This window comes from Cupressus sempervirens, chromosome 3 (genome assembly GCF_028749045.1).
Source record: "Cupressus sempervirens isolate cs-2001-9-10 chromosome 3, ASM2874904v1, whole genome shotgun sequence".
Lineage (NCBI taxonomy): Eukaryota > Viridiplantae > Streptophyta > Pinopsida > Cupressales > Cupressaceae > Cupressus > Cupressus sempervirens.
Window position 1 is genome coordinate 412,309,087 of NC_143120.1, and position 57,355 is coordinate 412,366,441.

The 57,355-nt window shown below is 32.0% G+C and overlaps 1 pseudogene; it reads right to left on the bottom strand.

Annotated features, from left to right (window-relative positions):
* Positions 1 to 12,652: 12,652 nt before the first annotated feature.
* On the bottom strand, positions 12,653 to 55,597 carry LOC149566762 (protein EMSY-LIKE 3-like; annotated as a pseudogene).
* Positions 55,598 to 57,355: the final 1,758 nt, after the last annotated feature.

Here is a 57,355-nt window from a genome sequence, read left to right on the forward strand (position 1 = left end):
ACTTTTTGTGGTAGATGAATCAGCCAAACAATATTGAAGTAGCATCATTGATCTGTCCCAAGAATTAGTTCATGTTTATTACCTTAAACCAATCATTTCAGTTCTACTATTTCATATATATTGGTAGCTCTACTATATTGAAGACTTCCTACCATTTACTCATACCAATTATAATAATTGGGCATCAACTTGAATCAGACTGAAAACTAAAATATTACCCAGGTAGATGTGACCATAGCAGACATGTAAGTGTAATATCATGTGGCAAGGGTCACTTGAAACACTTGTTCCTAAGTAAACTTAATTATTAAATTGAAATGCATTCCAATCTAGCTAAAGCTTCCCAGTCAATCCTTTTTAATAATCATTTCCAAAGGAATTCCCACAAAATTATTGAAATTAGTCAAATTAAATATCAATATAGTTTGCACAAAACTATTCAAAGTAGTATAATTGATTATTAATAATATTTTTTCTAGAGTCACATCATATTGCATAAATTAATTTTTTTATAATATAAAACAATGGAGGGGAAGGGATCTTATAGTTGAGTTCATTATTATAATCTTAGTAGTACTTGTGGATACAATTTCTACTATTTGTGACAATATTAAAAAAATAGTTAGGAATAAATGATGTTGTTATAATTGATGATGACTACCCATGATTAAATGAAATAAATCTAAACAATAATGAACCATTTGGTAGAATTCAATACAAGTTCATAATGTGGGGATGTCAGGCCAAGAGAAACCACTATAGGGAATATTAGGATAAATTTGAGAAAGGAGAAACAAGACACACATCTTGAATCCTTGAGGGGAAGCCCTATGGAACAACATGAAAATTAGTATAAGGGTCAAAAGTGGGAGTTAGAGTAGCTTATGCTGAGTTTTTTAAAAGATGTTTGTAATGTGGACAAAAATATGTAGCAAACAAAATATTAGCTACTATTTTCTTTAATAAATTCTCTTCAAAGAACTAAATAAATAATTGGACCTTTCAATCAACAACTCATATGGGAATCAGACCTTATTACTATTTATTGAGCACATTCCCAAAACCTCTAATTCTCTAAAGGCTTAGTACATGACCTAGCCAGTTTCTCCATAAATGATGGCTTAGGGAAAGAGAGAGAGACCATTGTATTAAACCCTCTGAGTATATTTAAGGAGGGAGAGGAAGAAGAGGAAATCACACCAGGCATAGATATAGAAGCAATAGTAATAGGGGAGAGTAAAATAACATGTAGAGCAACCAAAATTAGGGAGATGCTTGGGTTAGGAGAAACCATCACAAAGGAAATTAGGAAAAAATTGAGATGGGAGACACAAGACACACATCTTGAGTCCTTGAGTAGAGGCTCCATGGAAGACCATGAAAATAGTATAGAGAGAATGAGCAACAATGAGATTAACTTATGTTGAATTCTTGTAACTAAAGAAAATATTGGCTTCTCTTTTCTTTTGATTAGTTTATTTGGAAAGGGTTCCTCGAATATTTAATTTTGATGATTATTTCTAGGACAAGAAAAACTATATGCAAGTATAATTAAGTTATAATGTCGATGATGAAGATTAGGTAGAAAATCCTTAAAAAATCATTTATATAATGGTCTTACTCAAGGAACTCCTAGCAAAGGAATTTTTTCATGTCATAGTGATTGTTTATAATCTCACATACATTCAGCTTGACATTGATAACGAGGTAATGTTTTTGCATACCAAGATGAGATACATGATGGGGTTTTAGATGAGGATGCATCAACTATTCTAGCTACTAGGATTAATGGGAACCTATTTATTATTTCTCAAACCTCTCAATCCTCAAGAGATGTTTGGTTGATTTATTCTAGAATTAGGAAACATATGACTAGAGATGTTTGGTGTTTATTTAGGAAAAAAAAATAAGTAACAAAAAATTGGACAAGGTGATGTCCTATATCTGGTCACAGTCCTCTTGGGTCTGTCAAGAAGACAATGGTGTTTCTTAAGAAATGACTATCACCTAGAATGTGAACAAAATATTATGTACAATTTTTTTATTCTAATGCAAACTTCATTATTTTAGTATTCCGTGACATTATTGCTCGTTGGTATTGGAATATGGTGAATATCTATGCTTTAAACTCAAAAGGGAAAGAAATTAACAATGAGAATAGGAAATATGATGCATCATAACCAAAATGTTAGATGGATAATAGATGGAGATTTCAACAATCCTTTACACCCATTAGAGAAATTGGGTGACTCTGAGGACTTCTTTGATAGTATGGAAGACCTCAAAGATTTCTTCCAAGTGATTGGCTTGTTAGATCTAGATGTTAAAGGGGTGAGGTTTACCTAGTCCAATTGGAGATAGGAAAAGGCCTTATCTAGGTCAAATTGGATATGTTTTCTTTATGTTCCAACTAGAGTAATATTGATAATTTCTTTCTTGAGGCTAAACCTAGAATGGGGTAAGACCATAGTGCTATTCTCTTCGAATAGAAAGATGGAAAAAAGAAAAGCTAGTACTTTTAGACTCAAGTTAATGTGGCAATCCAATGGCAAGTTGAGAAACCCAATAGATGGATGCTGGAAGACCCTGGCTAATTCCTCTCGTCTATTAAAGTTTAACTTTAAGATTTAAGTTATCAAAGATCTAAGGTAAATAAGTGGAATAAATTGTCCTTTTTGTAATATATTTGAAAAGAAAAAGGACTTGGAAAGTAAACTTCTGATCTCCCAAAAGAAAGTTAAAGATAATTTGAATGGCCTTAATTCCAAAAATTTATAAAGATCCTATAGAGACCAATTTCTCTTTATCTTGGCCTAGGAAGAAACCTTTTCAAAGCATAAATATAATATCTAATGGCTTACAAAAGGTAACTAGAACACTGGATTCTTCCATCATACCACTTTGTAACACAAGAGTAGAAATAGAACAAGGTCTCTTAAAGTGGATAATGATAGGGTGAATATGGAGGAAAATGATATCAATATTGAATCCATTAACTAATTTTGTCAAAGGGGAGCTATTGATGATGGAGCTAAAGACCCTCATTATCTATTGCAATGCATTCTTGAGCTTGTCTCTCCTAAGGACAATGCTGCTATGCCCAAAAAGCTTTATAGAGAGGAAGTCAAAATTGCTTCTTTCTCCTTCCAAGGCTACAAATCTCCATCCCCCACTAGGTTTCCCCAGATATTTTTCCAGGAATACTGGTATGTTGTGGGAGAGGATGTTTTCAAAGCTATTTGCCACTTTTTAAGAATTGGTAATATGGAAAATAAAACTAATCAAACCTACATTATGCTCATTCCTAAAAAAATTGACCCCATCTTTATGGAAGAATTTTTACCTATTATTCTTCGTAATACTATTTATAAAATTATAGCCAAGGTTTTATTGAGTATGATGAAGCTGATGTTGCAAAAAATCATTTCCAAAAATAAAAATGGCTTTGTTTGTGGGATAAATATTATGATGCAATTAATATGACTCATGAAACCTTATATTCTATGAATGGAAATCTTAAATTATCCATGGTTCTTAAGCTCAACATTTCTAAAACTTATAATAGGGTGAAATGGTCTTTCCCTGCTAAAGTGTTAACCAAATTTGGTTTCTCTAGTAAGTTCCACAAGATAATTATGAACCGTGTCACCTCGATGAGCTATGTCATTCTTATCAATGGTTCCCCCTCATGGTTTTTTACTACTAATGAAGGCCTTAGCCAAGGAGACCCCTTTCCCCTTACCTATTGATAATTGTGGTGGATGTCCTAAGCAAGAACCTAAATAGACTTTAATGCTCTCTAGAACTACCTGTGGTGTCAAAGTGGCCTCTAATATACCCACAACTACTCACAAGAAAAATGGTGGATGATACTATCCTTTTTTGACAAGATATTTTTTTTTGAAACTAAGGTTTGGAAGTCTCTTTTAACAAACTATGCTAAGTGGGTAAGCATGAAGTTGTGTCTCAGTTTTGGGCAAATAGTGGAAGTATTTTTTTCCTATTTTTAAAATTTCTTGTCAATAAATGTCAAAATTTGATGTATTTAGATATTAAATATAAAAAAATTCAAAAATAAAAATTGTAGTGTTCAGAATATACTTTTTGAATACACAATTTATTTGTGTACCCATAGAATAGATTTTCTTTGGGTATGGATCTTTTAAAACCACTTTTTCAAAATGTTTGTTTAAGGACCATACACACTCATGTATGGACACCATAATTTGACACAAATAAATGATTTTTTTTGAATCCTTTTAAAAAAAGTTAGCTAACACACTAAATATTGATGATAATATTTTTTGTTAATTTTTCATTGAATAAATTTATTATTATTTTTAAATTGGCTATAAAGGAAACTTTAAAAACCTCTCATGTACGAATGCCATAATTTGATCAAAATTTCACCTTTTTCAATTTGTTTTAACTTCTAAAAAATTGTGTGTAGATTGATGACATATAAATTAGTTTAAGAAAAAACATTAAATAAAAAAGTCATTAAATTTTTAGTGAACCTCACTATTTTACATTTAGGTACCACCTTTGATTAAAATATAATGCAAAGATAGTAAATAAAATCATAACACTAAAAATCTCTATTTCTAAAATTAGGATAGTGAGAGCTCTAATGGGTTTTTCTTTCATTAAAAAAATTGATCGAGAAGACCCTCTAAAAATTATGGCAAGGCATGAATTTGTCAGTTCAATACCTTAGCCAAACCTTGAAAGGTCACAACATAGACTTCATCTCACCAAGCCTATCTCGAACCAAAATCGTAGGCAAGAAAAATAAATTTTCCCCCATGTGGTGAGAAAAAGGCACCCATTATTTGAAATTCAAAAAATGGGTGCCCGTTTTCAAAAATTAAAAGACGCATTTAAAATGCACTAAAAATCCCCAAAAAAAGTAATTTTTTTTATAGAAATGGAGACCCATTTTTTTAAAGTAAAAAATAAGTACCTAATTTTTGAAAAATGGGTACTCGTTTCTAAAAAAAATCATTTTTTAAAATTTTTTTTAAGTGGGTACCCATTTTTTGAAAATAAAAAAAAGTAGCCAATTTTTAAAAATATAGTTGCCCACTTTTAAAATTTAGGATTGGACATTTGAGCCTAATACGGGTGCCCATTTTATTAAAATGAGTACACATTTTTAAAAGAGCATGATCTCAATCCGTGGACTTCTATGGAATTGAGACCCAACTTCTTACTTCTACCCAAATCGTGTGGCTAATATATTAACTTTCACAAGAGAAAACTATTTTTTTTAACACTTAGCAAGATACGCAAAGAAATATTTCCATCTAATTTGAATGCCAAATCCAAAGTCTCCTAGATATGTATCTTGGTCTTCCTTTCTCCCCAGGAAAAACCCAATCATAATTAATGGAATAGTTTCATTGATAAGTTTCAAAAGAATATGGTTGGATGGAAAGGAAACCTATTGAGTTTTTCTGGTAAGCTCGTACTTTTTGAAGCATGCCCCCAAAGTATCCTTGTGTACTTTATGTCTTTTTCTTTAATGCCTACAAAGGTGGTAGATATCTCGGAGAAGATCCAAAAGAAATTTCTATGGTTGGGAGTGGAAGAAAAGAAGAAAATGACTCCTATCAAGTTGAATCAAGTTTCCAAATTCAAGGAGAATGATGGTCAAGGTGTCATAAATTTTGAAAGTATGAACAATGCTCGTGTCCCTAAGTTCGGTTGGTTAACTTTAGAAGGAGTTAAAGATTGGACAAAAATCCTAAGGGCTAAATACTTATCTTAGGTTCCTTATTGTTCATATCTTAGCAAGAATAACCCCAACGGTAGCTCTGTTCTATGGAAGAACATTTTGAAAACCAAAGGCTTAATGAAAAGAAGTAGTCAAACACAAATAGGAAATGGTAGAAAAAACCTATTGTAGGAAGAAATTGGGAATCATGAGATGCCTATTAATGAGGTAGTGAATGACCAGGTTCTTATTGACTAGTTGAAGTTGAATGTGGGTGAGAAAGTGGAAAAATACATAGAATGGGAGAATGGTAATGCCAGATAGAAGGATCTTATTAGTCTGTGGCATGTCTAGTGTGAGGCCAAAAAAATTAGGCATGTTAGTAAGGAGATAGTTACCTCTAATATAAACTTTCTCCCTAACCTAAATCTTTTTTATCAAGCCGAAGAGGACGAATCAATCTAGAGATATATCAATAAAGGCCTCTTCTTTGTTAGTTTGGCCTATAGAGAACTTGAAGAGTATCTAGACCCATAATCTTCCACCAAAACTAAATTGTTTTTGGTGGGTTGTGCCTCACAAAAAAATCCTTACTTTTGAAAACCTATGTAAATGAAGGCTCAGGTTGGCTAATAGATGTGCCCTATGTGAAAAGAAAGCTGAGTCTATTAATCGCATTCTCTTACATTATTCATTCACGAGTAATATTTAGAAATGGGTGCTCAAAGAGTGTCATCTTGCCATGTTATTCCCTAAAAATTTTTAGAAATGTTTAGAATACTTAGAGGGAAGGGGGGGCTGAGGGGGTGAATTGATTACTCAAGGTCCATAAGTATCATTTGAGCAATTAAACATAAAACTCTCACTATTTTACTTATCCTATTATTGCTTGATCTCTACTGTAAGGAGTAAATTATTGTCTTAAACATAGCATGCTTTTCTTAATAAAAACATTATGAAATGTAAAAACATATAAAGCATTCAACACAAGTTCGACAATAGGATTTTATGTGGAAACCCAATTTGGGAAAAACACCAACAACATGTCACCACTTTATGACTCTTTCGAAGTGAGCCCTATTAGGAGCCAACCCTAATAAAGGTTTATAATAAACATTGCTAAATGTGACTTTTTTAGAGGACTTAATCACCCTGTTAGAAGTGGTGTTGTTAGAGGACTTTAATCATTCCATTTATAATGTCACCTTGTTAAAGGATTTATACAAATTGTTAAGTCTTCCAAGTGAATGTTATGTCAACCTCTATTAAAAGAATTTTCAATACAAATTATTTACAATGATTAGAAGTAAAACAATAGGTTTTGATCTATATGATTACAACTCACTTTGTAAGTTGAGATCATTGTTTGATCCATGTGTTCATTCACTAATAACCTTCCCATTGTCACCTATGTTCTTGATTCACTTGGAAACCCTTCAAGCAATCAACCTTCTCCTTTTAACAACACTTAAGCCATATTTTTAGATTCACTTATCAATATCAACAAAACATCTTTGCAAGAAATCTCCTTTAGCTTTTCATTCACTCACACACTCTTGTGTTCACCCTTGTGCATCTCTAATCCACCTTTCTCTATTATTTTTCTTTCTCATAACTCATAAGTTTGGTTGCATACTTGTTTAAATATATGACTCTTGCTTTGTTATTTTCCACAATTACTATAGATCTTAGGGTTTATGATCAGGTTCAAAATGATTCATTGTATATGTCCATCTTCTTGATTGTCCTCTAGAAACTTCTCTAGAATTCATCAATTAGATCATTACCTAATCCTCACCTTGAATTTAATGATCCAACTCATCAATGTTATCTTCAACATGATTTACATCTCCCAAGAAATCAATTGAGTTAGCTAGATCTCACAATTTCCTCAAATTCATTCTCAACACTATTACTTGACAATCTCTAAATTCTAATACTTAGTCATCACTAAATTACTTGATCACTATAAAACTTCTAGCTAGGAATCACCTATCTTTCTCAATTGATACCGATTCTTGGACAACACTAGATTTTTTCAACACTTACTATGGCTCAATTGACACTAGCATTACTCACCATTTCTTATCTGTTTACTCTATTGCTTGCCTTGGCTTAACTTTCTTGATATAAAAAATCACATTGCTTCATCAAATTCTATCTAATCAAATGTCCATTTTAATATCATTTTCATGGCTCAACCTTTTCTCTAGGTGCTATTGTTATGAGAAATATCTCAAATCCTCTTTGTTAATCAAATATATATGTCATTTAGAGTAGGTACCAATATGTCATACCAAATATATTTGACATCAATGAAAAAGCAAAAATTGTTACAAATTTTCTAACAAAAAATATCAAGGACATGATGATACAATGGAGTATCTCACCCTTCTCCAACCCTATTTTAGCTAATGCTTAGGAAATTATTCTTCCTATGGTTAGTTGGTGTGTCTAGAAAGAAATAAACAACAAAATCTTTAGAGATAAATAGATGGAAGTTTGCTTCATCTTCAACATCATAAAAATATCATCATAGAAATTGTGCTTTTTTCTCCAAAAGCCTTATGTTCTCCAACCTTCTTGATCTTAGGCTAAGGGAACCTAGAATATAAAAACAAGTTTGATAGATATAAACTATTAGAAGATTAGGAAAAGGAAAAAGTTCTCTTGGATTTTTCCTGAGAAGGGATGGATGAAATGTAATGTCGATGGCTATTCCAAAGGAAATCCTAGTGGTGTTGGAGAAGGAGGAATTATTAGAGGGTTGAAAGGTTATATTATTCTTGGCATTGCTAAGTTCTTGTGCATTAGGTCCAATAAATATGCTGAGGCAATAGCTACATGGTTCGGTATTAAAACTCAAGAAGACGTAGGAGTCAAAAGATTTGAGTTGGAGGGTGACTAGAAGCTCATTATTGACCATATTTTAAATAGACTCAAATGCCCATAAAGTATTTCCCCGATAATTGATGATTGCAAAAGAAGGTTTTCATCCTTTAGCAGTGTGCTAATCGAACAAAATCTTAGAGAGGGGAACAAAACTACAGACTGCCTAGCTATGTGGGGTTTGAACCATGAATAATGAAATATGGTGACTAAGATCAAGGAGAAATGAGAGTTAAATAAAAATGTTTTAAATGATTACAAAAAATATGATGTTACATGATAGGAGGTATGTGGTAGGAGTATAAGATGTGCTAGATGGATAGCCAAGTAGCCTAGTCAATAGGGTTCAAGCCCAATGATCATTAAAGGAAATAATACTATTGTGATGTGTTCAAGTGTTATTTGAAATAATCACATTAATGAGGCTTTAACCCTCGTGAAGGTAAAAAGCATGATCCATTTTGTTCTAATAATAAAATTTAATCATGTGAATACTAACCCATATCTCTCTCTTTTATTCCCTAAGATTATTGAGTATATCATTGTTAGAGATTTGTGGAGTTTAGTTGGAAAGTACCTCACTCATCAAGTTATTTTTTGCTGCATGTGAACATGATTAACTACATGGGTCACATGAACAATATGGAGAGATCCAAATTTGCAAGAAAGTATGAAGCCAAGATCAAGATAAATATTTCTAGCAAGATATTTTTAATTTTAACTCCTAAGACTTCTAATTTTTTTCAGCCTTATTTGGAAACAGAAAGTTTCACTCTGCATTTTGAGTTCCTTAATAACATCCATATTCCCTAATTTTTAGAGAAAGCTTTCATGATGCTCATTATTGTAGAAAAAGGTTTTTTCAAGTTGAACTTGGGCCCTGAGAAAGCTAACCAAATGTTTGAGAAGAAGAACATCATGGGTAGTTCACTAAAATGTGTGAAACCTAGAAACAATGAAGAATTGGAGTAAAACAAGAATATATGGGATTATTTTGTCAAGTAGGGATTATATTCTTATAACCTGGTGATGAAAGGACTCAATATCACCCTCTTGACTAATTTTGTTATCTCGTGGAACAAGGGTTAGGTGGAGCTAGGGAGTATCAATTTTGTGGTTAAGCTAGAGCTGATTGGTGAAGCAATGAGTCTCAATTATGTTGTTCAAATTGAAGGAAAAGGTAGACATTTTAATAAAATTTAGGCATATATTTTTTGAAGGAATAAAAGAACTAATTAGATTCACTTCAGGGAAAAGGAATGATAGGCTCTCCCTTCCTAGTCCCTTTGGAGTCATATATTACTATTTAATTAAGTATTTCACTCTTGAAGGTCAGTAGATGACCTATCATGGCTAGAATTTTTCCTTTTCTTAACATGTTGAGACATGGGGAAAAAGTGAACATCTCACTCTTCTTGTATTCCTCTCTAATCAATAGCATTGTCTTGGGAGAAAACCCTCCTATTCACCGAGGGCTCATATTTGTCCTTTACCATCATGTGTGTACTCACCATCTAGGGTTTGGTAGATGTCTCCTACCCATTGAAAACCCTTCTACTCCTAAAGGGCCTAAATCCTTGGTGGTTGTTGAAAAAATATTCTTGGGAAAATCCACTCTAGAGCCATCCCAGCTCATTAAAAACCCCCTTTCCTCTAAGCCAAATAAGCTTAATATTTCTATGAAACAATCTCTTTTTCTTAAGGGCCCCAAAAAATGAAAAAATGCTTATACCAAGTCTAGCCCAACTAGTAAATCTAGTCCAACTAGCACCCCTAAAAGGAGGTAAATGGTAAAAGATATTATTGACATCGAAAAAAATTATGGGGAAGATTTTTCTAATTTTGAGGTGGAGGAAAGAGCTATGGAGTTAAAAAATCAAAAAGGGAATACTAGTTTTGGGGAGAAAAAATAAACAAGATTAAAAAAACAAAAAAGGGAAGAAGTATAAGGAAGAAAGCAAGGAGGACTCTCGCAATTCCCAAATGGAGGATAAGGCAAAAGAGATGGAAGTGGAGAAAATGCCTCAGATATCTAGGGGTTTCTCTTCTCAAAATGCATACTTCAAATAAAAAGTGGAGGATACTGATGAGGAAATCCAATTTATCCAAGAAATGAAAGTGGTGATGGACCTAGGGATTTTTTGGTGATGAAGAGATCAAGTCCTTTGATAAAACTAAGGTCAAGGAAAAAGATTCATCTCCTCCTATTGTCTAGTGATAGTTGGAAGACTTCAAAAAAGATTGTGAATTTTTTTCCTAAATCTAATGAGAAGATATGTGAGCTAAATTTTTTTCAAAAATGCCATCATTGAACTTGAACTAGGAGTGGTTGTTTCAACTATTTTCAAGGTATGGAAGGAAATAATGAGAAAGGCTATGTTTTGGGTGATCAATGGGAAGAGTAAACTAAGAAAGGCAAGCCAAACCAAGGAAAAAAAACATGACAAGATAAAGAGCCCCATATGGATCAAGAACTAGGTTGAAGAGATCAAGTACTTGAATGAAGAATAGGAGAACATCAATCAAGCCTAGCTCCTCTTTTCTTTTTTTTCGTACTTTTTAATTTTTCTAGTGGCTACTTCACTAGTACAAAAACAACAATATATTACTAAATAAACTACTAAAAATTGTAGATAGGTGACTATTTTTTATCACATGACCAATGGTAGTTTATTGCTAGACATTTATCTCCCAACCAAATTTATGACTAAACTATTTTAATCATTGATTAGGTCATTGATCTAGTCATTTATTGTTGTTACATGGTAGTTTATATTGTAGTTTATTTGGTAATTTTGGTAGTTTATTTGGTAGTTTTTTGGGTAGTATATATGGTAATATATTTGGTAATATATTTGATAGTTGATTTGGTAGCTTTTTGGGTAGTATATATGGTAGTATATTTGGAATTATATATGGTAGCATATTTGGTAACATATTTGGTGGTTTATTTAATCATTAATTCATTCATATTAGGGCATGATGGACCACCATCCTCCTACTTATAAAGTAGGTGCTCTTCCATTGAGCTAGTACCCTTTAAAGAATAATGCAAAAAATTGACAAAGTTATCTTCCCAACATTAGATCTTCCATGATCATGGTTACTATAACAAGATACACTCTTATCAAATAACACAAAGTTTAGTTATTATGAAAAATAATAATATAAATCTTTATCAATAAAATTTCAACAATTTTAAATTCTTATGTTGAAGCATTTTAAAATTATATTTCATGTCAATTACACTTCTCTAAATTATTGCATTATTGCCCAAATAAGCTAGATTTAACTTCTAGTTACACCACATAATCCTATAATAAGATAGAAAAGATTCATATAACTTGAATAGTATTAATAATATTACATGCATAAACAAATAATACTTACAAGTAAAAACTATATAAATAAAAAGATAAATAAATAAATCTATAACTAAAGCTATGTTGGTGTAATTCTAACTATTTATAAAGCCCAAAAATTACAATGAAAAATTAACATTTTCTTTCTTGAAAAGTTTATAGATGACTCACATTGGTTCATCTATGTGTATCATACCCACACATTAGTGCTATGAAAAAAAATGTATATATTTTAATATTCTTATCTTGTATAAGAATACTTTCAAAGAAAACTTCTCAAATATATGTAATGATATTCTAATAATATTAGATTGGACAAAATTCTGAAATAAATAACCTTTCTCAAGGTGTTTGGACAACCATAACAGAATGATTGACCCCAACATTTTACAAGGGTGGTAAAAGCCAACCCAAAAATACATTCCCCAATATAGAGATCTTATGACCATGCCCAAATTTGAAAGAATATTAGTAAGCCATTCACATTCATCTTGAGATAAAAAGGTCAAGCAAAATGACAAGACAAGCATTTTTACTATGAGACATGGAAATACTAATAGTATATGCCAAAAATTGAAATATGTTGATTTTTCTCATAGTACAATATAGATGACTCAAAATATTAGGCATTTAACCAAAAATGAAATACATAAACAAGTGTGATAAGGGAATGCATATGACACAATTAAGAAATTGAACATTGCACACTAACTAGGGTGCAGTGTTCAATTTCAAGACTTGAGTAATCAAGACTCGAGTAATCAAAAGAGGGAAAATGGTATACCTCCTTCAAGTTAACCCATTCAAAAGTCTCCCTGTTCATATTAATATCATAAATGAGTGCATGCAGTCCCTAACCATACACAAACCATTTTTTAATCAACAAGGGAAAAATCATATACATACATACATACATACATACATACATACATACATATATATATATACATATATATATATATATATATATATATATATATATATATATATATATATATATATATATATATATATATATATATATATATATATATATATATATATATATATATATATATATATAGTTGTTAATAATTTCCACATCTCTTGTTTGGAGACTTCTAGCAATGGGATGATGCTCACATTTTTCCATATGGTAAATGTAATATCACTCTTTCTTTAATGTACCATGTATTCTGATAACAAAATCAACTTGTAACTAGAAAAAACATGGGACTTGAAAGAAAACAAGAATGGTTCTACATGTGCAAGCATGTGGACATATTACTACAATATAAAAGGCACATGTAAAGCTAGATAGATAGATAGAGAATAAACTAAGCATTAAAAATAACCACATGAACTAATAAAGTTTACTTTGCAAGAATCCATTTCTACAAGAAAGATCTATATTTGGTGAAAGGGTCAAAAAGTATGGGAAATGCCAATAGACTAGTAGTGAGACAAGGGGAGTTTGAGAGAAATCATGATGAAGAGTTGCAAATTTCTACCTATATGACTAGTTGGGAATATCAAGTCACTTTTGAAGTAAATAACCACTAAAACTAAAAAATGTTACTCTGCAAGAACCCATTTATACAAAAGATATCTCTATTTGGTGAAGGGTCAATAGGTTTGGAAAAGAGAAGCATATAGGAAATAGGACAAGGGGAGGGCAAGAGAAATAATGAGGAAGAATTGCAAATTTCTACCTATACAACTAGTTGGGCATATCAGTCACCTTAGAAGTAACTTGTTAAAAAATATTACAATAATCATACCCAAGTATCTACTTAATTGATACTATGATCTTATGACAATTCCTATTCATTTAAAAGTAAATTTCAACGAAAGCTTTAGTTGTATAGTTGGGGTTGTGCCTATTGTGATAAGTTTTTTCAAATTCAGATCCTTTGTAATCATGAATAATATTCAAAGTTGTCATCTATACTAAAAAGGTAAACATAAGCCATGGATCTAAGTTTTTTAGTCAACACATAATGAAAGAATGTATGCTAAAAGATACCAAATTCGTGGCACTCTAATCTTTAAAATTCCAATCTTTCAAGAAAAAACACTAAGTAGACAACAAAATATTGTGGCAATGACCCTACAATATATGAAGTGGGACGTCTTCAAGTATAAGGGTTTTTTAGTGGCCTTGAGTTATAACAAAAAAAATTGTTTGCTGAGCAGCAATATTTCACATAGATATCATAATTTCCATAATTGAACTTAAATAATTTCAATACCTTAATTGGATCATAACTGGTTATAATAGCCTCATAAAAGTTATTGTCTTCTAGCCACCTTGTCCTCACTTTCTTTCCCACCAAGGGGTCAAGAGCTATAGCTTCACTCAAACTTGGAGGCTCTTATGGTCCTTGGTTCCCAAACTATACTCTCCTTGCTACTGGAAGAGCAATAGGTAACTATTGAGCCTTGATTGGGGCAGAAAACATAGGCATTTGTTGAATCTATAGTAAACAATAGTTCTCTTTTATTATAGAACTTATAAATACTTGGAATGATATAGAATAAAAATATTTAAAGCAACAAAAAATTTTTTTTGAGCAAATTTAGAAATTAATCACTTACTGCTTTGGTTTTCTTGTTCTTACTTCCAAGGGAAGCTCCTCTTTTTGTTGATGATGAAGGTTGTGCTATTGCAACAATTGGCAAAGGATGCATCATTGAATGTGCTAACATTAGTAGAGATGGCAACACACGAGTTGTTTTCTATTTCTTCCATGATGCTAAAATAGTTGGACTAGGGGATGGATCATGGACTGGTGGACCAATGCTTATTAAGCCACCTTACTTAAGAGTTCCTTGTCTCCATTCTTTGATCAAACATTTAAATAACTAATAAGAAACCTTTCATCCTATACAACTTTTGGAGATTCTCTAGTGTTAAACAAGCAAAACTCTAAGCTATAGAGATCAAAAAAGGTGTCTCACAAATAACAATGTGCATAATAGTTAATAATGTCTCATCATAAGAATTTTTCCATATCCTTAATCAAATGAATGAAACTACCTTAAATGTCAAAATTAGCACAAATTTGATTTTCCCCATTAAAAAATTGTTTTCTATAATTGTATGTATTACAATGAGCATGAGTTGAACCTTATTCATCTCAATAAATCATCTGCATTGACTCTCCCCAAGTGTTCCCTATGCTCCTCATCAAAAATTCTCAGTTCTTTTCTCAACTCAGACATCAAACCCTCTTTTACCTAAAATAGATTATTTTTAAAGAACCTGTAAGTTTCAAGATAAAAACATAAAATTCAAAACATGTAAATTAACTCCCTCAAATCTACAAGCATAGCAAGCAAAAGAGTTCTTCAAAAATAAAATAAATTGCAAGAAAAGAAAAGAGAATTAATGTCAAATAATGAAATGTGTGATAGAATACACTAACAACTATGTAGTAAAAAATAGGTAAATACCCACATAATTAAATATAATTGTGCCTTGAAGGCTCTTAGAACAGAACTGTATGCCTCTTGTTCATGCCACTGAATCTAAGGCTCCATATCATTTTGAATTATAGCACATGATATTGGATGTACAGAAGGTCTTCCATTCCCAAAAATCCATCCACCACCTCTTGCTAGTCAATTTTGATGAGGAGGAAGATCATCATATGTTCCTGCTCTAGTTTTAGAACAGATGCATGAAAAACATTTTTATAGTAAATAAAATGTTTGAACATTGTAATAAGATAAAAACAAAAATATCATTATCAAAAAATGCAACAGAAACTAAGAATGAGACATGCAGAAGTATCATTATGGCCTCAAAACAAGAAATAAGAAGAAAACAATGAATTTGACAACTAAAAGAAAATGATAGTTGAATATCAGAGGCTCACATCGGTACATATAGTGAAATTAAGGACACCAAAGAAAAGAAAAGGGGAAAAAATAAAAAAGGATCTCAGATACTTTATGATGGTATATTACATGAACTCACTTTGTTATAATAAAAAAAATTCCATTATTTTCAAATTTTCCATCCTTTACTTAATAGATTAAAGAAAATGCTAGATAAATATAAGTGGCTCACCTTGTGGCCCATTCGGTAAAACTAAGCACACTAAAGAAAAAAATAGCAAAAAGGAAAATTTCCCTCAGAAACTATATCAAAAACTTTATGAAAATGTATTGTATGACCCCACTTGGTTTTGACACAGGCTAAGCTCCTTACAAAATGTACTCAAGACAAAAAAAATGTCAATTTTCCTTTTCCCCACATTCATAAAATATGCAGATCATGAAGAACAGATACCAAAAATTTCATAAAAATCTGTTGTATTTTTGAGTTTTTGAAATTTGGTCATTGGTGCATTTTGTAGGGAGATATCAAATAAGTGGCATATTTCAATAAATGTAAACAAATTTTGTGTCATCAAATCACCAACATGCAATGGTCTACAATTCAATTCTACACAAAAATTTACAGACTATTTTAAGTTAAATTCTTTTAAATGAAACTAGAAGCAGTACAAGATAATTGACAACACTTAGTAACATGTTTATGGTAGATAATCTTCTTACATCATTCATTTTTAGTTGTGAACACTTTGTGCCCAGGTAATAAGGTATGAGAAATGTTGGATTTTCTCATTTAAAGCTTGTTTTATGATATGCTCTAGCCTAGTATAATTCTAAACTTTTTATTATAGAACTAAAAATATTGATGCAAAATCTGAATAAAAACAAACAAGACTAATTTATGGGGTTAACAAATATTATATTGAATGAGCATTTGAATTCAATATCAAAAATTTAATTTCTATCGGTGATGAGCTCAATCAAGATGAAGTAATAATTGATCCAAAGATGCACTAAATTTATCACCTAGAATCTCAAATTTTTTTGCTTCTTGAAGTTATAAAGTATAAGACATTTTGTGAACAAAAAAATTTCAATAAGAAATTCCTAGAAGAGTTGGTCCTACAATCTGATAGTGATTCTAGAGATAGAATGAAAATGCCTTTGTAACTTGCAATGAAAGAAGCTTTTAGGTACAAGGAGATGGAACAAAGTTGGCTACAAGAGAAAATTAATGAAATTGAGTCAGTAAAAACTCAATAGGAATAAGAGATTAAAAATATTAAAGAGTTACTCCATAAAATAGAAGAGGATCTTAAGTCAGTGTGTTTGGATATGAATAAGCAACTGGATCTTGAACAGACAGACAAAAAATACACATCTGTGGGGGAGAAGCTTAGCATGGCTATATGTAAAGGTAAAGGCTTGGTTCAACAACATGATGCACTTAAACAATCTTTGGCTAGAAGTCAAATGAATTATTAAGGTATTGGCATGAATTGAAGTTTTAAAATGTCACATTTTAGGAGACTAAGACAATTCTTAATCATATGGAGAGGCTGGAGAACATGTTGAGAAATTAGAATATGAGTTAGCATATATCTAAAATTTAGCAACTTCTCTTTGGGAATCATTTCCATAGAAGGATTCTATTCTAAAAAAATAGAAGAAATTCTTAAGGAACTAAATTTGCTAGAGTAATTTTACTACAATGAAATCACTAAGAAAATATAGTGGTAGTAAGATAATGTTCTATTCAAAATGATCATTTTAGAAGTTTGGATCAAAAAATTTCTAAAAGGGATGATAGAGGTGATTGGAGTTTTTAGTCATCAAATTCATGATTAGACACTTTCAACTCAAATAAAAAAGAAGTGATTGAAAACTTGAGGAGGAGACATGAAGAACTTTAGCACAAGTAGTTAAATCTAGCTAAGTTGCTTAATATGCTGGAATAATCTCTCTTGGAAAGGAATGAACTTATTCAGTAATGGGAAGAGGTGTTGGATAATTCCTAGATACCCCTTCTAGCTAGTGTCCAACATTAGATTGAATAAGTTCAAAGAGCTTCTAATTCACTTTTCATTGAGCTTTATGCATTACAGGGGAATGCATTTATTTTTGAGCCACACCTTTCAACAGTAAAATGGGAGAAGGAACTTCTTTTGAAAACTATTGAGGACCTCACAAGAAAAATGAATGTCAGATGGTGAAAGTAGCTAATGATATATCTGAAAAAGAAGCATTATACACCAATGTTGATGATTTATAGGCTATGGTTGCAAAGCAAGAATTTACAATGAAAATAGTCAAAGTTGATATAGAAGGTATGCTGGACATATTAATAGATACGATTGAAGATGCAATGTAGCATGAAGATTTTAATGATTTTCCTTGCAGTTCCAACAATGAATGGTTGGATGGATGTCCATTGTATCTCATACAAAATCTCAAGACTCTCTCTAAATTAGAAGAGATGCATAAGGAAACTAATGAAGCAATGCCTTTATAGTGTACGCATGGATTTTTTGGCATCTAATATAGAAGAAGTCTTGAGTTTTTGGAAGGCGTTAGATGAAAAAGAACAAGCATTGGAACTAGGTAGTAAACTAGAAGAAGCTACATCAATAGTGACATTGTGTAAGAGTGAGAGAGATGATCTCCTTAAGAAGTTTACTGTATTTTCAAGAGAAGCAGGGATCTTGTAGAAATAAAGAGATTCACTACAAATATAGCTTGGGAAGTTAGAGAAAAATTTGTCATCAACCATGGATAAATTGAATATTTATATTATAGTAAAAAAGGAAAGAGTATAGCTCAATAACATGACAACTTAAAGCAGATCATGGATGAAAAACTAATAGAACTTGAATAGTTAAAAAATGAGCTTCAAGTGTGTGAATTCATAATCGATGAATGTGAAATATAAATGAGAGATCTCTAAAGTTAACTCAACAATTTCAAGTTATAGGGACTAGAAATTTTTTTTTTGAAGAACTATAGAACACAATTAAAATAATTTTCATGAAAAAAAGTACTACTATAGAGAATAATGACTCCTTTAAGTACTACTAATGAAACTGAATCTCGTGGTGACCTAATTGGGGAGATCAAATGGCTCATAGAGAAATCTCAAGAAATATAACTTAGATACTTTCTACTAAACAAAAAGCTCAAAGATTCTAGAAAAGTAGAAAAATTATTGGCTACAAAGTTATCATCTCATAGAAGAATTTTGTCAAACATATAACTTACCTTGTCCATCCTTCCACATTTTTCTACAATCCAAGAGAAAACCCCTTTCTATTATGCTTTGATGGATGTTCATACCATGTTCCAAAGCTCCCATTTTGAAATTGATGAGAAGGATTCTGACAGGGGTTACTAAATTTAGTTTTATGTAGTCTAATTAAATTTTCCTAAAAGTCTATTTTGTGAATAGCTTGTAATTATAGATCTTCAGGAAATAATCAGTCTTTGGGGAATTTCTTCAAACAATTCACTAGCTTTGTCCATGCTTTTATATTTGTGCAAGGACCTGGTAGTGTGAAACTATAATAGACACTAATGTTTTCTCATTAATTCTAATGCCTTTATTTTTCTATCTTTCTAAAAAGGTGCTGATAATATTATGGCTATGGTTGTATATAAATATTTTAGCCTCACCCTCATCCACGTAATATTCTATAGAGTGGAACCTTATAATAATATTTCCATTACACAAGAAGAGGTGTCTCTTTGTATTTGCACTAAAACTAACGATACAACAAGAGAATTGACATGGGGAAAAAATAATAGGATATTCATGGTATTCAAAGAATTTTTGTTAGAGATGGTAGTGTATTAATGAGAAGAGTTAAGTACCTAGAAGCTCAAAAAATTAAATCTATATTGTAGGCAATAGCACAACAAGGAGAAGATTTTATGCAGATAGGCATGAATACAACTATAGGCATGATGTGGAAGAGAAATTAGTTTAGATAGAAGAGTACCTTTATAAAACATGGGAATCAATTAGGTAGCTCAAGAAAATAGAAAGCATGTCTAGCTAGGCGGAGATCACCACCGACTGGACTTCCTCCATGTTGAACTCCTTTCTAGGTTAGGGTTACAAGGTATTATTTCTTCCCATAGTTGATGCTCGAGATATAGAAATAGAACATTAGATCGAGTTTGAATATGTCTAATCACACAATATCATGGTTTTTAACTAGCATGGCTAGAAAAGAGAAAAAGAATGCAGACATAGAAGTTAATTGGTGTTGATATAAGGTTAACAAAATATATTTATGTATTAGTAATAAAAAAATATGTTTCTCCTTAATCATTTCATTCTCAGCCAATAAAAATATAGAGAGAAATGATTTTTAACATTTGTAAAATATTCATAAATTTATAATATAAATATATGTCCAAAAAATTCCAAATGCTCTAGGTTGAACTATTTAGGAATTCATATTTAAGGAACTAATAATATATTATTTTTATTTAAAATATAACTTAAATGTAATATAATTAATTTCAATATTATTTAATCGTAAGTATTTTACTCCTAATATTTTATACAATATAAATCATTTGAAATGGGGTTGGAAGTAGAGTGGGGTTAACAATGGAGGGAACTCCATAGTTAAGCATTGCTTAAGCTGGAGTAGTATAGGGATTAGTGAACTTCGGGAAGTACTTTGCCTATGTGAACAACACCTAGATCCAATATTGTGTGTTAAGTGTTCTACTTATTCTCATGAGATATGGATTCATGTGAATCACTACTCATGAGTCATGGGTGAATGAGTTTGACTCAATCTACACAGTTAAACCTTGATAGCAATATCACAATTTGAAATAGACTTTGTTACTTGGGTGATCACAATGTAAGAATGTTTATGCTAATAAAAAATGAAATTAACCTGGAAAGGAACTGGTGAGTAGTGATGATCTCTCCTAGCTAAAGTTGTAAAATCGTAATGGGTAGCCTCAAAATGCTAATTTGGAATATTTGTAAGGAAATACATAATAAAAATATTTTTAAAAGAATTTAAAAAAATTAAGGATTGGCTATAGGTTAATATATCTTTAAAAAATTAGGGATACAATAATTATAAAACTAATACAAAAATAATAATACTAACTGTAATAATAATGAATAAAAAATAAAAAATAAAATGGCACGTATCTATATATATCAACATGTGTTTCTTGATTTATATAAGTTGAAACTAAACTTATGTCACAATTTTGAGATCATGGTTTATATATGTATGTGTATGTATATCTAAGTGTGTGTGCATAATTTAGGTTCTTACTTATTACTACTAGTACTATTATTTTCTTCTTCTTTATTATTATAATTAGTGTTTTAATTATATTTTATTATCTTTTACCTTAACCTATAAGCTTATTTATAGAGATTAGTATTTCTCCTATTATGTCTTTATTTTCATTCATTTTATTATGTTTATGGGTGTCATTTTTATATTTTGTGATATTATTATTAATTTAGTATTATTTCTATAATTATTGTATTCCTAATTTATCAGAGATATATTGTCCTTTTTCGGGGTTTTAATTATTGTGTGAGTTAGTTTTAGAGTCTTTATTTCAGTCATTTGGTCCTTTGTTCACTTTCTTATTTTGAATGCAATCTAATTTTCTCCTCTACATTGGGTCTTCTCTCCCCTTTGCCACTTGGCCTTCTATTCTTATATCTCTCTCCTTCCTTCCATCTCTCCCCCCTTTTTATATGAAAAGTATGCTATTGTTATCATTTACTTCTTTGTTCTCTATTACCCATCGCCATGATGGATGCAAAAGACAACACAATTGAATCTAGAAACATCTATAGATTTATGATTTTTATTATTAATTTATTCTATTTTAAATATAATATTTATAAAATATTGGTTCTCACTATTTAGTAGATACTTAGTTGTTGTTTTTATTATTAAGTATATTTATATCAAGGTATAATATTTATTAAACAATGTTTCTCACTATTTGGTAAATATTAAAATATATTAAATGTAGCAATAATGAAATAATATTATATTTTATAAAGATAGTTATTATATTATGTTAATGTGATTAATAGAGATTATATTTTGAAAAAAAAAATAATAATTAATTTTTAGATATACAAAGATAGACTTGGTTTTTTTTTTGAGTGCATAGACAATTTTTTTTGTTTTCTTTACAAGTTTATTGATAGATTTTGAGGAGTTCGAATGTAAATTGGAGTGTTTTTGAGTTCATTTCTAGTTCAATATTAGTTGAGAGGAGATTTAAGGAAGTCATCTAATAATTATGTATTGATAGGATAAAAAAATCATTGGTGAGTAATATGTGTTTTAGAATGGTTAAAGAATGTATTAATATGATAAAAAATCATTCATCATTCATTTACTCATTTTTTTGGGTGATTAATTTTTAGTGACCAATTATTTTGTCATTTATTTGATCATTTATTTAGTTAGCTATCTTCGCCTAACCTTGTGATTTTACTCAATAACCAACTTAGTCATGTATTTAGTCACTTGTACTTATAAATTGTAAAACTTACTAGAATTTGATCACTTTTAGTCACATGACTAGAAATTTCACTCTTGTAACTAGATTTTTTGGTCAAGTAATCATTTATTTGCCAAAATTCCACTAGTGCTTGTTTAATATGTGGTTTTTAAAATTATTTTACTATATTCTCTACATTGTTGAACTAGTTCATGATAACTGATAAATCTAATAATCCCCACTATTGTTGGGGTAGTAAGACTTTTATTTTGATTAGTAAGTTAAGTAGTTTAAATTTAAAACTTATATTAGTGTTAGGTATGGATGGTTTAAACTATTCAAAGAACATGGCATATTTTGATTATTTTGATGTCTTGTAAGTTTTGGGTGGGACTCTAACTATTGGGGTTAGAGTTTGCTTCTTTGCTACTTGGTTGTAATGCCCCAAGGTAGAGATGGTATGTGTATTTTTTCTTATCTACTTTCATGACCCTCTTCCTTCCATTTTAACAAAAACTAACATAATCCTTTCAAGGTATGTCACCTGATAAATTTGTTATATGCACTTAAATATGCCCCTAAGGAATAGTAAATTAAATTATATAGTCTCCTTTTGTAGCATGGCTTTGTTTATATGTCCTCTAATCCTACATCATTTATAAAAATATGGGATCAAAGTTTATGATACTTGTAGTATATATGGATGATCTTGTAGTCAGAAGGACAATCATATCTATATGTCCTAGATGAAGTATGCAAAGTAACTCCTTGAAAGATTTAGCATGACTAAAATGTAAGCCTATTTCTACTATAGTATAAAAGGTTCACAACTCTATAATTTCTAGGATTCACCTCAAGTTTGAGTATAAATTTATATCAATTTATTAGGATTCTCATTTTCTTGACATATACCAACCTAGATTTATGTATTTATATTAGGTACCTATATAGGTTTATGTAGGAACCTTCAAAAAATGTTATGTGATTGAATCCAAGCATGTTTTATATTATAGATTAGGTACAATCAAATATGGTATGTAACATAAGAATAATAATAAGTTATTCATGTAGAGATATGCTGACTTAGACAATGTTGGATTTATAGAGATATGTCAACTCAGACAATATTGGATTTATAAGAAGAAAACTAGTTCTTCTCTTTCATCCATGAGATGAACATCAAACCATACAAGGCTTTGTGTGCAATGAAATTTGGTTATGTCACATACTACTCACTATTAATATCCTAGAAGATCAACCACCAATTCTATTTTGTGATAGTAAAGGTGTGTTGAAACTTGTCAAGAATATAGTCTACCATAAGCATACAAGTACATTGAAGTTGAATGTCATTATATTCAAGAATAGGTTATATCTACCACATTTACTCACTAAACACCTTGGAAAGGTTTCTTTTTTTTCTTTTCTTTTTAGGGGGGGTGGGGGGGCAGTGGGAGGGTGTCTTATTTCTAGGCCTTACGTATTTGGGGTGGGGGGAGGAGGGAAGTTAGTGTAGTAATAAAACTATGTCCATTAGCACCCAAATTTGCCAATTTATTTTTTCCCATTTTCTTTCCTATGATTATGATTAATTGTAAAATTATCAAATTATTTTATTAATTTATTAGATATTTAATTCAATCTTCAATTTCAAGTACTGTAACCACTAGTACTATTAACAGTGATAGTTGAATCCCCTCCAACTTTTGTTTTTTTTTTTTTTTTTTTTTTTTATCAATAAATGGCAAAAGCCTTGATTTTATTTATTAATATAAGTTTTTACATATCCACCATTCAAACGGGCACTGGTAAGAAAGAACAGGGAAGAAAACCTCCAGTTTTTCCTGGGAAAATGTCCTTTATTTTACATAAATCTTAGGGGCATACCCCAGCAATTACATCATGTTTTAATATCACTTTTACATTTATCACTTTGAACCATTTATCATAGAATTTAAAAATATGGTAGTTTCCAATGGATTTCATGAGCCATTGTTGTAGAAGGGCGAGTACCAAGATGATTATCTTTGACAATTGCTTCTTAACTTGCTTTTAACCTGTTTGCTTCAACACAAAACCAAACAAGAGATACTTCCAAAGAGAGGGAATTAGTATTTTTAGAACTCAATATAAATTTTTAGGTTAATACCTCATGATAATATCACAATCATTCAGTTTTGGAACATTTTATATTTATTATTTATGTATTAATTATTTAATCCTCCATGCTTCAGATTGAGATCCATTAGATGTCATTGGATTAGAGAAAGAGGTAACAATTTATGGTGGAAATTTGTAATAACTTCACATCCTATATTTAATAGAACATCCATTCACCTATGTTGACACTCATATATACATGCTTACTCATACTGACATATATGTATCAATGCCCCACATATAATTACATATGTTCCTCTTTTCTAGACTGCATAGTTATTACCAAATCCTTACCATTTTGTAATCCATTGAAAACCATATCTAGTAACTATTAAGTGCTGAGAAAAGGCCTATATGGTAATAACAAATAAAGACATAGAAGGGCTATTATAAGTTGAGAGTGATTTTTCACAGATATAGTATTATTGTCCATATAGAAACCTTCTAGCAATTATTGACAGTATGAAAGTAAAATAGGAATTGTAAAAGAAAAAAAATCATACATGAAAAAAGATGATTAACAGCTTGGTCAATATATGCCTCAATGGTTCAGATTAAACATAAGATTAGTCTACTAGTCATGCTGTGTTATATCAAACCCATAAGATTGTTTTACTATAATATGGAGTAGAGAAGTTTGCCACAAAAGAGAGGAATTTCTATGAGATGATCAGCTCTTACATATACTGTTAACCTGTATAGATTTTTCCATATCCATATATTTAAACCCTATTTTCAAAAACCTAAGTTCTACAGAGTTTAAAAGAGTTGTTACTTAAGGAAAACCTACTACGTTTTAATCAAAATTTGCTCTTATCTAACCTGTTCTGAGAGATTCAAATTGAGAGCAAACAAAATTACTCTGTTTCTACAGTTTTCTCTTTAAACACCATGATAATTTCTGAAATGTCCATTGAATCTTCTGACTAGAAGTGGGGGGGAAACACATATGCTATTCTGGCTTTACTGGATTTGTCCAAATTGGGAGTGCAAAAGGAGAGTGAAGGAAGATTGTCAAAATTTGAACTCGGTTCTATGTAAGCCTTGGTAGAAGTGAGATAATTAAGAAGCCATTCCTAGTTATTATCTTCAAGGATTCCTCTTCATCGCAACAGAAAGTGTATGCTTGCCTCCATATTTTCCCACTCCTTGTTGAAGGTGGGAGGGTCATGAATAAGGATAACAGGGCGAGTGGGGTGTAAAGTGGTATCAAGAATTCCTAGGGGTAGGGCCATGTAAAGTTCAGGAAGATGAATGCGATTTTTGTTATCAATACTCATTATTGCCTCTTCCAACCCTATTAGCCATATAGGATTGAAAATATTGTAGCAGAGATGACTAGTATCCCATTTATCAATTTTTTCCCTTATCATGCAGCCTATGAACGATCCTATAATATCACTGTTTGCTCTCCAAGTGTATTCATACCTGAAAACACTTTCTCCAATTGCCCTACTAATTGCAACTCTTGTCATGTCATCAACTGGATTAAGGATCCAAGTCCATCGTTTCAATGTTATATTCCCCCTGAATTCCATAGTTCAGTTTTCATTTGCATGATATAGGCTGATGAATGCTTCCATTGTTCTGACTGAGGTGCAGTAGAAAGAAATAGGGGATGCAGGTTCAGCTTTGTATAGAGGGCCAAAGGTTCTAGAGAATTTGAGGAGCGTCTAGAGGTTCTAAAAATTTCCATTCAAGCTTCCTAAGAATTCAAAAGCCTAATTTAGTTCTATTTATTAAGAGGTTTGAACTATTCAATGTTATTCATAGGGTTAAAATCTAAACCTATTACCAATCTTTAATCTTGAATTTATTTTTTCTTAGAACAATATGTTATCCCTTCCATTTCAAGTTATTATTTGAGTGGTTAAGTACTAATCTACGGTTTTAGCCTTTTCACATAAGGGGCATGAGGATCTAATTACTCCAGACCTTATTTATAATTTCATATAGCCTACTATACATAGATATAATAATTTATCTATATATAATAATCTTATATGAATCTAAGGTTATATGTCCTGAAGAACATGGAACTTGAGTATTTTGTTAAGGTTCCTAAAAATATTATTTTGTTAGTTTATTATTTGATTAAGTAAAAGGAAGTCGTTACCATTCGCTCCTTCATTAGCCAACTTATCAACCTCATAATTTCCTTCACGGTAGATATGTTGAATAATAACTTCTTCTATTTTGTCTAATTTTTTATTAACTTATTCTAATTTTGAGTTGATTTTCCAATTCAGAGTGGATCTTTTCCTAAGGGCATTTAGGATGATTTGTGAATCTCCTTTGATTATTAATTTTTTAATTTTATGTTTATTACAGTATGAATGTCCTTTGTTTACTGCTTCTAACTCTGTCAAGTTATTGGTTGTAAAACCTAGGGGTTTTTCTTTTTTGACAATCCATTGTCCCTGATGATCTCTTAAGATAAACCCTAATCTAGATACCCCTGGGTTTCCATGGGAGGCTCCATCAAAATTAATTTTTTTCCACCCTTGAGGGGGCGGTTCCCATTTGCATTCTTTGCGTGCTGAGGTATTCTTAGAATTGTAATATAATGGAGTATTAATTAACTGAGGCCAATGTTTTTTGATTTTTGGATCCCAAGTTGTAAAAGTTCCTTCTTGTTTAGGAGTAACTCTAAGGTAATTATTTAAGACTTCAGTTATGGCTATTTCCATTTTATTGACTAATTGAGAGATTATCATTTCAGTGTTATTGAATATTCTTCTATTTCTCTCTTTCCATAATTCCAAAGTTACAATTGCAGGAGTGACATTCCAAATTTTATCATAAATGTTTATCTCTCTACTTTTGGGCCATCCATTGATATGATCCTTCCAAGTCTCAGGAAGTGGTGATGTCCAGCTGAGTTTTCTCTTGATCCTATGCTAGCATTCATTGGAGAAGTTGCATTGGTAAAGTATATGATTTACTATTTCATTGTTGTTGTTGAATAGAGAACATCTAGAGGGACCTTGGAATCTCATTTTAATTATTCTATCAGCAATGAGAATACGGTTTTGGAAAGCCACCCATAGGAAGATTCCTGCTTTGGGCAAAATGGTAGGATCCCAACAGAGGTTCATAGGGATGTTGATTTCCTCCCATCTTTGGGAGTTGAGGATCGCATTGTATCCTTCTTTAACTTTATATGTTTCGTCATTAGATAGAGCCCATCTTAAGTTGTCTTCTTTGTTAGTAAGATGGATTTTTTGGTCTTGGAGGATACCTTCTAACTTGGATTGATTGATTATAGATATGTTAGTATTTGATAGGGGTTTCCATTTCCACGGAGTATCCTCATTTGATGGATCATGATCCACATAATCTCTTACTTTTGTCCCCCATCTCTCTTTGAGGAGGTTCACTGTTTGATTGGAAATGTTATATGTTTCTAGAAAAGGAAGCCCATTCCAAGAATCTTCCCAAAAGAGGGCTTTATTTCCATTTCCAATGTCCCAAGTTGAATTTTTTGAAATGATATGAAGACATTTTGTCAGAAAATTCCAAAAGTCTGATCCTCGGGGAGGGTTTTTAATTCTAAATAAGGAGATTGGATCATCAAGATTTAGATATTTATTGTATAGGATTCTGGACCATTTACTATCCTTGTCCTGAAACATGCGCCATGCTAGTTTAGCCCCTAATGCTTCATTTTGCCATTCTAGGTTTTTTATGCCCAATCCTCCCATCTTCTTTGGTCGAAATATATTTTCCCATTTAATTAAGGCTACTATATTTTTATTTTCGATCTCGTTCCAAAAGAAGTTTCTAAGTTTGGCTACAATTTTTTTACTGGTATTTTTAGGGATTTGTAGATAGGATAATTGATATGTCATAAGTGTTGATAGGACTGCTTTAATTTTGGTGGTTCTACCAGCTTTTGTTAACCATTTCCCATTCCAGTTGTCTGTGTGTTTATTAATTTTGGAAAGGACATCTTGCCAACCTAGATTTTGATTTTTTTCATCTCCTATGTATATCCCTAGGTATTTGCATGGAAATTTTCCTTTTTTATACCCTAGTAAATTGCATATTTGATCTTCCTAATTGTTTCCTATGTTCAGAAAGAAATTTTTTTATTTTTCTGCATTAATTTTTGGTCCTGATGCTTTGGTGTAATTATCTATGATGGTTTTTTAATTTCTTTCTTCATTGATAGTGCCAAGTCTAGCCATAATAATATCATCTACAAATTGCTCATGATTTGTGTTTTCAACATTTTTTGTTACCGGAATGCCTTGAATTTTGGATTGGGTTTCAGCTTGTTTGATAGTTCTACCCAACGTTTTAGCCATTATTATAAAAATCACAAGTCTACTTTATCATATGCTTTTTGAATATCTAGTTTGAGGAACATGCATGTTTCTTTGTTTGTCTTTGCTGAGTGAATTGTTTCCTGTATAATAGATATTCCATCAATTATGGATTTTCCAAGCATAAAGCCAGTTTGTTCTTCCGATATAATTTTAGATAAAAGAGTCTTGAGCTGGGCGGCTAGGGCTTTTGATAGGATTTTGTATATAGTATTATAGAGAGCTATAGATATATAGTCCCCAGGGGTTTCAGTATTAATATTTTTCGGTAATAGTGTCAAAAAAGTATGATTAATTTCTTTGAGTATGTGTCCCCCAGTTCTAGTAGCTTCTATGGCAGCCCAAAGTTCTTCCCCAATAATATCCCAGAATTTTTGATAAAAGAAGGCTTGGAATCCATCCAGACTGGGGGATTTATCTGGATTCATGCTGAAGAGGGCTGTCGTAATTTCCTTCAAAGTGAATGGTTTATTTAAGAATTTTTTGTCATCATATGAGATAATTTTGGGGATATTACTGAGCATTTTTTGCTAGGCAGTAATGTGAGATGTTTCATAATTATTAAGAGAGTCTTGAAAATACTTTATTATTTCCTTAGAGATCTTAGGAGGTTCCGTGGTTAGGTTTCCTTCAGAGTTTTTTTATATGAGTTATGAGTCTAAGATTACGGTTATGGAGAGTACTATTATGAAAGTATTTTGTATTTTTGTCCCCTAATTCTAGCCACTTTTCTCTTGATTTCTGGTGCCAGAAGATTTCTTCTTTTGCTAGTATTTCTTCTTGTTTAATCATTAATTCTTTTTCTTTTATGTATTTTTTATTATCCATACCTTCCCTAATTACTTCATTATTGAGGTTTTTAAGTTCTTCTTCTACTTCAAGTTTTGTTAAGAAAATATTTTTGAAGTGCTCTTTATTCCATTCTTTTATTTTCTTTTTTAGGTTTTTCATTTTTGTTATCAAACAGAACATTTTTGATCCTGACGGTTTATCTGTTTTCCACCATTTCTTGATTTGAATCATAAAAGTTGGATCTAGGAACCACATTTTTTCACATTTAAAGGCATTTCTTATTGGTTTGTTGGGTTCTAAGATATTAAGAGTAATAGGAAAATGATCAAATCCTGATATTGGGAGAATTTCTGCCATAATATCCATGCCCAGGCTGTTTAAATCTCCTTTAACTAGGAATCCGTCTAATCTCTCTACAATGTAATTGAAATCTTTTCTTCTATTATTCCATGTGAATATTCCATTTTTTGTTGGTATATCTGTCAGCATATTTTTTTCTACCCACCTTTTAAAGTCCCTGTTTATGTGTGATAACATTTTCTTTCCATCGTACTTTTCTTCCTTATTCATTATTGCATTGAAGTCTCCTCCTATAAATACTATCATATCTAGATAATTAGAGAGAAAGCCACTGATCTCTTTCCATACTGTAACTTTGTCCCTAGAGGAAATGGGACCATAGATATTAATTAGTAGAAATTTTACATTGTTTTTGAGACTTTTCACTCTGCTGCTTAGCCAATTAGAATATTTGTTAACTATAGTGAGACTGACCTTCCGAGGATTCCAAATTATTCCTAGACCTCCTAATGCTCCCATAGATTCCTTGAAGTTTGACTGCCATTGTTTTAATCTTTTCCCCAGTTTAATACTTTTTGCATTATCTAATTTAGTTTCCTGAATGATTATAATTTCTGACTCAAAAGCTATTAAATTTTGTTTTAATAGCCTTTTTTTGCTAGGGGCATTTAGCCCTCTAGCATTCTAGGAAGTGATCTTCATTGTACATTGGGAAGGCTCTTCCCCTTCCCTGCATTTAATAAATCATTGATTTTTTGCTGTTCTTTGGCTTGTCCTGCTACTTCTCTTAATTCTTTAAGAGACCTCCTCCCCTTCCATTTTTATTTTTGCCACATTTAGGGTGTTTACATCCTTCTTCATTGGTAGCTATTCCCAGCATCTTTGAAGTGATCTATTTGTTTTCATCTTCATTGCTTTCTGGTTCATCCATTAGTAGGTCATTAATAAGAAAATCAGTTAAATCATCCTCCTCTATTTCATAGTTCCAATATCCTTCTTCTATTTCTTCTTTTCCTACTAGATTAGGAGTGTGATTGGTTCTCGTATTATCCATTCCTTCCTTCATAGGTGTATTGGATTTAAGTCCTTATTTTATTTCATTCACCTCTCTTTTTGATAGGTCTGCTTCTTTTAAAATCTCAGTTATTTTAGGCAATTGCATTGTCGCTTGCATTTCAATGCCCGTAGTCTGACTTTTCCCCAGTTCTTCAAATATATCTAAGCCATCCATTGGGGTTTGCCAAAATTTATAACTCTTTTTCTTCTTTTTTTTCTAAATTGTTATATTGTTCCATTGTTCATCATCCGTTGTTGGGATTTTAGCTGATTTCTGAATAGGGGTATTTGTGCTTTTTGGAGATTCTATGTATTGTTCTATTTTTGCTTGTATGTCCTCAATATCTAATGGTTCCTGACTATCCTCTTTTTGAGTTAGGGGGTTTATAATCTGAGTATCCTCCCCAATTTTGCAATTTTCTTTATGCATTTGTTCTGAGATGACTAATAAGTCTTCAATATCTCATTGAGTGATTGCAATTTCATAATTTAGTGCCTTGAGTTTATTCTTGTTAGTCTCCAATTCCTCAACATTATTTCTGCATTTAGTGCAGTGATTAATAGCTGGTAAAATATCTTGTTCTATTGCCTTGTGTTCTTTGAGATCGTCATTAGTTATCCCTTCCTGAGAGTCCTTTGGATCCTCTGTACAATATTCTTTTACTTCTAATTTTTTATATAATTTCCAATCTATTGCTTCATTATTAGTTCCTTTTCTCTGATTGATAAAGCAGAGCATGTCTTTAATGTTTGTTGCTTTGAATCCAACTTCAGTGCTAGGAATGATTATGCCAGAACATTCTCTCTCACAGGTTAAAAATTTTAGGTTATAAATTGATCTATTTGTAATTAATTTTTTGATTATAGGTTTTGTTGGCTTACAATCTAATTCTAACAAGAATTTGATGGTGCTTTCTTTGTAATAATTAGATTCTATACCTATTAACTTACATAAAAAATTTCCAATTCGTGTTAGGGTTTCAAAAGGTTTAATTTTTGGAGGGAAATTTTTACATTTTAACCAGTAGGTAGTTTTGTTAGGTTTACCTTCAAACCAATTAGGTTCCCATAGTAAAAATTTAACTAAGAATGCTTTATAAAAACAATTTTCCATTTTGGCTAATAAATTCCTAGTTCGTATTGATTTACAGAGAATAAATAATGAGCTTTTTGCAAAGAAACTTACACCTACCTAGTCCTGATAGTATTTTTCTATTCTCCTTTTTAGATTCGAGATATATTTGCTAGGGCCATTCCATACTATGTAAAGCCCCCTTTCTTCGCATTCTTTCTAGCTTTCTTCTGTGAACATTTCACTAATAATTAGTGTATTGGCAAAGCTATTATCTGGCAACTAGTTTTGTTTCAAAGATTCCATATTCCTCTTATGTGGAGGGATATACGATTTTTTGTTTGTTAAAGGTCCATGTTCCATTTTTTCCTTCAAAATTTGTCATCGCCCTATTGACGTACGGTTAGCTTCAGATATGTAAAGTGATGGTGATATTGTATTACCCTCCTTTTTCTTTTTACCTTCTATGCCGTCTCCATCTTCTCTATTTTGGATCTCAAATCTTAGGTCTTTTTCCTGATTTTACCAATTTTTCTTTTTCTGTATCAACTATGGTTCTGGCATTGTTTTGATATCTTCTTCTTTCTTTGAACAATTTTCCATCCTTCCTCTGCCTTTGATGTAGGAGCATCCAGAGGTATAAGGGCAATCCTGTGTCACCTAAAAAAATGTACTTAGACTTAGTTTCTGTTTCATGTGTTTTCATTTTTGGACACCCATTTGGGTCAAATAAAGGTTCCAACTCTCACAGTTCCACTATCAGTGTGCTAGTAAATCTCAAAAAAATAGGAGTATGTAATTGGGCCATCATTTTGGCAAACTAGAAGGTGTGAATTGGCTAGATGAATATAATTGCGATTTAGAACATTCCAGAAAAAGAATCAGGTCAAAAGGCCCCACGGTTTGAAAGTTATTGCAGTTTTTTGGGTTTTGGAGACCTCCTAAGAATGCTTCAAAGTCAGTTAGGGGCATTAAATGACCTCAAAAAGGGCCAAAAAATGGGGGACGAGCAAAGCTGCTCCATAGGGCTATAGAGCACTTCGAGAGCTTTCCGAAAATGTAAACGGTTCGTCAATCAGAGCTACGGTTCAAAAGTTATGCCTCCCGAAAGTTCGATTACCATTTTTTGATTCTTCTAGATTTGCTTTGACTTCTAACATAGCTTTTGGAGCCTTCTATTTAGTTGGTGGATGCCTACTAGCACTTTCTAGAATGTATTCCTAGTCCTTAACCCTCCGGGGTCTATTTAAGGAGATTCTTGGCATTGTAAAAGGCAGTTCAGAGTGGAGTTTGAGAGGAGCTACTGAAAGGAGAAATTATCTCCACATTTATGCTATTGTAAGCCCTTAGGGCATGTTTTGAAGTTTATTTTCTTTGTACTGAATGTACTAGCTTATTTTTTAGTTAATACAATTTCCCTCTTTTCTGTTGTGTCCATTCTATTATTGGGTTGTGTCCCCATCAGCCTTCGATGGATATTCTTTATTTTTTTCCTTGTTTAAGATCTCAAGCCTTCTATTTTCATATGCTTCCACAACCTCCTTGAAAGAGTTGATTCAACAAGCCTTATTATTTGATAGGATTTCAAATTGGTTGGATGTATTGATGCGATTTCCATTAGCTTTTGTGTCCTCATGCCTTTGCATATTTCTATGATTGACATGATTAATGTTTACTTGGTGTCTATGGTTTTCTGCTCTATTGTTAGGGTTTGGATTTTTTACGACTGCTATTTGTTGTCCTTTATTTCATGCTTTGTAATGTAGTTCGAATTTGCATTATTTAGTTTGATTTGATATCTTTTCTTTTTTCCCAAATTCGCATTTCACTCTTTTCCTACCATTTTGCTCTTTTTTATAAATTTTATAAATATTAAATATATCCAACTTTTGTTTTTGTTAAACCTAGTTATATGCATAAATAAAATGCTTCTATGAAAGCTTTAAATTCTATAGTTTTATTATTATCAATCTCCACTAGCCTAGCATATTTTATAATAAGATCACCAATCCATGAGTTAATTTTTTTTTAAATAATGAATCTATTGAGCTAGGAAGAATAAGAAGCTACAATAATTATGATGGTCAATGATTAGGTTATATTCATGGACAAATAAGGACCACAAGTATTGGATATTGGAGAACAAGATTTATATTGGGTAGTAAGAGAATTAATTCATAATTGGGTTTGGAAAATTGGAGAGCTAGTGATCATGAAAACCATGCTACTTAGTGTATTAGAGGATAAAATTCAACCCAATGGAGTTTACTAGCTTTCATTTTCTATTTAATAATTAAACACAGATTAGTTGTTATTTTTCTATTTTTTTAATAAACTAGTAATTTTTCCTCTCAAGGATTTATCTTTCAATTAAGGATAAAAAAGGTTTTTTACAAGGGACACAAAACCCTAAAAGTCTTACAAATTAACTTAAACATGAATGTCCCAAAATGAAAGTGTCCACAACATTAGACATGCCCATAACCAAAACAAATACTAATTGGAGAAAAACCAACACAAAAAAACTAGATCAAACTAAAACACAAAAAGATAGACAATAATAGAAAAAAGATAAAACATATAGGTGTAAGATGCTAAACTAACTCTTCCACCTTATCTTTTAGCTCTTATTGAATGGCTTTGATCTTATCAATGACCTTGTTAATGTCTATTTTCTTAGTCAAGGTTCCTTTCTTCTACTTTTTCTTTCTATCAAAGAAGGCTTGTTTACCAAGACTAGCTTCCTCCATTTCCCTCTAACCTTCCTCTAGATCGAGCATGAGTTTCAGCTCTTTTTCCTAATCCACATTTTCTAGCACTCTATTCATGAAATCTATAGTAGCTACAAGAAGACCATGGCCTCAGGAAATAGCATATGTGGTAACATTTTCCATTTTTTCAAATTTTCTCTTCGGTGGCTTGATCAACTCCACATTACCCCTCTTCTCTACCACCTTCTCCTTCAACCACTTCTCCTCCTCTTTCCTCTACATTTTAGGGATTTTCATTTAACATTCAACATTTTAAGGGAATGGAAGTCCCATTTGTTAATCTTGAGAGTATACAAGGCTCATACCACTTTTGTTTTTTGTAAAAAACCATGAGGAGGATCAATCTCCAAATTTTTAATATCTTTCTTCATTAATTTAACATTGAACTCCTCAACAACCACTTTTAGCATAGGAATCCTTGCCTTTCATTTTTCTTTTTACTCCTTGAATCCTTATTATTTTTTTTTAGGTTTCCAACTCTATTCCTATCCTTTAACTTCCTTATCTTTAACAGTTTTTGGAAACATAATTATATCATTCTTAAGAAATTCATCATACTCAACCAACCTACTAGTTTCTTTGAAACTTTCATCTCCCACATTCTCTTGAGTGGTCTAGGTGTCTTTTCTTTTCACCAAGCATACTAAGCACTTTATGAACCAGTAATGAAGAAGGAGAAAAAACAAGGTCATTACCACCTCTAATCTATCTTTCAATAGAATAATAATTTTTTAGTTTCCTCTAAGTTCTCCATATCCACAACCAATTTTCCATGGCCCTCGACTCCTTCTATTTCTTCTCAATACTCACTTTATTCTTCTTGGTCCAAGATAAGCTTCACATAGTTAACATAGACCTTCTTCATTTTAGAAGAACCAAGGGAACCCATATCTAGTTCTCCCAAGATTCTTTTACCTTTTTCCAAATTTTCTAAAAACTTCAGGCTTACTACCTTGTTTGTAAATCTTCCTCAAAAAACTACCAAGGGAAATTTTCAAAACATAGCTATTAATAATTCTCATAAGGCCCTTATGTAAATAGATCTACCTGGTTTAGACCTAGGGATTTGATGTTATGAGACAAAGAGAAAAGAAGGTAGAACATGAAATACCCCTTTTTTGAAACTAAAATGATTAAGTAACACAAAATGATATGTGTGCTCCCTATCATATCTCCCATCAAGTGAAACATACTCCATTGTAATTGTTATAAGTAACCTCCAAATCAATTGATTGGAATAAATAGTATAAATCCCACCCTTTTCTTTAACCAATTTACCATCAGTTTCTTTTTGGAATTTTTGAACAACCATCTTTGAATACTTAAGGTCTAGGAAGAAGAGCTTACCTTTCACACTAAGACCCATTATTTCTACCATTATGCTGACATTAAGCTTAGTATTCTCCCATATAGGTTAACCACTCTATTATTCCATCCTTTCTAGAATATTTTTGTAACTTCTAGCTTCACCATTTTCATGTTCTCCATATAGGGAACTAGTCCCCCTTGCTCCATTTTATATCAAACTTCCTTCTCCTTCCTCCATTTTTCATAATTACTAGGTTTTTGTCTTCTCAATTTCCCTCTATTTTTTTCTAGTTGTGGAGCTGATGTTGCAAATCTACTTTCAAATTGATTAACTTTGTCAAGAAGAAACAAGACAAAAATAACCCATAAAAGATGTGGAGATTTCATTACCTCACCATTAAAAATCATACACTTGGAAAAATAATTGAATTTTTTTTTCCAAGGAGCTTCCATTCTATAATGAAATAATTGTAAAAACCACAATTTTTCTTATTGTCTTATCATGATAAATAAGATCCTTAATTTTGTATTTCATCTCATCCACATGATTCCAAGATGAGATGACTCCTATTTTTTTTGCTACATTCTCTAGTGAGTCAACAACTATTTTCACTTCTCTATATAAATTAAATATATACAATTTATTAAAATTAACTATTATACTTAATGCCTCCTTAATAACATAGACCATGAAGATATTGAAGATTTACATAGAAAATTTAATATGTTATGTGAATCCCCTTCTATCCAAATGCACTTTTCCTAGAGACCACTTCCCAACTTTAAGCGTTGAAGAATGCCTAAAAATTTCTCTAGATGATGGGTTTGTATGTCAAGAGGAAGTGTTGTGGTTTTTATGATAATGCCCTGATCATTCCTAGCAATAGTTGCACATATAGCTGAACTTGGATTTCTCTTTGTAGCTCTTTCAAAATTTATTTTAATCCATTCCATAGGAGGGTGATCCAATATTGCATTTTCCTTTTAATTTTTCAACTACTTTAAGTCATTCATTCTTCTTGTATTACCATGAGCTTCAAACTCCACTACATTAAGTCCTTCATTCTGCTAGAGTTACCACCACTTTCAAAGTCCACTTTTTTGGTGAACATACTATTGTAATTTTCAATAATACCTTGCTTAATCAATTCTACAATAATATTATAGAGTTGAGAAAAATCCATAAACACCCCATTGCTCATTTCCTTTAATATGTTCTAGATAACATAGAAAAAACTAGCATCAATTTTTTTTTCTCATTATTAACTTTAAATTATTTCCACATTTGCTAGAGATCTGTTATGCTCTTTGGTATTAGCTAGCATAGGTTCCATTTTTCAAATATCTACATCCATGTATTCTAAGAAAATGGGCAAGAGATAAATATATGGTTCATATATTTGGTATGAGCTACACATAAAAAAAATCATTTGGTAAAAGAATACTTCTTTTGCTAAAATTATCTAAGGCCAAGGTCTTTTCTTGTAGTGTCAACCACTACAATATGTTGATATTGGGAATGAGATTTTTATTTTAAAAGAATTCCCAAATAGGGGGAGAACACTAGTACAAAAACAAGAATATATGAGTAAATAAACTACTAAAAATTGTAGATATATGACCAATTTTGATCACATGACTATTGGTAGTTTATTGCTAGTCATTAATATCACAGCTAAATTTATGACTAAACTATTTTAATCATTAATTTGGCTGTTGATTTGATCATTGATTTGGTTGTTTATTGTTATTAAATAGTACTTTATTTGTCGGTTTATTTGGTAGTCTATTTGGTGGTTAATTTATTAATTTATATAGTAGTTCATTAATATTAAATAGTAGTTTATTTGGTAGTATATTTGATAGTATATTTGGTAGTTGATTTGGTAGTTAATTTGGTAGTTGACTAGTCATTTGTTTGATAGTTAATTTGGTAATTTATTTGATCATTTCCATTAATTAGTACTAAATATAGTTATGAAATGGATAATATATTCAATACCATAAATTTTAAAATATGAAAAAAACATGTAATTAAAACATTTAAGAAAATAAAAATATTACATATGAACAACAATAAAATTAAAAGATTGATTCAATATCATGAATAAGAAAGGTAACTTGGGATTAAAAAAATTATGTAAACATATATAAGTAATAATATGTCAAAAATATCTAAAGAGTAGATATGTAAATATGATAAATAGTTGTGATTGCTATGAGGATTTAACTGTGCAATTTTTGAGTGAAACTCATTGACCCATGCAATAGCAATATCACAATTTGACTTGCTATAGAAATTATCTACTACTTATGATAAATAGTGTCAAAATTGTCTAAAAGTTTCCAACTGTTTTGATATTCAAATTACTAATGTATATTCTTTGGTATGCATTCAAAGATGAGTTTTATTTCAATATGGGTTACTAGTTATTGTTTCACTTATAATTTGTTAGATTCTTTGCATTAAAATGTGAATAAAAGCTTGTGGAAAGCCTCAATAGAAGTGAATATAATTTCGTTCTAAAATACCTAAGAGTCATATAATTACGCTATAGTTTGGTGTACAAATTATACTTATATTTTTTATTTGCTAATTGTTGGGTTGTGGGGGGTTGTTGGCTTTAAAGGTCATTGTTTGTATGGTCATTTGGCTTATTTCAGATAAGTGATACAAACCCCACCACTTGATACATGTTCTCTTATCAATATTTTTTCATTATGTTTTTCTTTAAGGATGTGTCTATGGGTTCTCCCAAATCTACTATAGGGGATCCAGTGATCTTAAATGCTCTAGTTGAAATGATAAGGAATGGGCAAGGTAAAAACATTATTATGATGTTTTAGGAGCTAAGTTTTAAAAAGGATCATTTATAGGCTCAATTATTATATGTTTTAGATTATATCATGTTAATTTATATCTCTAAATTTGTTCAAGACCCTACTAAACCCTTTATTTCCTCCAATACTATACCAAAAGAAAGATTTCATCTAGATATTTTTGCACTTGATTATCTTATTTGACCTTTCATATTTTGCTAATATTTGTTCTTCTACCATACGATACTTCTATAGTAGCTTTAGCAATGGAAAAATTTGGCATGAAAGATTTGATTATGTCATCTGACACATCCAATGTCATGCAAAAAGTAAGATTCAAAATACGTTTGTGTGGGTTTGGTTTTTTCATCTACCCTCTTATATCACTTTAAGATATATATTTTTGCCTTGTAGGATGTCATATTGTGTATGACAAGATACACCAACAACAAGAGGGACATCAAGTGCAATGCCTTAGAGCATGCCATCTATATCAAGCATGGATGCTCCTAGTAGCCCTATTGAAATGGTCATTAATGTCCCTATTATAAGTACACCCCAATTAATAATTAATAATAAAATGTGGGTTTAGTTAGAATTCTTGCACCAAAAACTAAACAAGTTTCATTAAGAAATGTTATGGAATCACAATCAAGAATGTTAAGGTTGCTATCAGAGACTCTTGAAAATTCTTAAATGAGAAAATAAATACTTAAAAAAGTTGATTTATGTGAAAGGACAATGTTTGGGAGCGAGAGGATTACTTCAGCTGAATAGGTCAAATAATTGAATTATTATATTAGTAGCCTTTTGTAGCTCATATTATTCTTCATAATTATATATTTTATTTTTCACAATTTTAGAATATTTAATTCTTTGTACAAAAATCTTTTTTAAATTTTTGAAACACCTTTGTAAGGTATAAACCTTACATGATACCTCTTTACAAGGTATAACTGCAAAACTTTATCCTAAGATTGAAAGTCTCTTTTATTTTGTTCTTTTACTAATATTTCTCTATTTTCAATGTCATTACACACCACTTGACTTTACCTTTATATTTTCTTGAAATACTTTATTCATAGTTGAAGAGAAATTTCAGAAGTATATGTTTATAATTGATTTGTATGATAAAGAATCTTAATCTTGTATTTGTATGATATCATATTTATGATTTTCTTAAGTAAAATTCAAGATTTTACTTTCTTTTCAAAAGTAAATGTGATATTTTGTAACTATACATATGATTTTATACTAGGGTAGTAATGTACTATTGCAATATTTTTATATAGAACAAACATTATTGAGTTAAACATACTCATTACCATTCAAGGAGGAAATCGCAAATAGTTTCAAAGAGATTCTACATACATACATACATACATACATATATATATATATATATATATATATACACACACATATATACATATATATATACATATATACATATATATACATATATACATATATATACATATATACATATATATACATATATACATATATATACATATATATATATATATACATATATACATACATATATATATACATATATATATACATATATACATACATATATATATACATATATATATACATATATACATACATATATATATATACATATATACATACATATATATATACATATATACATATATACATATATACATATATATATATATATACACAGATATATATATATATATATGTATGTATGTATATATATATATATCTGTGTGTGTGTGTGTGTGTGTGTGTGTGTATGTATATATATATATATATATACATATATATATATATATATACATATATATGTATATATATATATATATATGTATATATATATATATATATATATATGTATATGTATATATATATATACATATATATATATATATACATATGTATATATATATATATATATATATGTATATATATATATATCTTGAGTTTGAAATAGATAAGAATTTCTTTCTTTCAACTTTTCTATCTATTAGATGTCACAAATCCCTTGGTGGGTTACAACTTTCTAATCTATTTTTTATGGTTAATTTTCTTATTGTTTTCTAGTATCAAAATATTACTCTAACCAAAATTGTTTGTCATCATTGTCCCAAGTTCCTTTTTCTAGCTCAAAGTAGTTTTGGACTATTTTACAAAATTAAACAAAGTTTAAAAATTGTGCTTAACATATGATTTTACTTATATCAAGTAAATGTTCAACTATTTTCTCATAACTATTATGTTATTTGTATACAAGACTTCATTCATTCTTAAGATTCATTTCTTTTGCTAATTATATTAACAAGGATTATATATATTGGAGTTATTCAACTATTCAAAATATTGGAGCAATTACTTCTATATAATTGGAAAAGAGGGACTCAATCCTATTCTTTAGCCACTTCTTATTCTACAGTACTCCAATTTTTTCAATCCTTTATAGAATTTTCAAAAAGAAAGAAAATATGTATCCATTCTAATGGTTCATCCATTTTCTAGACTAAAACAAGGATATAATCTATCTACCACTTAGATTTTATTTTAAATTCCAAGTTGTTCCTACAATAATATTTTCATTAGAAGTCGGGGTATAACACATGCATACCTTAAAATGTCTTTTATAATCCTTTCTTCTTAACAACCATTGGCCTTGCAATATATGGTTCATTGAGAATTATTTTATTCTCATCTTTTAACCTTTATGTACCAATAAGTGATGGTTACCTAATAAGTGGTATTACCATGTTTTCTTAGTTAAGTACACTAGAAATCCATATTTAATAATAATTACCAAAGAAGGTATAGTATCCTATGAGGCCCAACCCAAGATATTATATGTTCCAAAATGAGTTTAGGAAAGTGTATAGAATTTTTTTTATTTTAGTAATATTTGAACAATTATAGTGATATTTTAACTAATTTTTCTTATCCTATGGTTCCAAATATTAATATTTTGAAATATAATCTCACCTTGAATAGTGAAAGGTGAGGAATTCATTAATCAAGTGGGATTTTCCACAATGCTTGTGATATGTACTAGTGAAGTATAAACTTTCTAGAGTTACTTGCAAACTCTCCTTTTGTTGTCACCACTAAGATGAAGCATTTATCTTAAAAATGTTAATGTGACACCTTGTTGGAAGCATAAATGTTGATTATATTCCAATGGAAGAGTACTGTAGAAATATTATTAGATCATTATCATGATGATATGTTATATTCATGACTATATTTGTCATTAATGTCAACATAGTAGTTTTATATGGTATCTGACAAAAGAACAAAGGTAAAGATTAAGCTGCAATGGATAGATCCTTGAGTATTTTCACTAAGAAATGTTATGGGAGAAACTAATAAGTATCTAGTAAATGAAGCTAACCTTGAAAGCAGAAATATTAAGTCTTGAAGAAGTTATTCAAGTTTTGGTGGATTGTTTTGAGATAGAGTTTATAGAAGCATGTTCTAGTAAACTTATTATATCTCTTAGCAAAGTTGTTATTTTAAGAATTGAAGCTAAAGGCATGTAGAAGACATTTTGGAGATGATGTGGCTAAGCTCAATTATCATAATTATAAGAATTTTCCTTAGGGAAAAATTCACCCAAGACCAAGGAACTCGAACTCAAGCACAACCACAATGGTAGACCAAAGAGAGTATGATCAGAATGATGATATAATATTCATTCAATATGGATGTAAGTACACTAGGAGTACTTGTATATAAAGGCCTCTAGAAAGCTTCTAGAATGTATAGGAATCAACAACATGATAAGTCATACAACCAGGCACATGTCCACCAGATATGGGTTATCCTCCATTAAGCACAAGAGTAAGTGTGATGATGAGAAGATAAGCCTACAAAGGTGTAGCATGAAAAATTATGCTGTAGACACTGTGTGCTAAAATAGGAGTGCGAATAACTATGTTGTTTACATGAAAACTCAGTTAATTAATCAAAATCTAGTGTTGTAAACACCATGTGTTGAATTAGAGTTTCTTACTCTTGTGTTGTCAACATGACAACTCATAAGAGTATGCAAACTCCTAAGTGTCTCACCTAAGAAATAATAAAATAATGCATAATAATAAAGTAATGCATTAACCTAAGTAAACTTAATTAAAGTGTAATAAGTAGATACTTATTTACACCAACACCTCCCTTAAGTGCAACTTAGGGGAATACACTTAAGCTTATGAAAGCTAGAATGAAATGCATGATGAGTCTCGGCTACTAGGCCATGTTAGGTACCCATGTACATAATGAAATGCAATCTCTCATAAAGTGAAGAATAAGGGAAAACCTCCCCCAAAAAGAGAGATGAAAAACAAGATGTATGGATGCATGGAGTAATAAGACCCCCCCCAACATTATGACATACATCAAGTATATACAATAGAGAAATATGAGAAGAACACAATCCCAAAAGAGAAAAAGGTCCCCCCACAAGAGAGAAGAAGAAGAGAGACAAGGTAGTCACCCCACCCAAATGAAGAGTGTCGATTAGTGATAGCTGCTCCAATGTAGAAGCTAATCTAGGACTACTAAATAGTGTTCCTCCCCTTTGGAGGAAACAATACCATTGGTACTAGTGAGATGCTTCCCCTATGTGTAGAAAGAATCCCGATGATGGATGACTATACTTATGTCAATAGTAATTGCCACCCCTTCCAATGCCATTGAAAAGAATATTGTCAAATCTAGCAACGATGTATGTAGAACATGTCCCAAAGAAGATATTATCTTCTCAACTAATAAAGAGATTTCCTACAACTATTGTACATAAGGATCCACAATCATATCAACCTGTGAAGATTAATCATGTAGAGAATAGACATGAGGGTCAGAGTGAGCCCTCACAACAACTGAAGAAGGATAGTCATCATCAAAGAGAAGATGTATATTATCAATAATTTCTTCCAAATCTACTATATATGAGTGCACAAACAAACTTGAAATATCTACTATGTAGTCATCCTCTAATGCTAGAGCTAGAAGACAAGGTGTACCCTACCATGTTGGACCTATCACTGCAGCAATATATGCATGCAGAATGTGCTGATGTCATGAACTCTCTCTATAACTATCGATAGAACCCCACGTATCTGAATCTATTGAAGCACTATCGCTGGTGTCACTATCAGTTTCCACAGTGTATGAAGTGTGGAGAAGATTAGAGGATAAGCTTGGTGAACTTTCCTCAAAGTTTACATTCCTCTGTACAAAAATCTCATGTGTCTCAAGATCCATAAGTCTATATGCCTTATCATCATCTTCATATCCAATGAAAGTACAAAGCCAAGGTGGTGGTGCCTTGCATCCCCTGGAAGATATGTTTACCCATGTTGGACAACTGAAGACTCTAAAGTGTGTCACAACTAGTTTTTTGTTGCACCATGCCTCAAAAGGAGTCTTTCCATCTAAGGCATTATGAGGATACCTATTAAGCATGTGATTAAAACTACTAATTGCTTCAACTTCAAGTGATAGATCTAGAGACTTGGCTTGTATCATGTAACTTGTCATGGACTTAAGAGTCCATATCCTTAATGTTGCAAGATCTATCTTGTATGGATTGAATGCTGGTGAATTCTAAAGATCAATACCCTCAAGTTTGCAAGCTTCTTTAAGTCTTTTGTTCACATGTCTACTTTCATTGTCCATTCGAAGAACGTTGATGGCTTTCCTTGATTTCTATTCAAAATGAGTCTTGAAGGCTAGAAACTTATCCAACACTTCATTCTTGTGATGAAGAAAGTAGACCTAAGTATACCTTGAAAAGTCATCAATGAAAGTAAGTACGTAGTGATCTTGGCTGATTGATGCCACTACAAAAGGACCTGCTAACACCATGTGAACCAACTAAAGAACAACTGGTGCTCTTGAAGACTTCCCTTTATGTAACTTCTCCTTTGGATGCATATCCACTAAACATGTTGAGCATTCACCTTGGAAAAAGTTGATTGTAGGTAGACCTTTGACCATATTATCTGAGGAAAGTTGCTAAAGGTAGTAGAAGGTAAGATGTCCATACCACTCATCCCATTATTTTGTTTGCGAATTGGTTTGAGTCAACAAGGCTTGTGAAGGAGACTTAGGCACAAAGTGAGAGAAAGAATACAACCTTTTGTGATGATTAACTTTCCCCACTACAACCACTAAATCATCTTTTAGACTATGTACCTTTACTAAGTTAGAAAAGAACTCAATTTTATAACCATTTCCAAGGTGAGTGATTTGGTAAATTGAGAGGAGATTAGAACTTAGGTTAGGAACATAGAGAACATCTTTGAACTCTCCATTTTCCATCTCCACATTTCCTTTCCCTTCAACTTCCAATTTTTTATCATCTCCTACAAAGATGTGTGGTACCTTAAACTACTTCAATGAAGAAAAATCTCCTTTTGAAGAACCCATATGATATGAGGCACCTGAGTCAAGAATCCATTCATTTCTAGAATTTGAATTTTCCATGAGTGCTTGTCATTTACCCTTTGAATCTGAAGATGAAGATCCTTTCTCCTTATAAGCATTAGGTAGTGGAACATTGTGTTTCTTTATGATGTTCGTCAACTCATCAATCTTTTTATGATAAAACTCATGTTCTTCATGACCCAATTTCTTGCAATAAGCACACTTTTTCTTCTCCTTATTAGTGTCCCCCTTTTTGTTTGAATTCAAGGAAGACTTTCCTTGTTGATTTGATGATCATGTTGTCTTTTATGCATCCTCTAATTTTTTATTCTTCCACTTCTTATTCTTTCCCTTTCCTTTATTTGAAGATTGACTAGCTAAATTTTCAGAACCCTCATTATTTTCTACCAATGTCATAGACTTTGGCAAATTGAGAATACCCATTTTTTTCAACTTCTTTTCTTCTTCATCCAACAATATAGCATAGTGATCAAAAGAGACTTTCTAATAGGCAAACCCTAATGTAGTCTTTGAAGTGTTATAAGAAGAAACAAATATGGAGTACTTATATGGTAGCTCATTATGAATGAGATAGATTAACATGTCATCTTTAATATGACTCCCACAATCATCAAGCTTTGTTCTTTATTCATTCACCTTTATGATAAAATCTTGTATGGAATCAAATATCTTTAGATCTAAGGAGACAAACTCATCTTCAATTTTGAAAACATCTTCCTCAAACACTTTACCATATAGGTTTTGGATGGTATCCCAAGCTTCCTTGGATGTGCGAGACTTTTGGATCTGATATATGATCTTGTCTTCAACTCCCAAACAAATATCACCTAGGGCTTTCCTATCCATTATTTCTCAAGTTGAAATTTCAGTTGTAGATACTTGATGACCTATTGGTTTAGGAAGGGTACCATCTACATATTGAGAAACTCCTTTATGCATTAAATGACACCACATTTTAATGGACCATGTAGCATAGTTATGTGGAGTTAATTTTGGAAATGTAAAATGTCCCATGATACAAAAAATGAAAGAAAACTATAGAAAAGGAGGAACACAACACCAAGAACACCCCTTCTTTTCACTCAATCAAGAAACCCCCCCGCCCCCCCCCCCCCAAAAAAAAAAAAGATTCTTTTAACACATTATATGTAGTGTGTTTACAATGGCCACTTGCCAATTTTGGCCTTAGTGGACTTTTGGTTTTTCCTTTTACAACCTCCTTTTGGAGTTCAAAATTAGAACATTACAATGTATCTTAGATATACAACAATTTTGAAGATATATCAAAGCATTACAATGTAGAAAAGGACCTAATTACAAGTGATACTTTTGTCCACACAAACCATAATCTAATTATAGATCTAGAAAGTAGACAAAAAATAACACACTTTCAAAAAAAATGAAACCTATTTTCATGTCCAAATGAGCCCATACAAAGCATTTGAAGTTGAAAAATGTAGGATTGGACACATACAATTGCCAAAAGATACAATTTCTAACAAATCCATGGACCAAAACTAGAAAAGAATTGCACCACTAAAATGTTTAGGAAATTTTAGCCTTAAAAAAAAAAAAAAATATTGCACTTGATTAGGAGTCTAGATGACTGAGATATGGCCTCCCAAAGTCGGACTACAAAATCAAAAATCAATCTAAAGAGGGGTTGGATCAGCAAAAGATGGGGTTAAATTTAACGATCATACAACCATCCGAGTAGTTCTATTTTTCCTCCTTATCATGGTTAGATTGCCATCAATTTTAGGATAGAAAAATTGATGATGTTAGCAATTTTGGCCCCTTTAGTGATGTCACACTGACATAATGATGATGTCAGAATTATATGACATCATAGATAGTATAGAATTTTTAGACATGCTAGTCTAGCATGGCCTTTTTAGCTAAGCTAGTGTAGGTGTCGATGTGGATGAAGAAGATTGAGCCATGTGACACTATAGCTGAGCGAGTCATGCACTAAGGTGGATACACCATGGCTTTTTAGGTAGCATTGCATGTCAGTCCTACATGGAGGGGGTTGTACACTGACTGTACTACTGATTTGGCAATGTCCACATAGCATGTGTGTTGTGGATGGGTTGGTAGGGACATTTGGTCCAGGTGTCATTATTGTTATTGCCATATAGATAGAGGGCACGTTGCCATGTGGCATAGAATTTATGTAGCAATGGGGCCAGAAGATGTTATGCCAGGCTAGGAAGTTTTGATGGGGGCTGGAGTATATTTTTTAGGCACTAAAAAATTGTGGGTTATTCCCACATCCATGTGAGTAAGGAACATTCCATGTTTTATAAAGAAATCCCACTACAAGCATAAGCAAATAGCAAGGCCACTGGTCATGGAAATATATGCCAGATTTGTGTTAATTTGCTAGCCAATTTTTGGTTTGCTAGCTAAGTTCAAAAAATCATGCCCACCGATATAGATTAAACTTGCTAGATTAAATTGAATGCCAGAATTTGAAGATTGTCAATGTTGAAATATGCACATTGGGTGCCAATGGAATATTATGCAATGTGCAATGTGTTGGGCTAGGGTGTCACTGCTCAGTGCCTATACAAACAAAAAATCTCTACAAGGGCTTGTAGTGCTAAAAAAATTCCAAAAAATACCCATAAATTTGGAAAATAATTGCAGAGACTAAAAATTCAAATCTAAAAATAAAATTTGGATATCAAATAAATTACCATACCCAAATTGTAAATCAAGCCTTCAGGTGCTGGTTTGTAAAAAAAAAAAATTGCTTCAAAATTGACTTTGGCCCAGCATAGGTGAATTTATAGTCAATTTTCACTAAATTGATGTTTTGGACACAATGGTGAGGTTTGATTTGGCTCTAGATGCTCCCAATTTCTATGGATTTTTTGGATTTGGGTCAAGGTGCTGAAGCAAGAATGGTCTCGAAAAAATATGTGAAGAGAATCTCCCCAAGCTCTAATACCATGTAAGAATTTTCCTTAGGGAAAAATTCACCCAAGACCAAGGAGCTCAAGCAAAGCACAACAGTAGACCGAAGAGAGTATGATCAAAATGATGATATAATATTCATTCAATATGGATGTAAGTACACTACGAGTACATGTATATAAAGGCCCCTAGAATGCTTCTAGAATGCATAGGAATTAGCAACATGATAAGTCATACAACTAGGCACATGTCTACCAAATATGGGTTATCCTCCATTAAGCATAGGAGTAAGTGCGATGATGAGAGGATAAGCCTACAAAGGTGTAGCACACAAAATTATGTTGTAGATGCCATATAGGAGTGTGAATAACAGTGTTGTCTACATGAAAACTCAGTTAATTATGAAAACTTTAGACTCCATGTGCTAAATTAGAGTTGCCTACTCTAGTGTTGTCAGCATGACAGCTCATAAGAGTACACAATCTCCTAAGTGTCTCACCTAAGAAGTAATAAAATAATGCATAATACTAAAATAATGCATTAACCTAAGTAAACTTAAGTAAAGTGTAACAAGTAAATACTTATTTACACCAACAATAATATCACACGTATAGAAAGTTAGTCAAGTTACAAGGTGATAGTTTTATGTTATCGCTAAGTAAAACATATTCTTAGTAAGGTCCTACAATAATTAATTGAGGAGGTGTAATGGCTAACTCAAGGAATTTTTTTATGGACTTTGTATAAAGCAAGGACCTATTTCTTTGATATGTATGGATGAAGAGAGAAAGGAAGAAGAGTGAAAAGAAGAGGAATTAGATTGACATGTGAAGATAAGTATAGTAGAGTGAAGTTGGTGAAAACTTCATTTTTGAGGTTTTATTTGGAGATCTGATGTTTTATATTTGGATCCAAGGTTTGTGACCTCATCTACAAGGTCTAACAGTGATTGGTCTGATTGATAAGACATAGGAAAAAGGATGAAGTATAGTATGAACTTATTTTGCAGAGAAGAGTTGAGAGATCAGTTGGACAAGGGAACTTTAGTGGTCTTGCCCCAAAAGCTATTTGGAGAGTGGGTCCTTCAACCTTCTACAACTCCTAATAGGGTTGGAATCTTCTAGCAAGGATTTAAATTCTCTGAACAAGGACTCTTATGTACTAAATGTGTTTATAGACTCCTAATAGGGTCGATCCTCTAACAAGGAAGCATCATTCCCACCAAGGTTTTCCCTTGGATCAAGGGTTTTCCTAGTTGAAAAATTTGGTGTAATTGTGTATGTGTATCTTGCTATGGTTGTTTCTTACTTTGGTTACATACTTAATATTGATTGAGTTTGATAAATGTTTTAATTGGATATTTGATTCACCCCTACCCACCTCTCAGTTATCTTGTTGGACTATTAATTCTAACAATTGGTATCACACCTATCCCCTAGTTTTAAATTATTTGGTTGAGTTAGGCCCTCATGATTGTAATTTTTCTACCCACTCACATTGAGAACTATCTTGTTGAAAATTTAGGAAGATCTTTACTCCCTCCTACCTCTCATTCCTTAGGAAGCACCCTAAAGTTTAATTGTAAATAGACTCTAGATTGTTTCATGTATTTCCTTTCCCTTTATTTTCCTAAGTAAAAAAACCCTAGAGCTCCAAAAAAATGTAATGCCTTGCCAAGGAAGCTGAAAGGATAAGTCTAAATTTGACCAAGTTTGGTGAAATTTTTTTTTCAGAATTGATTTAACTTATATATCTTATATGTACTAGTTGTAATAGGTTCCCCAATGTGACTCTTAAAGAATATTTATTAATTTTAAAATTTAAGAGTTAGCTTTAATTATCCAACCAACAATACTCTCACTTTTTATTGTTGTCATAACTTTAAATAGGTTGTCTTGACTTGAATCAATATAAATTAAAAATTTTGTCTTGCTTTTACTTGGTCCATGCATTCTAGAATGCACTTCTTTCTTCAAATGTGTTGTCCATTTCCTATAACTTGTCATATGTTGTCCTCTAATGATGTTTGTTGTTTCTTACTCATAAAATTGTGCTCTCTTTCCTTATGGACTTGTTACCTTCTTAATTCAATCTTCTATTAAAAAAAGTAAAGCTTGTGTTTTCTTCATTTGCATATATTCTCTCGTCCTTTCAATTTTTTTCTCCACTAAGAGAAATTTGCCTTATTTATCAACAATCCTTTTATTCTCAATGCACTTAAGTATTATATTAAAAATGAAAATACTTGCATATTATGGTTGAGTTTATAATATTTCACAATCTTATTGTAAATAAAATAAAGATATGGATAATTTACCAATGTACATATAGGGGCATCTACCTCAATACCTATGACATCAATAATATCTTCAATCACTACAAAAGGGACATAAGAAGTTATTATCTGACTCTCCTCTAAAGGAAATATTTTCAAAGATGAAATGGGTATGAAATTCTTTCACTTTTTTATCATTGTTCAAAGCATCTATTTGGCAATACCATTCAAATGGATTAGAGAAGGGAAGATAATGATAACAAAGATCAACTTTTAAAAGATGCTATAGCAGCATTTAAAAATTGTAGTTCTAATCTAGAATTTATTTTGGAGAAAATGAATTTAAGAATGATGAGCAGGAGAGTGGGCAACAAAGGGGCTAGGGTTTCTACCTTGGATTCTTGTGATGGAGAGGGGGAGGAGTTTGAAGTGGATGAGGATGATGAATGGGGGGTCTTCTTTATGCTAGTTCCCTCTAGCTTTGTTGAGTGCTATCACATTTTGATGGTGGATCTCACTAGTGCATAGTGGAGTAGTTTCTTTCTATTTAGTGGGTGTTTTTTGCTGAAGGATGGTTTTCTTCTAGTGGCTCTTCTCCACACTCTAGAGGGGTTTAGCTCTTATGGGTGGTGTTTGGACATGGGAGGTCCCATGTTGGTGCTTGGGGTGTTGTTGGGTTGTGCACTGGCTGGACCTCCATAACGAGTTGGGGTTTGTGGGTGGAGGTGTCTTTTGGTGGAACCTTTGTTCCCCACTTTGGGTTTTAGATGTATGGGGTTTTTTGTCCCAAATGTATTGTTGGCCTCTACCTCTGGTGGTATCTTTTTTATTCAAAGATTCTTGGAGATGAAGATATAGATGGGTTTGGTATGGAGGGCTATGTGCAGTGGCTTCATTAGCAATACTTTCCCTTGGGGCCTCCTATTATGGCTTGTGGGGCCCATGTGAACCCTAGGGTTTGTAGTGGCTCGGATGTTGATGTTCTAGTCTATAGGAGAAATGTGGTCCATGTCCTTGGTGCTAGTTCTATTGATGGGGAATTCTCCAGATGGGGTTTCATTTTTAGAGGTTTTACTGATGATAGCTCGCCTTGGCTAGGTATTTTTGTTCATCATTTGGGGATTCTCTTACCCCTTAATGTTTGTTTCTTTGGAAATTATTTTGGGTGCCAATACTCTAAGGTGAATTCTTCCTCTATTTCAGACTTGAATCTGATTAAGGTAGTCATTTCAAAGCCTTAGATGCATGTTTGGTGGAGGTTTCCTCTATCCTATTCTCTCACTTTCTAGCTTCCTATTGAGGTGGAGGACCCTATTGAGGTGAGGCAAAAGCTTATGGAGGTAGCTGGTTACTAGAAGAAAGTGGTTGTAAATGTGTTTAGAGGGTACTCTTCCATTGTTGTGAGTATCTATTTCCTCTTGTAAGAGATTTGGCTAGTGAGAGCATGTATGGATGATATACTTCAAGTGGTGAAGAAAGGATGACTCTGCAACTAAACACTTTGGTGTGGAGATGTTTGTTATGTCCTATGGAGATGGTTTGGGTCTTACTCTTAGCTTCTAAGTCTAGTACTCCTATGCAGGTGGAGCAATCTCCTATTGAGGTGGAGATCATATTTCGGCATTGGGAAGAAGAGGGGACTCCTATTGAGATACTAAATACTTGTGCTACTTTTAGTAGTGTTGTTAATGGAGGAATGGGGAGTTTCTCTAACCTCTAGGGCTTGGTCTTCCTCCTCTATGCTCCTCTCAGTATGGTGTTTTGGAAGTTTGTGGGAGGCTAGAAGACTTTTGACTATGTTTGCCAAGTTTGGAGCCTTTCTTGAACCTATGGTTGGATGATATGCATTATTTTTTCCAAGGCTAGAGGTATAGTCTAGTATGCTCTTATTTCTTTGTTTACTTTTCTAATAGCCGTTGATGGCTTCAGTTTTCTCACTTGTTTCTTATGATAATCTCTTGTCTTAGTTTTTCTTGTGATCAAGTGATTGTTGAAAGTTTTAAAGGGAACACTCTAGTCCTTTGTTGTTGTTTTTGGGTTAAGTCTACAACCATTATGGGGGTTGTCCCAAGTCTTTCACTGTCAGCATTGACCTTGATTTATAGGTTAGTCACTTGTGAACCCTTTTCTTTGATAGAGGAAGATCTAGCTTGTCATGATCTCTCTTTACTAGGCACTAGGAATGTTTTACTCTTGTTCAACACCCATTAATTGTTGCTTTTCTTAATAAAAAAAATTCATTCCAAAAGGGATAATTTAAGGTCTATGTTGAAAAAATATTTGAGATATCCATGACCAACTTGGATCACAGACCAAGCAACATGGGATGAACTTATCAAAGATGCCAAATTTAAGAGGAAGGCACCAAATAATCCAAGTTGTTATCCATCTTCACTAGTACAATCTAAATGACACATTTGAGATACAACAAAAGCAACCCAAGCTAGGGTGGCTCATATTAGATCCCATAAATTAGTCTCGAGGGTAAAATAATATTCGTGGTGGCTTGATATGTAAATATTTTTATCTTTAGTAATTTATATTTCATAAACGACTTCTATCTTATGAGTCATTATGGCTTATAAATATGGTTATAATTGTTTATGTAGGCTCACTAATTTAAAAAATATGCTTCAAAGGAGGACTTAAATTATACCTTACTACATAGTTTCCAAGACCTTTGGCAACACTTGCTAGACCAAGGAGATAAATTAGTCACTAGCCATGAATATGATGTAAGTTCTTTATGATATTCTATGACATCAATAAATTTATTAAAGGTTTTATGTTATTTTAATAAGTTAAACTATGTCATGTATAGGGAACTCAATAATCAAAGTCATCCAGTAGTGAGCATGAAGAGGAGTTAGAGGAACATGCTAAATCATTTATTGCACACAAGGGTTCAGCTATCATTCAAGTACTTGAACATGAAACCATCCTTGAATTTCAGAAAGTTGGAAATAATAATAATGACAGTGATTAATATGATGAATAATCCATGCCCACAATTACAATAGTGCCTCACATAAGAGGACACTAAGGAAGAAAATGGATAAAGCATAATGTTGAATTTTAAAACAACCTATGTTGCAAGATTTTACTAGAATATATATATTTTTTGACAGCTTTTTGGCTTCTTAAACTTGAATAAAAAAACTAATGTTTGTTTTTTTAACATTCATGTCACAATTTTTTCCCATAGAACTCTGTTGAATTCTACTTTTTATGAAGCCCACTTTTTTAATTTTTTTGTGTGTTGTTATCAACTGGTTTGTTGCTCCTTTCAAATAGGTTTCTTTGGCATATGCAAACTACTATATCTTCATTCTTCTTTCCATTCTCTTCACAAAATTCATTATTCTTATAATCTAAAAATTATTGTGTAATTTTTCTTTCAGGTTATTGGTGAAACACAAATAATATAAAATTATTCTTGTTTAGTTGAATAATATGCTTGCACAAGTGCATCTCTAAATGGTCATTCTAGAAATGAGATTTTGAAAATACTATAGCTCTGATATGTTGAAAACATAGTAGCTCTGACATGCTAAAAATAGTACAACTCTAGCATGATGAAAATGATTTTTTTTGTAGTTATCTTAATAAAACATGTACTAAAACAAGAATTTGCAATTAACAAGAGATGATGGGTTTTGTACTTATCAACAGTCATGTATTGGTCATGTATCGGCAATAAATAACATGAGAAATTAGACTAAAGCAACTGACATGTTTTCTCAAGCAAAAGCATTTCTAAGTGATTCATATATGTTATGTTTCAAGAAGAAGGATGAACTGGCTTACTATGAATATTTGTTTGGATAAGTTAAATCCCTTTAATTCAGTTCTAGTTTTTTGGGTTTTTGAGTGGATGGGTATCAAAGACATTGTGGTCACTTCCAATCTAGTTGTGTGTAGTTATTTTGTCATTTACAATGTTTACTCAATTGTGATCTTTATTTGTAGAACAAGACGCTAGAAATAATGTCGAAAAGTGGAATGCAATAGTTTACATGAGAAAGATATATTTTGAAACAAATATTTAATAAATTGTCTCCATGTGAAACAAAAAGAAAGTTAGATATGTCTTTAACTAGGTGTCTTGATATATTGTCTTTGAAAATTGTCTTAATAAGGCATATATACCTTTGTTCCCTATTATCTTATTATAAAGATAATTGATTAAGATAATATGTTAAGATGTTTGGTTAAAGACATGTCTCAGACAATACACAACTTTCTTTTTTTCTGAGATAAAAATAATCTATAAAAAAATTCTCTAAAATTCTGTCTTTAACACCCCTCTTTGTAGTAGTGATATATAATAGTGAATTAATAAGTGGGAAGATAGTGAGCACAATAAGGTGGTGGTCTGATAGAGTAACACCCCCTCTTTGTAATAGGGATATATAGTAGTGAATTATTAAGTCGGAAGATAGTGAGCACAATAGGGTGGTGGTCTGATAGAGTATATAGGAGGGCATAAAAGTGTACACTGATAGAATTGGCCCTAAAATAATGCTCTAACCGCTCCAATAACATAGAAACAAAAACAAGTTCACCACGGATTATAAATATCAAGTACTAGAAACAAAAATCACTTGAAAAAACACAGCTATATTACCCTGCCAACCACGCACTGATACAGTGGTAGATGACAGAAAGAGAGCTGCTACTCCTCACACCAACAAACTACAACAAAGGGTGTCCTGCCAACCCTCTATGACACAACACATCTTTATTTATCTATTTATATATACACTGGGAGAGCAAGGAAAGAATGATAGTGTGGGTCTTAGTTAGCTCCCACCCACACAAGGTGGTTCTCGATAGTAAGATGCCAGACAGAAGCACCGCCTAGCTTCAACTTGAACTTCTGCAGTGTTGCATGTTCCAGATTCCAAGCGCTAGTATCCATGTGACAGATGGCCGCTACCTCCATCTCCTTGCCATCTTTGCCCTTCACCCAAACCCTTGCAGCCTTCGTCCCGAGCAATTCATGGCAGTAATACACCGCGTACGCATATTTTACGAGGTGACAAACAGTCATTGGCTTGTTTGCTTCGCTCTCGAATTTCACCTCAACGATGGTGTACTCCTGCTTCCCAAATTTTGACATCTTTGGAACATTCGTCGCCAGAACAGTTAAACGGTTGCTCCAATGATGTGGTGAAGTCGATCATGGACTCCAATGACGTTGCACAGTACTTTGTTTCTCCCTTCATAGCAGGTCTTTCACAGGCCTGTAACACCCTCTTCATGGCCAATTTGGTGAGGGAATCGGGGGCAATGTCGACCTCCTTCAACGCCAGAGAAAGCTTGTGCGAGGAGAAAGGGATCTCGTCTGCCACGGCACGGGGAAGAAGATGCATCTTTTTCTTGTTTGAAAAATTCACAGAGATTTTGTTTCCGCACTACAAATTCTTCTCTAGCAAAAACAAGCTGATGTAACCACAGTAGTTTAAAAGCTGATCATCTACAGCGTAAGATCCGAGATTGGAAGGCAATTCATCTGGCACAACGCGCAAAAGAGAATACATCTTCTCAAGTTTAGAAATGCTTTCCATTTCCTGCACCAAATGTATCAAAGATGCCACTCCGACTCTTTCATTCACAATTTCTTTCTCATCATTGTGGAAAACATAAAATCACAAATTTAGTATTTTGCTTGGCACAAGAAGGTGCCAAGTGATAGATTTTACTTGGCACATTAAAGAGTTGAGTGGCAGGAGGGTACCGACTGAGCTCGCAACATGAAGGAGCCAAGTGAACTTGGCATGTGAAGGGAAACTTGGCACAAATGGATGCCGAGTGAGCTCAGTAACCATTGTAGGGTGGAGCTCGGTAGAAGATGATACTAAATGAGCTCGGCTTAAACTTAAAAAAAATATAACTTAGACAAAGACTAGATTTTCAATGTGAATGTTTCCACTATTAAAACCAAAGGGCCAAAGCTTGAAACATACAACAATAAACTTTTCAAACGCAATGAATAGAGGAAGGACAACGGATTTAAGTATGCCTGCTTGCTTTCTATTCAAATTTGATTTAAAACCATTACAAAATCTGGGAGCATTCGGCTTCAACCAAAAAACCCTAAAATAACTCTAAAAATTTCAAACGGGTAAAACTTTAAACTTACAGCTCTAATGGCTGCATACAACAATGACTGGAGCAATCACTACTACACAGGACAAATTTAACAATAACAAACTTACAGAATAACAAGAAGAAACACATGCAACTATAGATATGACAACAATTCCTTCTATTTCCTAAACTTGACTTGATCTGCTAATCAACTTCTTTCACAGCTCTACTCTGCAACTTCTGATCTCTTCAATTTCAACTAGTTGAATAAATGTGAGACATTCCTTTTGTCTTCTGCCAAAAATATTTTCCCCCTCATTTCCAAATTTGAAAATTCACCTACCCGCATTCAATTTTTTGATCGTTCTGCAATCCTTCAGGTGGTAGGTGGGTGTTTGGCTCCAAGGACAAACAACTTCAGCATTAAATATTCCAACAATCATTACCCAAGATAAGTTCCCAAACACTCTATGGGATGGGCATCACAAGTAGCTTCTCCTGCCAGTATGCAACTATTACACTTTCCCTTTTGCCTTCAAAAATATTCACTGCTCGACTCCCCGCTACTGACTGTCAATTCCAAACAACTCACGCACTCAGTAAACTATAAAATTTGAAAGAGAGATGACTTGTTCTACTAATAGCTTCACAGTTAAATGATCAGTTAATCTAGTTTAAAATGAATTCCAATTACCAATATCGGTAAATGCAAGGAATT